The 72,089-nt window shown below is 40.1% G+C and overlaps 1 protein-coding gene across 1 annotated transcript; it reads right to left on the reverse strand.

The window, feature by feature from the left end:
- Window positions 1–24,414: 24,414 nt before the first annotated feature.
- Window positions 24,415–51,335, reverse strand: n4bp1 (nedd4 binding protein 1). The gene is made up of 7 exons (XM_043706928.1): window positions 50,803–51,335; window positions 45,445–46,988; window positions 33,429–33,559; window positions 32,946–33,042; window positions 30,878–30,985; window positions 26,897–27,004; window positions 24,415–25,401 (listed from the first exon to the last, which is right to left on the reverse strand). Exons 1-7 carry the CDS (start codon window positions 51,124–51,126, stop codon window positions 25,143–25,145), a joined length of 2,571 nt encoding a protein of 856 aa, XP_043562863.1. The 5' UTR covers window positions 51,127–51,335; the 3' UTR covers window positions 24,415–25,142.
- Between the last annotated feature and the right edge of the window lie 20,754 nt (window positions 51,336–72,089).

Here is a 72,089-nt window from a genome sequence, read left to right on the forward strand (position 1 = left end):
GCCCAGAATCCTTTACACAACAGCTTTGTTCAGTTTAGCCATCAAGCATCACTAGTTCTTGAGTACCCTGGCACATCTTTTAGAAATTCAAGCGCAACACGTCATGATTGAGGCAAATCTCAAGAATTCTCCAGTGAAATGGTTAGTTAGACAAGCACATATCCGAGAGACAATCATATATCTCAGCAATATAATCATGGATTCTCGCTCCTAGCTTCCTTAGGGACAATCAGCCTTCATTCACCAGCACTACATCTGCCAAAGTGAAGTAATTTCACCTGTGAATGGTTTTGAGGAGAATCTGCCAGTCAGGTTGACTTAAATGCATCTGTTCATAGATCATCATTTCTTCACAATACATCAATCTGGAGGGCTCCCATTGAAAAACTGCAATGGTATTTATAGTGCTGAGTGAAACAATAAATAATCAATGGACACTGTTTGAGCAGGAAAGAAACAAAAGCTGAATCTTATTTTTATTTTAGCTAAGTATGAGCTGTGTTGAGTTTTTTTTTAAAGGGATACCTGCCATGCGGCTGAGCAAGTTTCTTGCTGTGTCCGAACAAACTTGCCACATTAATTACCTACCCATCCCAAGGGCATTCCTAAGGCCGATTCCAGCCCCATTTTACCAAACCATTCCTGGAACAACTCACCACTCAGCAGATATTACAAAATTCACTGGCGTGCCTTGGAGCTACACCACTTTCTCAAGGTTGTTGTGCACCCAGACAAACACTGTCAGTCTGGAGCTTCCCTGCTCCAATCCTGACAGTTGCCCCCAAAACAGCAGACAGAGGGAGATTTGTGCCTGGCCCTGTGGACATGGACCTGAAGGTTTTGGTGGATGAGGTGATACAGAGGCAGGTCTTTCTTGTGTCTCAAAACCATCGTGGAGGCCACAGCACGAGACCATGCCAGTGTGGTCTGAGATTGCCACTCAGGTTAAAGCAGACTCAGCCATCAGGAGGAGTGCCCAGCCGGTAAGAAGAATGTTAATGAACCTCCCACACCAGCAGCTTGAATGCCACCACCTTATCTCTGATATCTCACAGTTGCTTAACATGTCTGCTACTGTATCCATCTCCTACCAAGGCTCATGCCCCACCACGCTTACCATTGCCTGCAACCCCTTCCCTCACTCATTCTCACGTACCCCAACACCTGATACTACTAACACGGCATGGGCAGCATGGTGGCTTGGTGGTTAGCACTGCTGTCTCACAGTGCTAGAGACCTAGGTTGGATTCCAGACTTGGGTGGCTGTCTGTGTGGAGAGGGCAAAATCTCCCTGGGTGCTCCAGTTTCCTCCCACAGCCCAAAGATGTGCAGGTTAGGTGGATTGGCCAATCTAAATTGCCCTGTAGTGTCCAGGAATATACAGGCTAAATGGATTAGTCATGGTAAAATCCGAGGTTGTGAGGATAGGGCAATGTCTGGGTGGGATGCTCTTCTGATGGTCAGTGCAGACTTGATGGGCTGAATGGCCTCTTTCCCCACTGTAAGGATTCTTTGATATTATGACCTTTGTGCTACCTATTCACTTCCTCGAGACAGCTTCCCACCAACACCAAAAACAGCTGTGCCATCCATTTTCATCTCCTGCGTCTCTCTCATTTTGGAAGGAATATAACCCACAGTAGTGCAGAAAGTCACAAGAGACGAGATGAGCTGCACAACAGTTAGCTCCTCACTTTCTTATACAGAGAGGATACTGAGTGCTCTGACTGCGTCCAAGTTCCTGCACTGGGATTAGAGGCTGTCCTTGACTTACTGTGCCATGATCCCTTGACTGAAGGCTAACAATGATGGAAAGCTTCCTTCCTTTGCATCTGCACTAATTAACAAGGCAAGAGAGAAATTATATGAGCCTACCATCTCTGGCTAAGAGGGCAAAATGCAAAAATGGAAGGCAAGGCAGTGCAATGCAGGGCTGTTGTGAGCATCCAGATAGGCTCAGAATGATTGAAAGGGTGAGATGCAGCTGGTCCAGTCTGTGAGCTGGGTGCAAGTCCCTGAGTGCGCAGTATCCTTGCTGCAGCATTGTAGTGATAGTTGCCAATGTTGCCCGAGATATGGCATTGAAGTCAAGAAGTGCACTGTAGGAGGATCAGACATTTAGCATGAGTGTTTTTAGAGGCTGGTACAGGTTGAATGCTAATGTGCATGGACATGGGGTGAATATGCCCAGTGAGGAGCATGCCCTGACATATTGGTGCCTGGTATCCAAAATGGAGAACCTTCAGAACAAACAGTGAGCTAAAATATTCAAGTACCTGCTCTGGTTTCAGTCACATTTTCTCAACGTCTAGCTTGATTATCAAGTTTGGTAAGATAGAAAGATCAATATTCATGACCTGAGTTGAGCCATTAACATGTAAACAAAGGGTTTAAAAGCTTTAATCGCTGTCGGTTAGCAACTCACTGCTGCCTAGCAAGAATCTCACCACATCACTTAGGAAAATCTTAAATGACGGAGCAAGATGCTCCCAATGTCGATTGGGCATCACCTTACTTATCACCTGATTCTGCCACATATGTCATCATAACCCACAATGCTCAGACTCCTATAACATTCTATTTCAAAGTCGAAAGGCCAGGCTTTATACCCCATCCTAATTGCCCAGAGGGCAGTTATGAGTTAACCACATTGGTGTGGGTCTGGAGTCACATGTATTCCAGACCAGGTAAGATCACAGCAAGCCAGGCAGCAGCAAGAGTCAACTTCTCCACCTCCCAGTGCTGCCTGGCTTGCTGTGTTCTTCTAGCCTCCTGCCAGTCTATTTTGGATTCCAGCATCTGCAGCCTTTTTTTTGTTTGAGGCCAGGTAAGGTCCGCAGATTTCCTTCACTAAAGAACATTAGTGAAACAGATGGGTTTTTATGACAATGCAACAGTGGTTACATGGTTACCGTGAGACTAAGATTTTATTCAGTTCAAACTTTGCCAACAGCCATTGTGACATTTGAACCCATGCCCTCAGGAAATTATCCTGAGGTTCCAGATTGCTAGTTGAGTGACATTACCACGATGCCATAGCCGGCCCTCATTGAAGCAATAACAGGACGGAGAATAACAGGATGTAAGGAGGACCACCTGTCTTAGGGGGACCAACATCTCAGAGATTTTGTCCCTTCTACCCGGCTGAGGGTAAATAGTTGCCTTCATGACTGAATTTTCCTGGATGTTTGGCACATTGATACCCAAGAAGCACTACATCATCCAAATCAAACAGTCCAGTTGATTGGCAGCTCATCCGTTATCTTAAGAAAGTTCTCCACAGCTGGGAGTTCAATTCTGAGTGGTTCTTTTTGTGCTATAATTGTAACAACGCCTCTAATTAATTCTGTTCCTTGTGTAATATAACTGTGACCCCAGGGTGTTTATTATGGTTAATGTTGGCATCTGAAACACTTCAGTACAGAAACTAAACCCTGGCAGCTGATATCCAGTTTCAAATTTAACAGCTCAAATCTTATCTGTTTTAACTCACAATCCAAATCTACTTCTGCTTTTTTTGCACCAAAGTGTATCAGAGATAAAAACAGAAGTTGCCGGAAAAACTCAGCAGGTCTGGCAGCATCAAAAATTTGAGTGAACGTGACGCTTCCTCAGAACAGCATCCACAGTTCTTTCGATTTTTATTTTATATCATAGATAACTTTTAAATTTATAAGCAGACTTCAAAATATACTAATCTGCACTTGATACATTGCATTTTGCGGCATTTGCGTAAATCTGCAGTTACACATTCCTATTTGTCAGCCATTATCTGATGCTTAAATTCAGCATAAAATAGGCACGTCCTTTGAGATTTGCCATGGAGAAGTTGCAATAGATTTATTCCCTTATTATCCACATGATCATTTCTATTTGCTCTTCAAACACTTGCACAAAATATTCTACTTTGTTTTCAAGTTAGCTGACTGCGCATTTTAACCCTTGACAATCTTCAAAGTACATCGAGTTTTATATATAATGTACATTTTTAGTAGCAATGTTGCATATACTGCAGTGGTACTGAGAATCAAAGTAAAGAGGAGATAGGAAAGTCAAACATTTGGATTTAGCAAGATCATGTTTCACTTCAAAAATGTAATTCCATGAATTAAAGAGTTACTTGGCTCTCAACTAATGTCCTAAACATTCCATTTGATCCTTAATTGTATTATTCATAATGCTTGTGAAATGCGATTACATCATAACCATCTGACATGTTTTGTTTTGTGACACACCCATTAATTTCCTAATTGCAAACAATGCGAACTCAAAACTAGATTTCCTTTTTGGCTGAATGGGGTTGAAGCTCTGCAGAATAAGTTACATTAAATTGATAACATGTTAAGTTTTGCTTGCCTTTTTTATAGCAATGAAGTTATCTTCTACAGGTGTAACATTTCCCAGTCAATTTCTGTACACAGTGGAAAATTGTTCAGCTAAAGTACAGGTTCAGAAAAGAATATTTCACCATTATATACAAGTAAGAGCAAATACTGTTCGAGTTTGACCAAGTTAAATGGGATCAGTTTGGGTTTGTCGTAGATGCGAACTAAGCATCAAGATCGAGCAGTTTTTTCCAGCTTCCTCTGTTAATTCTCACACTCAGCAGTCTGATTGGATCAATAACAGCCTTTCCTGGCACTGGCAATACTGCTTCTGGTGCAAGTGCATGATTTTATTGAAAGACAGAGCAGGCCTGAGGGGTCAGATAGCCTGCTTGTGCTCCTATTTCTCATGTTCACATGTACACGGAGGTCCAGAAACACCATTTCTTAATAACAAGTAACTTTAACATACCTGAAGTGAGCTGATGTTTCTGGTGCAAAACCAGGATAGTTTTGGACTTGGCAACATTAAACAGGGGTTCTGGGGAAGGGTCACAGGGCACAAAACATTAACTCTGATTTCTCTGCATAGATGCTGCCAGACCTGCTGAGTGCTTCCAGCAACTTCTGTTTTTGTTTGTGAATGTTAAGTGAGGGGTGTCTTCACAGAAGGTTTACTGCACAGAAGGAGGCCATTTATCCCATCATGCCCGCACAGTTTAAGTGAGCGTCATTACTCAGTGCCAATCTCTTGCATAATGCCCATACACTTGCACATTACTTTAAAATCAAAATGATCATCTATTGCCCTCATGAGTGGCTCAATTGAATGTGCCTCCACCACACTTCCAGCCAGTACATTCTGTGCCCTAACTACTTGCAGAGTGCAAAGGTTTATCCTCACTTCCTCTTTCATTCGCAGATCACTTTATATCAATGTCTTCTCATTCTTTACCAGCAGCAGCTTCTCCCTACCTAATCTCTATCAGATCTCCTCTTAGCCTTTTCTTATTTCGGGAATTCATTCTTGCAAACAGCTTCTGCACTCTCTCGTGAGCATGTGATTCCCAGAACGGCACACAGTACTCCAACTGAGGTCTAATTAGTGTCCTACACAAGTTCACCATTACCCTGTTACTCTTGTACTCTTATATTCCAATGAAACATACAGCGATCAACACTGGTACACTGATCACGGTATTGACTTCCAGAAGTGATTACTATGCATAGGCCTCAGAATCCTGACAGCGGTAAGAAAATTAAAGGGAATTCTGCTCTCTACCTGTCATAGGAGAAAGTGAGGACTGCAGATGGTGGAGATTAGAGTTGAAAAGTGTGGTGCTGGAAAAGCAGGAGAGTCAACGTTTCAGGCATAAGCCCTTCATCAGGAATGAGAGGTATGCCAAAGGGGATGAGAGATAAATGGGAGGAAGGTGGGGGGAAGGTCTTTGGGAATGCAATAGGTAGACGAAGGTGATAGGTCAGAGAGGAGGGCGGAGTGGATAGGTAGGAAGGAAGATGGATAGGTAGGACAGTTCAAGAGGATGGTGCTGAGTTGGAAGGCTGGATCTGGGATAAGGTGGGGGTGGGGGGAATGAAGAAACTGATGAAATCCACATTAATCCCATGTAGTTGGAGGCCCCAAGGCGGAAGATGAGGCATTCTTCCTCCAGGCATTGGGTGGCTAGAGTTTGGCAGTGGATGAAGCCCAGGACTTCAATGTCCTTGGCAGAGTGAGAGGGGGAGTTCAAGTGTTCGGCCACAGGGTGGTGGAGTTGTTTAGTGCATGTGTTCCAGAGATGTTCTCTGAAAAGTTCTGCAAGTTGGTGTCCTGTCTCCCCAGTGTAGATGAGACCACATCAAGAGCAACGGACACTGTAGATGACAAGTGTGGAAGTACAAGTAAATTTCTGTTGGATGCGGAAGGATCCTTTGGGGCCTTGGATAGAGATGGGTGGGGGGGATGTGTCGGCGCAGCTTCTGCTTACAACCCTTCTCAAAAAAGGCTGCAATGTTTGCAATTTACCAATTTCCTGGCACATCCCTGGGTGTAAGGAGGACTGTGGCCACTCCCCCACAATATCGACTATTATTTCCTTCTGAATCTTTGGATGTACCTCATCTGGGTCCATGCCTTATCAACTTTAAACATTGATAGTCTAACAAACACTTCTGCTGTATCAATTTTGAGCTCTTTTAGTGACCGAGTTCCCTACTCTGTCACAGCTCTCTTTTCTGTAAAGACAGATGTGGTATAGTGGTTAGCACTGGTGCCTCACAGTGCTGGGGACCTGGATTTGATTCCAGCCTTGGGTGACTGTGTGGGTTTGCTCTGGTTTCCTCCCATAGTCCAAAGATATGCAAGTTAGTGGACTGGCTATACTAAATTGCCCTGCAGTGTGCAGGCTATGTGGGTTAGCCACAGTAAAAGCCTATTTCTGCATTTGAGGGATTTTAAAATGCAAAGTATTCATTTTGCACCCCTCCAGGGGTAAGTCCCCTTTTGGTCCATTTTTGACCCTACTGTGTTTTGGTTTATTCAAAATTTAACATTGCATAGTTTTAGAATGAAGAAAAGTTGATCTGTTGTACATGTGCTGCCTGACTGGCTGAGAATTTCCAACATATTCATTTAACTTTCTTTTAGCATTCTGCCGCCTCTCAGTATGTGGAGAGAGACAGGAGCAGGGATCTAGCCTGACTAAACCAAGCCCATCTAAAGTGCATTCCAATTTCCCATGTGCAGTCTGTTATTGAAGGCTAGAGTTGTGGCATCCTTTCAAATGATCCTCTTATCCCATAAATAGCTTGAACTCTAAAAGCAGAGCTACAAAATATTCTCAGCTGCCAAACAGGCAACAAAGCACAATTATAATTTAAACTTCAATTCTTAGCACTTGAAATGTTCTAAAAAGTTTGGATTGTTAGTAATATGTATGCAATACAATGGTAACTACTGGTATTGAATTATAGAGTGCATGGGATTTAAGGGACATGCCCTGAATTCTCGTGCACTGATCTTGTTTACTTGTCCAAACATCCCACGCTACCAAGGCTACCGAGGTGTTTGGATGGATGCCCAGTTCTATAACTTTTAATGAAACACTGCCCTCTTTTGACTCATGAGCTGTAATGCATGGCATGATCAGAAACAGGGATTAATATTCCAAACAGTTTTATTGGAATTATTAAGAATATTAGGGAACTCAATTTTTTTTTCTTTGCACCTGAAACATTATGTTGTGATCTCAACAAGAAAGAATGAAGCCATAAAGCAATGATATTTAATTTTTAACCCCTAGGCCTTTTTTTTCCCCCAAAGAGAAAAGATGGTACTGGGGACTGGTGTAAGATTGCCTCCAACAGGGTGATTTATCTGATGCATTATTGCTTATGTTACCTCCCAAATTTCAATATTGGATATGGATATTGTGATTTTGAAGAATCCAAGAGTTATTTATTAAACTAATGAAGATGTACTTAGGCATTTAAGTGTCTGGACAATATTGGGGTATTAGGTGCTGAGGGAGTCAGTTAGCTCAGATGGCTAGTTTGCAGTGCAATTCCTGTAATAGTTGAAGTCACCACGAAGGTCCCATTGTCTTGACCTTGCCCCTTGCCTGAGGTGTAGTGACCCTCAGGTTAAACCACTACCAGTTGTCTCTCTCTAACAGGAAAGTGGGACTATGGTGACTTTTTTTATTAGGTTACAACAGAGGAGCACGTTTGCAGTAGACTGACTTGCTTTAAGTGATCTGGGCAAGATGGAGTATGAACCTTTGTAGCTTCAGGTCATACACTATGGTACGGCAATAACATCATGAGCATGTCTCTTGAAGGTATACTGACATACTGATAATGAGAAACAACACAACTTGCCAATTTCTCCAACAATAAAAAATTCAAAACAGATATTTTTGTTGCGCATAGGCAATAGTGCAATGGTGTGATATTGGTCAGTCCCAATAGTACACAAGCCTTCAGATGGTTTGTCACTGAATTGCAGCCTGTTGTCAGACATTATCTGGTCTAGGACACTTAATGGCATTGATTTGATGCACATCCATGGCCCTTTTTCAAACTAAAATGATGCCAATTCATGAATTATACAAACAGACTTTACAAGACTGACATTCCAATCAAATAACGCATTGGAGGCTTGACAACTCATCCTCATCTGATGATTGTATACAGATCAAGAGAGAGAAGTGTTGTGCGTCGTTGCACTTGGTTGATAGCACCCAGCAAGTTATTATTCAACATTATTACACAATCAACACCAGAGTCATCTTTGTTACTTTCCTGGGTCTCAAAATGTTTAACGCTGAAGGTTGCTTGGCATGTCATTTACAGTTGCCTCGAGAGCAAAAAGTTGCGCTGGGAATAGTAATCCCTCCTCCCTTAGTATTGCATGAAAATTCAGCATTGCAGAACAAGAATCTTGCTTAATTGCCCGATAATGAATGATCATTGATTTTGTTGCATAGATTATGTGCTTTGCTAGACTGTTTGAGCATGGATAATAGTGCAATGGTGAGATCTCAGTCAGTCCCACTAGTACACAAGCCTTCAGATTGCAATTCGGCGACAAACAGTCTGTTGTCAGACATTATCTGGTCTAGGATACTTAATGGCATTGGTTTGATTCACATCCATGGCCCTTTTTCAAACCAAAATGATCTTCCTAAATGGTTTAATTTATGTAGAGGTGATAACCAACTCTGATAGTTCCTCTGAAAAAGTCATGCTTATGCCCTTCTGACAAACCCATAAGTAAACTCGAGCGGTTGCTGCCTGCACAACATCAGGATAAATAGATATCAATTTAAGTTCATTCTTACCCTGAACTGGTCTTTAGGAACTTTGCAGATTGTTTCAGAATCTCTCTGGCCAACTCTAGAAAGAGCACTTGTGTTAGTAAATCTCCTTTAAGAGCTCTTTTCTCAGGTTCATCTATCACTTGGTCTGAAAAAAATAGAGTGCATATATTCTTTGAATAGCTATAATACACATAGGGCATCACTGCTTGCCCAGTCTATAATGAGGTTTCTACTATCCATAATTCCGTTCAAGAATGTTATACTAGACCACCTTAAGACAGGTGTCCTTGACTTTATAATAGCACAAGTTAAAACTGTTTCTTCTTAATAAAAAAGATTTCGAAATCGGTGGCATGAGATATTGTCATTTATGTAACAGCTGTCAGGAATAGAGCAGTCTGACATTGCAACTTCCTCTACCTCAACGTATTAGCTTTATGTTTCAGTTTAAGAAGCACACGATCTTTAAATTAAAAACATTATAAGCAATCAAAAAACACAAATTCTAAACAAAAGAAAATTAGCTCTATCTGAAGATCTGTTCAGCTATCTGTATTTACAAAAACTGATGTTGCTGAAGGATATGAAATTCTTTCTGTATTTTCTGTTTTCCATAGCTATTGTCCAGTTGTTTTTCCACTAGTTTTCCAAATATCTACAACCAACATATTGAAATCTTTCACTTACAGCCACCACTACTACCATAATGTGAGTTTGCCTCCAAAATGTTTAAATTGATGGAGCAATGCTTGTGCTTACTGCCGTAACATAAGAAACTATATGGATAGCAAGGCATTGAAGATTTCAACAGAAATTTATTCCAGTAACTATTATATACAAATATGACAGTCATCAGTCACTTAAGTGTCAGGGCTAACATCAATTTAGCAGGTCAAAACAGAGAAGCATGACTAAAGTAGTGTGCCATGCCTCAAGTGATGAGAGGCAAGATGGAATATGAGATCTTTATACCCTCTGCTCACATAGTGCTGCACATTAGGAGACATCTCATGATATCATCAAAGACATATTGACAAACATGACAGGGGCTGCATGTAAGAGCAGCCAATTCAAGGCCAGCTACCTAAACATGGCTTCCCTGAAGCAGATGTACTGGGCAGGACCACAGCTAGGTTTTGAGACCACTTTTCACCTGCCAGACTCAATTGCAGCCTCTCACCATCCTCCATAATAATTGTCCAACTGCAGGTAAAACAAGATGTTTGTTACATTAAACCTAAAGAATTTCAAACATTTCATATATAGTGTAAAATTGTTGAGTTTTGTTTTCCTTTTGTTTGTTGTAAACATTAATGTTTTATATTAAAAATACACAGGCAGCAGCTCGTGAAGATGTTGAGTGACTGACCACGATGGTCAACAAATAACTTTGGGATCTGAATTGTTACAGACATATAGCCATTGAGGTTTTACATCATGGAAAGTAGCCCTTCATGTCCACACCAGCCATCATTCATCCATCAGTTCAAATTCTTTTTTTCAGCTCTTAGTCCATGGCCTTGTATGCTATGTTGTTTCAAGTATGATGATTATGATCAGTTGAGATAATAACGATTGAAGTAATAACAAAATAACAGAAGCATCCAAAAATCTTAACACAAGCAGCTGAAAACCCTATCATTATTGCTGCAGATCCAACAGATTATTTGCTTTTACGGGAACTAAAAAAGCAAATATTTTACTGAAAAGGTGGAGAGTTTTATAAAATGCCTTTTGACTTTCAAGTTAATCCTTTAAAATAACACGCTTATCATTTCCAAACTCTGAATAAAGAAATTCTTGAGAGACCAATAGAGTCCTTATTCAACAGGTCAGCCATTGGGAAGACTGAGCCAAGGTAATGGAATGCCTTTACCGATGTTTTCTATTTGAGGTAGTTAAACCACAGACCAAGCATGCAATAGTCTACAAAATTAATTACTAAATTTTAATGGTGAATAATAGCATCAAACAACAAAATATTGCACAGGACTGAAAATATATCAGTAACGAGACTGCAAATCAATCGTAAAGAAAAAGAAACAATTGAAGAGGTGAACTATGATTTTAATCTTGGAATTTATTTAAGAAATTATACCAATAGGGCAGATGAAATATTATCAACTGATTACCTTTGATTTGTCATTTTGACTGTAAAGCTCCTCTAGCAAGGTCTAGGCAGAGATATACCTTGTAATATTCCTGTTGAAGTAGTAGAGTCTCACAATAGGATTAATATAAGCGCAGGACAGATGGAGCATTTTGAAAGAATCATGCTCAGAATGCACGTATCTAACTTCAAGAAACTTAGACTGAGTACAACCAAAATGCATTAGAGTCAGAGCTCTACAAAACAGAGAAAAAAAAAGGCCCCCTGGGTCTGTGCCAGTCAAAAACAACTACCTAACTATTCTAATCCCACATTCCAGCATTTCCAGAATGCGAGTTTGTTCCTGGACGTCACAGTCGAAAGAAAGGACAACGGAGAATACAAACCTGCGTATACAGAAAACCGACAAACACTGACCAAATACTTAACTACACCAGCAGCCATCCCAACATACACAAACAAAGCTGTATCAGAACACTATTCCAACGAGCCACCACACACTGCAGCACAGATGAACTTCGGAAAACCAAGGAGAACCACCTATCCAACGTATTCAAGAAGAACGGATACTCAAAAAATACAGTCCGCAGATTCCTCAAGGACAAACCACGACAAGCAGACCAAACACAGCCAGAAACCTTAACCACCTTACCATACATCAAAGAAGTTTCAGAAATGACAGCCAGACTACTGACACCCCTTGGAATCCTAGTAGCACACAAACCCACCAATACTCTCAAACAAAAATTAACAAAAAGACCCAATACAACCCATGGGAAAAAACAGCGTCATCTACAAAATTCCATGCAAGGACTGCCACAAACACTACGTAGGACAAACAGGAAGAAAGTTAGCCACCAGGATACACGAACACCAGCTAGCCACAAAAAGACATGACCTTCTCTCCCTCAAAGCCCTACACACGGATGAAAAAAAACACCATTTCGACTGGGACAACGCATCTATCCTAGGACAGGCTAAGCAAAGACATGCCAGAGAATTCCTAGAGGCCTGGCACTCCAATCACAACGCCATAAACAAACACATAGATCTAGATACCATCCAGAAACCCCTCAGAAAACGAACAGGAAATGACATCACCACAAACCCCAGGAACCCCAACCCCAAACATATAAATAGAAAGCAGGAGACAACAGCTTCGCTTTACTTGGAGGTCGCCACTGATGATGTTACCTAGCTAGGTAATGAAACGTCTGGATATCAAACCTACAGCTCAGCGAGCAAACCTACACCCTAAACCTCAACCTGAGCTACAAACCTTCACAAACCTTGCAATTGCAAATGTACATTTAAGCAGGGTTTCTGCCTCTACTATCTTATCCAAACAATCTTTGTAATGAAAATTCTCCAGCCCAGGCAACATTTAAATCTCCTGGTAACTCTCCTATTCACATTCTACACTTATATGTGGAACCGCAGGAGAGGGGTGAGATGCGAAATGAGTACTTCATGTCAGTGTTTACCATGGAGAAGGATAGAGAGGCTAGAGAACATGGAATAATAAATTTTGATATCTTGAAAAGTGTTCATATTACACAGGTATTGGTGCTGGATGTCTTAAAATGCATTAAGTTGGTTAAATCCCCAGTGTATCTCAGAATATTATGGGAAGTGATTGCTGGGCCCCTTGCTGAGATACTTGCATCATTGAGACTGGAGATTTGTTAACCTGATACCATTATTTAAGAAAGGTGGGAAGGAAAACCCAGGGAACTATAGACAAGTGAGCCCGATGTCAGTGGTAGGTAAATTGTTGGAGGGGATTATAAGGGGTAAGATTTACCTGTATTTGGAAAGGTAAAGACAGATTCGAGATAGGCGAAACTGAATACTGCAGATGCTGGAGATTAGAGTCAAAAGTGTGGTGCTAGAAAAGCACAGCAGGTCAGGCAGCATCCAAGGAGCAAGAAAATTGACATTTCGGGCAAAAGCCCTTCATCCCTTTAGATTAGAGATAGGCAACATGGCTGTATGTATGGGAAATAATGTCACATATACAAAAAAATTCAATTTTGAGTTCATGTGATGAAGAATATTAATGAAGTCAGACCCATGCATGTTGTTTATAAGGACTTCAGCAAGGTGTTTGACAAGGTTCCACATATTAGACTGGTTAGCAAGGTTAGAACACATGGAATACAGGGATAATTAGCCATTTGGATACAAAATTGGTTCAGATGTAGAAGACAGAAGTTGGTGATGGTGGAGGATTGTTTTTCTACTGGAGGTCTGTGACCAGGAGTGGGCTGCAAGGATTAGCAAATCAAAAACTGGCCAGTAAGGGTGCACAGTCAGTATGAAGAGATCTTGATTAAGTTAAAATACTTAAGAAAACAGGCAACCACCTGAGTGGCAGTTATCTATCAATCAACTGAAATCTGTCGCAAAAATAAGGTATTGATTACTGTAGTCGGAAGTTCACCTAGAAAGCAACTTATTGCAGTCAGTGAAGGCACATGGGCAATGTGAGGGAGACATCACCAGAGTCAGACAGACTGGGTGAGTATAATCAGGAAATCTGGTTAAGAAAATGGCAAATTTCCACTTGGTGGTCTGGAATTGTGATTTTTGGAATTTTGTTTGTACTGTCTACACTCTTTTCCAAAGTATACATGTTAAACATTTGACTTCTTCCTTAATCATGAAAGTGTGTTTGGGGTTTATACTTTTCTTATTAAAGTGTGCTACAATAGCTAATTTTACTGATACTGAACAACCTGATACGGTTTGCTTTTGTCAGAAATTATATTCAAAAGGCAAATGAGACTCATCTTGTCAAGTCTCCACCGAGAACATAGAATGTTACAACGCAGTATAGGCTCTTCGGCACAACATTGAGGGCTGATCTGTGGAATTAATCTGATGCCCATCTAACCTACACCATTCCATTATTACCCATATGTAGGCCTAATGCCTATTTAAATGCCCTTAAAGTTGGTGAGTCTACTACTGTTGCAGGCAGGTCGTTCCACACCGCTACTATTCTGAGTAAAGAAACTATCCCTGATATCGGTCCTAAATCTATCACCCCTCAATTTAAAGCTAAATCCCCTCGTGTTAGCCTTCACCATCTGAAGAAAAAGGCTCTCTCTGTCCACCCTATCTAACCCTTTGATTATCTTATACGTCTCAACCTTCTTCTCTCCAACAAAAACAGCCTCAGTTCCCTCAGCCTTTCCTCATAAGGCCTTCCTTCCATAACAGGCAACAGGCAACAGCCTAGCAAATTTCCTCTGAACCCTTTCCAAAGCTTCCACATCCTTCCTATAACAGTGACCAGAACTGTATGCAATTCTCCAGGTGCGGCCTTACCAGTGTCTTGTACAGCTGAAGCATGACCTCATGGCTCCGAAACTCAATCGCCCTACCAATAAACGCCAACACACCATATGCCTTCTTGACAACCCTATCAACCTGGGTGACAACTTTCACGGATTTATGCACCTGGACACCAAATTCTCTGTTCATCTACACTACGAAGAATTTTACCATTAGCCCACTACTCTGCATTCCTGTTAATTCTTCTGAAGTGAACTACCTGACACTTTTCCACGTTAAACTCTATTTGCCACCTCTCAGCCCAGCTCTGCATCTAATCTATGTCCGTCTGTAAACCACAATATCCTTTGGCACTATCCACAAATCTGCCTACCGCAGTGTCATTTGCAAATTTACTAACCCATCTTTCTTTGCCCACATCCAGACCATTTATAAAAATGACAAATAACAGGGGACCCAAAACAGATCCTTGTGGCACACCACTGGTAACTGAACTCCAGGAATGAACATTCCCCATCAACCACCACCCTCTGTCTTCTTTTAGCTAGCCAACTTCTGATCCATACCATTAAATCACCTTCAATCCCGAAATACCATATTTAGGGCAAAGACCTGCCATGTGGAGCCTTATCAAACACCTTACTGAAGCCCATATACACCACATCAACAGCTTTACCTTCATCCACTTATTTTGTCACCTTCTCAAATAACTCAATAAAGATTAGTTAAGCATGACCTCCCCTTCACACAACCGTGTTGACTATCCCAAATCAAAGCATTCCTTTCCAGATGATTATAAATCCCCGCCCTTATAACCTTTTCCAACAGCTTACCCACAACCGAAGGAAGGTTCACTGGTCTATAATTACCAGGGTTGTCCCGACTTCCCTTCTTAAACAAGGGAACAACATTTGCTATCCTCCAGTCTTCTGACATTACTCCTGTCGACAATGATGAAATAAAGATCAAGCCAAAGGCTCTGCAATCTCCTCCCTGGCTTTCCAGAGAATCAGAGGATATAAGTCCCATCCGGCCCAGGGGTCTTATCTATATTCAGATCTTCCAAAATTGCCAAGACCTCCTCTTCGTCAACCTCAATCCCATCCAATCTAGTAGCCCGTATCTTGGTATTCTCACTAACATTGTCCTTTTCCAATGCGAATACTGACGCAAATTATTCAATAAGCGCTTCCCCTACGTCCTCAAATTCCACACACAATTTCCCACTACTGGCCCTAATCTTATTCTAGTCATTCTTTTATTCCTGATATATGTATAGAAGGCCTTAGGGTTTTCCTTGATCCTATCTGCCAACAACTTCTCATGTCCTCTCCTGGCTCTTCTTAGCCCTCTCTTTAGGTCTTTTCTGACTAACTTTTAACTCTTAAGCCCCCTAACTGAGCCTTCTTACCTCATCCTCATATAAGCCTTCTTCTTCCTCTTGGCAAGAGCTTCAACCTCTTTAGTAAACAATGGCTCCCTCTCTCAACAACTGCCTCCCTGCCTGATAGGTATATAGTTATCAAGGACCCACAGTAGCTGTTCCTTGATAAGCTCCACACGTCAAGTGTGTCTATCCCCTGCAGTTTCCTTCCCCATCCTATGCATCCGAAATCATGCGTAATCACATCATAATTACCTTTCCCCTAGTTATATCTCTTTCCCTGTGATATATACCTATCCCTGCCTATTGTCGTCACCAACCAAATTGTGGTCACTATCAACAAAGTGCTCACCTACCTCCAAATCTAATACCTGGCCAGATTCATTCCTCAGTACCAAATCCAATACAGCATTGCCCCTTGTTGGCCTGTCCAAATACTGTCAGAAAACTCTCCTGCACACATTGAACAAAAACTGACCCATCTAAACTATTTGAACTTTAGTATTCCCAGTCAATGTTGGAGAAGCTATAGTTCCCCATAACAACTACCCTACTACTCTTGCTCCTATCGAGAATCATCTTTGCTATCCTTTCCTCGATATCTCTGGAACGATTTGAAGGCCTATAGAAAACTCCCAACAGAGTGACTTCTCCTTTCCTGTTTCTAACCTCAGCCCAAACTACCACAGTGGATGAGTCCTCAAAAAATTCTCAGTTGCTGTAATATTACCCTTGATTAACAAAGCCACTGCCACTCTTCTCCCCCCCAATCATCATCTCTATTCTTACTGAGACATCTAAATCCTGGAATCTGCAAAGACCATTCCTGTCCCTGCTCTATCCATGTCTCCAAAATGGCCACATGGAAATCCCAGGAATCAACCTATGCTGCAAGTTCACCCACCTTATTCCGGACACTCCTGGCATTGAAATACTCACATTTCAAACCAACATCTTGATTGCCCTTGTAAACCTATCCCTGACCTCATTATGGGAGATTGAGGGTACACTGGAACTACAATGCAGGTTCCCACGCCCCTGCTGCATTAGTTTACCCCCGTCACCGAAGAGCATTAGCAAATCCTACCCCCACCCCAGGATATTGGTGCCGATCTGGATCAGATGAAGACCGTCCTGTTTGTAGAGGTCCCACCTTCCCCAGAAAGAGCTCAGACTATCCAAAAATCCAAAACCCTCCATTCTGCACCATCCCTGCAGCCATTTGTTCAACTCCGCTCTCCCTGCTCCTTGCTTCACGGGCAACAAACCAGAGATAACACTTTTTTTCTAGCTCTAAGCTTCCATCCTAGCTCCCTGAATTTCTGCCCTAGATTCTGATCCCAAGTTCATCCAGGTCCAGTTCCCTAACACTGTTCTCGAGGAGCTGGAGTTGGATGGACTTCCCACAAATGAAGTCAGCAGGGACACAAGAGGTGACCCTTACTGCGCACATATTGTAGGAGGAACATTCAACTGTCCTCACCTCCATTCCCACTATTCTAAATTCCCAAATAGACTGCTGAAAAAATGAAACACGAAAGAAAACACTTGTCACCTTACCAATCAACGCATAGGACTTTTCTTTTGGTTAAAGGAGGATGGGTGGGAGACACTACCTGAATAGTGTTTCGGGTAATGTAACTGCCTCAACATGTAACCTTGTGACCTCTCCGACTGCCTCCAGGAATTGATCAACGCCCAAGCTAAAAGTAAGTAATTCACATCATATAATCATGTTTCCCGAGAGACTCTGCTGCTCCTTGGTGACCTCTCTGACTGTCAGGAACGGATCAACCTATACACATTCTCTAAATGCAGGATCCATGTCTTGACAAGCAAGGGAGGATGAGTGATGTTGCAAATGCCGAACTACCTCATCTACATTTTGAGAAGGGAGCCTATCATCATCTTCTTAAGGGCAACAGATGCTGGTCCCGCCAGTGACACCAAATTCCATGTGTGCTTCATTACTCCATAAATTTAATTTTCTTTCAAAAACAATTAGTTTGATAGAAAGTGAGAAGTTATCTACTTTGCTACGGGGAGATGCTGAAAAAAACTCCTGGATAGGGAACTTACAATTCAGGGGCAGCCAGTACAGAGATGAGGATTAAAACGTAGTTCAGAGTTTTAGGAATTCTTTGTGCCAGAACTGTGGATGGACCATTATTAATTACTTAATGTAGAGAGATGTTTTGGATGTGCAAATGGTAGAATGGAGGTAGATCAGCCATTGTTTAGAACACAGAACATAGAAAAGTACAGCACAGAACAGGCCATTTGGCCCACGATGTTGTGCCGAGGTTCAATCCTAATGTAAAATATAATAACTTAACCTACGCATCCCTCAACTCACTGCTATCCATGTGCATGTCCAGCAGTCGCTTAATGGTGAAAGAGGCCCAAAGGTTCAAAAAACCGGTCTCTGCTCCTACTACCTAAATTGTGTATTAGCTATTGGGTCCCTCACATTTGAAGGAAACCTATATGGTGTCACTCCAAGCATTACCAGTCACTTCAGCCATGACAAGCACAGTTTGGCAAATACGGTTTATTCAGTGGGGAAAAGGAACATTTCGGGCTTTTCCTGTACTGACGTCCTATCGTCTTGAGTTATGTGTAAGCCTTCTCTATTCCCCCCACATGTTAACTGCAATGTTTGGCTAACAGGTCTAAGGATTGCAAGACTGGGGATTGAGAAATGAAGAATAGATGATGTGGCATTTCCAGGCAAGTGAAAGAAAGCAGGAAATAGAATCCTGTGGTGCTATAGTAAATGCAGTTGTGAGCAGAAAGGGAAAGAACAAAGCTCAATCTCTTTCAAGCACTGGAGCCGTGGTCAAAGTATATAACACTCATGCTTTATTTCTTCCCACTGAAGTAGAACTGCTACACTAATTTCAATGGGAGAGGACAGCCAAACTATGTTTAAAATGGAACCAATTACAGGCAGAAAAAAACTGCAATGAATCAACAGATAATCTTTAGAAAGCAATTTATCAGGTACAGACAAGGTAGATTTCATCAAAATAGAAAGTGAACCAAATCCAGGGATCCATTACTTGTGACAAGAGAGACAGAAAATATAATGAAACAAAACAAAAATTACAATGTCAAATTTTTCAAGCAAGAATGAGGAACAACTGAGAGATATCAAGACGAGGTGTGGAAGAACTTGTTACAGAGATAGCATATAATTTGCTGCCTCAGGGCAATGGAAGCAGAAATGAATAATTTCAAAAGGAAATTCTATGTGCATTCCAGTGAAATGAACTGACATGTCAATGGTAATATAGCATGGCAAATGAGACTGAAGACAAGATTGGATGGCAATACAGAACTAGCATTGTTTTGATGGACTGAATGGCATTCTTCTGCACCCTGAAGTCTTCAGAAGCTTGGAGGGTCATTGAGGGGAATGGAGGTTGGGGTGGTTTAGAAAGGGAAGGGAATGCCATGGATGTTTATTTGCTCAAAATGTACGTCAATGTTTATCATGCCTGAGGTCATTGACCCGAAACATGGAGCTTTTTTTCTCCACTGACAATACGCTACTCGCTTAGTATTTTTCCTAATTATAAAAATTAAGCTACATCCGTATCAGATAAATACCTTTTAAAAGCACAGTTAATTTCTGTCAATCCGCCTATCTGGCAATGAAAGTTAACGAATTACAAATGTACACACTTAAAAAAAAGTTTGAATTGTTGATTTAAAAATATAATTGGAATTTTTCCCAACGGTTTTAGTTTTTAACCTTTGATTCAATATTTATTTCTCTACATTTCTGTATTTGATTTGACATTAAATTCACCTTCTCCAATATAATCCTGCCTTACACTTAATTTTACAATCCTTAAATCTGGTTGCCTGTTACATTCACTCAGGTGCCTTTCGCTTGTCTGTGAAATTAGCAGCTTACATTTTCTGCAATTCGTACCAGAAAGCCAAGTCCAAATATTTTTTTCCCAGCCATTTAATCCCTCCTGCCTCCCACCTACAACCCGTTTATTCTATCTTTCTCAGTCTCTTTGCTGGCCACTCTACATGCTCAGAACTGATTAGATCCCCCAATTTTACCAGGTTTTAACAAGACCATTGACCTGAAGTTCTGTACCTCTGTCCACTGATGCTGACTTAATTGACATTTCCAACATTTTCCATTTTACTTTGTAAATATATGGCTTGGTGCGAGGCATTCGAAAGCCTTTGAATGTGTATCTGTTTCATGCGCGAGGAGGTCACATGGTGCTCTGTTTCGTGGGCAGGAGGTCACAGGGGTCGGACATCCGGGAACGCGAGAAGGCGGAGAATGGAGTCAGATCAACAGCTAATCAGAAGACAATCCCACCTCAGTGATTGCATGACGTTTTGTATTGTATAAAAGACTGGGTCAGGGACAGGAATAGGTCGGACTTTGTGAACTGACACACTGTTGTTTGTCAGGGACGGAAAGGTCTAGACCCAGAGCTCTGTATACTTTGTCCACTTACTGTTAAAATAAACTAAGAGTTTGAGACCGAATATCTTCTCCTATTGCTTCATTTAAAGAACACGCAGGTCTCGGCTCACACATACAACAAAGTAAGCTGGTAGATTGAGCCAAAGTCATACACTTCACATTTTCAGCAACTGTTGTACCTTATTTTTAGCAATAACTCCTCTAATCAGAAGGGAGGCAGAAGACAAAATTTTAGGTGTAACATGTTATGGGGAAGGTGTTAGCAGTGATCATTAATTAGGTTATAGCTGTGCACTTAGTAAAACTCAAAGCAATCGTTGTGAAAGGAGATTTATGTTTAACCTATTTACTGGAGTTCGCTAAAAGAGAAACTTGCATCACGGATAGGAGGGGGGGAAGCTGTAAATGAACTCTACTTGGATTTCCAGAAAACATTTAAACATTTGATAAGGTACTATATAAAAGGTCACTGTGCAAAGCAGCAGCTCATGCTGTAGTGAGTAGCATATTAACAGTTAGATGATTCGTTAACCAGCAGAAAACAGAACATGAACAAACGGGTCCTTCTTGGATTGACATTGTGTGATGAATGGAGTCTAGAAAGGGGTCTGTGGTGGGGCTGCACATTTGTACAATTTGTATCAATGACTTAGATAAGGAAAAGAAAGGCATGAAAGCTAAATTTGCAGACGACACAGATAGGCAAGTATGTTGCAGAGAGAACACAAAGACGGATATAGATAGGTTGACTGAGCAAACGTTTAAGAGATGGAACATAATCTTGAGAAATATGAAGTTGCTCACTTTGGCAGGAATAAATAAGTTAATATTTAACCAGAGAATGACTGCACAATTCAGAGGGGTAGAGAGATCTAGGTGGTCCAGTGAACAAGTCTTAAAAATAAGTCAACAGGTTCAACAATTAAGGCAGCTAATGTAATGCTATCTTTCACTGTGATATGGTCTTCACAAGCTGAACAGGACAAGAGCTCTCTTCATGTTAAGTGCACAACTACGAGGTACTGTTTAAAAATTAGGAGCTGTTCTTTTAGGAAAGGTGTAAATAGTTGCCCCCAAATGAGCACTTTGAATGTAATACCTTATCACCTGGAAGAAGCCATGACACAATCTCCAGTTTCCAAAAGTCAAATCCACACAGAGATTGGCAGCAACAAGAAACTTTGTCAGTGCATCCACATTAAATACTTACTTGTCCTGAAGGCCCAGGTTGCCTTATTTATGGTCCTGTTTAAAAAGTTTTCAAGAGCAAGTATTGCAATCCCAGAAATAAGCAAAGTATCATGCATTTTATTTATAACTTCTTGCACAGCCTAAATCCAACTGCCACCATTACTGAAAGAACAACTTGAAGTCTGTGGGTGGAAAAAAAAAGTGAAGTTTATTCAGCTTACTTCAACTTTCTGTTGAAATCAAGCAGCAAGTGAAATTTCTGGGTTTTAAAATTAAATGCAGATGCAGAAAATGCTATAAAAAGTATACTTGGTTGCACAGCTAAAAGGCATGCTTGTATAGTTTTTGATTGGAACTTTTAACGTTGAAAACTGATTAATCAGTGACTTTAGTTGTGAGAAATTGGCATGTTAGAAAGAATAGGAAAAGTAATACAATTTAGACATTTCTGTAACAACAAAACTAAATAGTCTTGAATAAAGTTTGCATCACAGAAAAGTAAAAGAGGTTCCTAATTAGTAGACCGAAAGTGAACTCAGGGCATGTTTCATATAACTGTGTCCATATGCTAATTAATCAAAAGCTGATCAGAGTTTTACCAACATGATTCTACATTTCCCCATATGAGGGAACCTTCTTTCCAAATATACTGTCACGATCCCACAGGATTGTGCACTTCAATCAAGTCCACACCTTACTCTTCTAAACTCTAGTGGATAAAGCCTAGCCTGGCAAACCTTTCTTCAGAAATTCAGGCACTAGTTCAGTAAACTTTCTCAAACTGCCTCCAGCACATTTACATCCTTCTTTAAATAAGATGGCCAATAGTCTACATAGTGTTCCAGATGTGGTGTCTCAGTGCCCTGAATACCTAAACCAGGCCTTAGTGACAAATTCACATTTTATTAGCATTCCTAACTACATGCTCTACCTGCCTATTGATGTCTTGTGATTCATGCACAAGGACACCCAGATCTCTCTGCAACTCGGAGTTCATGTCTATATGACAATCATCCAAGTTATGGCATCAATGGTAAAGTCCAAAGCTTCAAATTACCAAGTAACTACCATTTATTTTTAAATACTGCATGTTGCTGTATTAATTTGATCAGTTATCATCTTTGTAATTGCACATATACTTTAAAAGGAGGTAATTAGCTGCGTACAAAGCACCATACGTCAAATCCTTGAGGTCCATCAATTTCAACTTCTCCCAATTATTATTTGACGATGAGAAGCAACAATAAAAACACCTCAAAAAGTATCAGAAAATCATGCTTCTTCGCCACACAGCATAGGATCAGGTAATCTACATAATTGAATGTTGCTGAAAAAAAATATTCTGCTGAAGCTTCTCATCTTGTACTCAACAGATAATTTGTAAGAATACCAATAATTGAAAAAAAATTATACAGAATGAGAAGAGTGTTGATTGGTTAGCAATTTGATTGATTCATTGAGGCATTGGCATAGAGAGTGCAGCAGCTAACTTTAGTGGTACAGTACAAATGCTTATTCCCTTTTATTGAAATCTTGTGAACTGTCTTGGTAAATTCAAGACTAAAAGCTTTGAATGGTCTTTCTCAGCAATACTCAAGTTCTGTACTACCAAATGACCAGTCTTTTACATAACTGTGGTTGATGAGAGTTGGCATACAGGTCTTAACCCTTAAAGAATCGGGACACAGCACTTTTGGAAACTGGAAATTTGAGACTTCCTTCAGTTGAATTCAGTAAAGTGCTGAAGAGTTAAAACTGTCAGATAGTGGTTTTCAGGGAACATCCAGCAATCCAGCTAACATACACAACAGGAAGTACTATATCTTACTCAAAGTGACTGAGTTGACTTTGCCCATTAAGGATACAAATTAAACTTAATGAATTATAAAGTATTGCATTTGTACAAGACTACAAAATAGGTGAGATTTTAAACTTAAAATGTAAAAATGTTACTGAATGCTTTGGTTTCAGATCAAATACACAAAATTGAATGAACAGCCATACCATAAACTACCCTATGAAGCAACAGAATCATTTTCACGTAAGTAACAGAAAAAGCGGTTTAAAATGTTTCTCATTTTGGCACTTGTTTTAGTTAGGAAATAAAGTGTTAAAATTATTTACAAACTTAAGTAACAATTTTACAACTGGTAAGAGGTAATAAACACCATACATAATATTGGGTAAAGAAACCAGTTCGATGAATATCCTAACTGAGGCAATGATAAAATATTTAATCCACAAAATCTTGATAGTTCAATCTGCCTCAGATAATTGTAAGGACATTTCAATGCACATTACTCATTTCTTTAAAAAATTCAAAATGTAATGGCAAATAATTTCATTCTTTCTAGAGCTACAACAGCATTACCCACACTCCATTATAGCAAAAATATTATTAGTTACATGAACCCACAATACGACTAGTTAATGCAGAGATCAGAAGTCAAACCTCTGGATTATCCTAGACTGTGTGGTTCTGCTTACTGGATACATGTCAAGATTAGAGTGGTGCTGGAAAAGCACAGGTCAGGCAGCATCCGAGGAGCAGGAAAATAGATGTTTCGGGCAAAAACCCTTCATCAGGAATGAGGCAGGGAGCCTCGGGGGTGGAGATAAATCTGCTGTGCTTTTCCAGCACCACTCTAATCTCAACTCTAATCTTCAGCATCTGCAGTACCCGTTTTTGTCTCATTGCAAAGATGTGCAGAGATAAGAGAAACTTCCCATTCAATTATCAGCTACTGTCCACTGACAACAACGTTGGGTGACGCTACATTTTAAAAATTGGTTGAGAAACAAAAAACAAGCATACTAGAAAATAAAGTATTAAAGTACAAATTTAATTGGACTTTTGGCATCTTGGTAGTGATTGATTTTTGACTTTTTCAATAGTCATGTTTATAGCTATAGTTTTAACAGATTTTATTTAACAAAATACATTCTCAAAAAATGTTGCCATCCAATCAGAATCTTATTTGAAATTTACACTTGAATCTGAACAAAAATATATACTTTTTGTAATATTTACATGTTCCTTCAGCCAGTAATTAAATAAAATGTAACCCAGTTTATACACCGCCTTTCTATAAATATTATGTAAATGAATATTGAATATTTGCAAATCTATTACTAAAACTTATTTTGTAAATATTCCCTCAGTTCTTACTATGAATAGCAATATTGAAAGGCTAAGTGAAGAACAACATTATGGTTTCCCCACACTGTTCTTTACGTTATTTCCATCACCCCGGGTCCTTAACTGAAAAAGATAAAACACGTTTGACTCCATTACTTCAGCTGTGACAGAGGACGACTTATAAGCTGAAGTAGATTCATCAAAATGAGAATTGTGGCAGCTTCTTCTGTCCCACAGAAAATAGTCAAACCACTGACTGTGCAGGAAATCTTCTACTTCAACTGAGACAAGCAATTGTGTAGGTACAAAAAGAAAAGTACCTTGCCGCTCGACAACTGATCAACAGTAAAGTTAGATTTGGGACTCCCAAAATATTCTAACATTATCAACACTTCCAACGTTCATGACAAGTTATTCTTGGTCCAGCACCATTGCAGACAGTGCATTAGGGTCCCTCATGTGTGGATGTGCTGCCAAAATCTGATCAATTTTCTGTCTTTGACTGACTTCAGGAAATATCTTCAACAAATTTTGTTTTAGTTGGTCAGTTTCCTCTCTTGTTCGCAAAGGGGGCATTTCAGGTCGTCGCGATTCAAATGTAAAGGTGGCACGTGGTACTGAAAATGGTACACTTGGATGAATTACGACATTTGTCTTCTGTGGCAAAGCCCTAAAGGGAAAAAATTGTGAAGAAGGCATTACTTTCAGGTTAAGATTTGCTAAATCTGCAGTTTGCTTTGTTATGGATTATAGCATCCCATAAGCATATATCGGCATGATCATGACTTTAAGCCCTTCAAAACTCTTTTGGTTGAATGACCCATTTCAACTGAATGTAATCTCAGACCCACCATTTAAATTTCTAATAAAGTAATACAACATAATATAAAAGCTTCACCTTCCCTTCAGGTGAAAGGTAACCCACCCTCCGAAAAAAAACAGCGATTCGCTGGGCTGATTCCTGGAATAAAGGGGTTGGCTCACCAAGAATGGCAAAATAGGCTAGACCTTAACAGAATAAGGTTTAGGAGAATGAAGGATCACCTTAGTGAGTGAGTATAAAAGAGAGACTTCACAGGGTTGATGTTGAGATCATGTTTCCACTAGGGGGAAATCTTAAACTAGGTTGAACATAGTTACAGAATAAGAGAAACTCATTTAAAACTGAGATGTGGAGGAATTTGTTGCTCTCAGAAGGCAGTGAAAGTTTAGAATTCTCGCCCAGAGAGTTGTGGTGGCTAGATCACTAATGTATTTAAAGAGGAGGTTGACAGATCTTTGAAACACAGAGGAATTGAGGACTATGAGAAGAAAACACAAGAGAACTTGAGGCTCATGCCAGATTAGTCAGAGTTTTAGAATAGCAAAGCAGGCGTAACGGGCTACCCTTGCTCCTATTTCTAATGTTTTTAGATCCAAAGGTAAAACCTTTCACAGGACTGGACAACACCCATGGAGAGAAAGAGAATTAGAGTCCAATATGACTCCTCTTTGGCTCCGAACAGTCATATTGACTCGACACATCAATTCTGCTTCTCTCACCACAGATATAGCCACATCTGTGGAGTTTCTCCAGCACTTCCTGTTTTTAATTTCAGATCGCCAGCATTATAGCAGCATAACAGTGCATGTGTGAAGTAAAATAGACTCCTGATGATCCAGTGCTGTGGTACACCATATCAGAGTCTACTTAAATGCAGCATATAACTGAACTGAAAATAAACACAGATTATTACAAAAACAGATGACAACTTTGCACTGGCTCAGGTGGTTTAAACATTAAACAGCTATGAAAACAGTTTCATAGCCTCTCCTTGAACACTGCTGACTCAGTATTTTTGAAAATTGATTGGCCATAACTAGAGTCAATACCTGAGGAAGACAAAAAAAACTTCAATGTTTTGTGCGGGAACGCAAAGGGATAATCAGGCAAACATATAATTGTAACTCCCACTGTTGCAAATATAACAATATCTAAATTAAAGCAAAAAGAACTATTTGAGCAAATACTGCATATTCCTAGTCTATATTGCAGTGAGTTAGTGTCGACAGCAAAACAAAAAGTCAACGACATAAAAAATACTTAACTTACTCCACAATTTTCTTTCCAGCCAAAGTAATTCGTTACCTAAACATGTGATAAGTAGTCTAACTGTGACAAGTACCTTGAAACAGCCACTTGATGCAGAAAAGCCTCCAATCCAGGACCATGCCTTCCAAGGGGATCATCTGGTAACATAATTAAATCTCCAACAAATGTATACTGTAGTAACCTAATTTATAAAAAAAAAGTTCAGAGCTTATCATATCAAACCAAGTGAATATTAAAATAAAATAAAAACAAGAATATTTCCAGGTGGATTTCAGGAAAGCAATTGCTCATTTCTTCTTCAAGGTGGTGGTAGGGGGTTGCTTTTCAGACTAGATGCCTGTGATCAGCGGTGTGCCACAAGGATCGGTGCTGGATCCACTGCTCTTTGTCATTTTTACAAATGACTTGGACGTGAATTTAAAAGGTATGGTTAGTATGTTTGCAGATGACACCAAAACAGCTATATAACCTCAGTCAAGCAATGATCACTGCACCACAACTGAAACTTACGACTTTGCACAGTGGAGAAAGTAATAAAAATATAAGTCCAGTTCGCCAGAAACTAACATGCAAGTCTGGGAGACTCTCAACTCTCTGATCAGCTGACATTTCTCAAGGGGTCAAGGGTGAAGTCCACTGAACTAAAAATTTATCCACCAGAGATAGCCTTGCTGATTTCTATTAGGGGGCTTAGCTTCTCTGTGCCTGTCAAGGAACACTTGTGTTGATAGAAGGCATGAGGCCCCAACCTTGACTTGGATGAAGCATTTGCAATATTCAATGTTATGGACCTAGTGAGAACAAGTGGGACTAGTGTAGGTAGTAGTATATTTTTGGTGGTGCAGATTTGATGGGCTGAATGGACTTTTCTGTACTGATTGATTCTATGATACATAGGCAGTTTTCCTGCTTCCAATTCCAGTTGCTTCTGGTGGAAAGTGTATTTGCATAGTCAAACCACAAGGTGATGCTGTACTTTTTGTGATAAAGCCAACTAACATCAACTAAACTCAACTAAGTCAATCACTACGATCAGGGGACTACCAGTACCTGTAGAACAATATCACATTATCCTTTTAGAAGGAAGAAAATGAGGAGCATTGAAATTCTTGCATATCACGCAAGAATACTTCTCCACAAAGCTTAATGATATTAATTTTGAGCTTGGCTTTTTGTAAATTAGAGTACTTATTTTGAAAAATCAACACATTATACAAAGGAGGAATTCCACTGAAAGGTAGAATCATACTTCTCAAATTCAGAGAGGAAAAGAGAGTTTATTTGCCTTTTCCAAGTTTTTGAAAAGGTACAGGAGTACTCAAGGTAATTATCAAAAAGTAGCTTTTCTTACAAAAAGTGATCTCAGCTAACAGTTGCAAATTGTTAATTTTCAATGATATTTTTATTAATTTTAGTGAATTTATTCTAAACCAGTATTAAAGCATAAAGATCTTTTTGCAAATAACAAAATGAGAACTATATAAACGACTTGTGATGTAACTATTCTTCGTGGAAATTAGTCTATTAAAAATGGAGAAAGTCAGCCACTTATCTAACAATAGCACACTAAAATTGTCTATTTTTTGTACTGTTGCAATCATGAAAATAACAGTTTGTAAGGTGTTTTTGTGGTTTATAGTTTCTAAAGACTTAATTTTGTAGTAACAAGGAACAGAAAAGAAAGGTCCAGGTTTTTGGCGCTGAAACTGCTGGGGACACTGGAGCATCTACAAAGCCAAGAGAATCGTAACAGCACGTAAAGAGAAGTGGCTACACTGCAGGATAAGACTCCACAGTCAGAAAGGGAACAGGTGACCATGACGCAGAGTAAAAGGATTAGGCAGGGAGTGCAGGAATCCTGTGGCCCAGTCCCCCGGAAAACAGATATACTGCTTTCAACTGTTGAGGGGAATGGTTTCTCAGCTAAATTTGTAGCACAACAGATGGCTCTGCTGCACAGGAGAGGAGCAAAAAGTGTGGAAATGCAATAGTTGTAGGGGATTCAATTGTAAGGGGAATAGATAGGTGTTTCTGTGCCCTCAAACAAAATTTCAAGATGGCCTGCTGCCTCTATGGTACAAGGGTCAAGGATGTTTCAGAGCGGGTACAGGATAACTGAAGGGGAGAACATGAATAATCAATGGTCAAGTACACATTCATACCAATTACATAGCTTAAAAGGTGGTCTGAACAGCAGATTATAGGGAGATAGGAATCAAACTGAAAAGTAGGATTTCAAAAGGCCATGATCTTAGGATCACTATCTAATCAGAGTAGAAATGACAAGATATAGTGGCTGAATATGTGGCTCAAGTGACAGAGTAAAAGGAACGACTTCAGGCTCTTGGGACGTTTGGCCTGGTTCTGGGAGAGGTAGGACTAGTATAAATTGGTGGGTTACACCTGGCCAGGACTGATGCCCTAGGATAATATTTGCTAGAGTGTTTGCGCAGGGTTTAACTAAATTGTCAGCGGGGTAGTAACACATGCAAGGAGTTAGAGGAAGGGGAATTAAGGACAAGAACAAAAGACAGCAAGGGCAATACAGAAGTAATACACAGAGCAATCAAACACCAAAATCAAACAAGGCCACAGGAAAACATAACGTGGGAATGGGACAAGAAATGTTAAAAAGACAAACCTTAAGGCTTTCTGCCTGAGTGCACAAAGCATTCAAAATAAAGTGGATGAATTAATCACGCAAATAGATGTAAGTGGGTAGGATACAGTTGGAATTACAGATACAGGGCTGCAAGGTGCCCGGAATAGGAAACGAACTTCCAGGGGTATTCAGTGCTTGGCAAGGAAAAACTGGTGGAGAGACATTACTGGTTAAAGAGGATATAAATAAAATATTGAGGAAAGATATTAACTCTAACAATGTAGAATCTGTGTGGGTAGAATTGAGAAATACTAAGGTGCAAAAAACATTGGTGGGAATGGTATATAGGCTTTCAAATGTTGCTGGGAGTCATAGTTTAAGGATGAGGGGTAAACCCTTCAGAACGGAGATGAGGAAAATGTCTTCACTCAGAGTGATGAGCCTGGGAAATTCAGAAAGTGCCTGCAGCCCAAACATTGTTTTCAGCAAGGTGTTAGATATAGCTCTTGTGGCTAATTGGGTAGAAAGATATTTGGGGGTGGGTGCAGGAATAGGGTATCAAGCTCAACGATCAGCCAAGATCATATTAAATGGCGGAACAGGCTCGCGGAATCATTGGCCTACTCCTGCCTCCATCTTTTTTGTTTCTATATTTCTATGTAAATACATAATCAATACAATCCAATTAATTTAAGCAGGCAGCTGGTACTTCTAAAGCAGATATCATGAAGACAGAAACTGAGTTTAGGAAAAGTGATGGACAAGACATCCAAAGATACAAAGAAAATTATGAATGGTTTAGGAAAGGTAGGACAATAATGGCAGTACACAGAGGGCTTTGGGTCTGAATGGGGAGCAAAACAGAGTCGAGAGTGTAGTGCTGGAAAAGCACAGGTCAGGCAGCATCCGAGGAGCAGAAGAATCATGAAGAGCCTATGCCCGAAACATTGATTGTCCTCCTCCTCTGATGCTGCCTGACCTGCTGTGCTTTTCCAGCACTACACTCTTGACTCTGAGCTTCAGCATCTGTAGTTCTCACTTTCTCCTGGTTAGAAAACCAGCACTGGCAATTTGGGTCAAAGTCTTCTAGCATTGTTCACTGGTAACGCTGTTAAACCTTACTCCACTCAGTGCCAGCTACACCAAATAATGTCAGCAGACATTGTGCCTTACTCAGTGTTCTAAAATTACTGCTGGACTCAAGAATCACTTTCTAGGACTTGTATGTTAGTACTCAAATTCCTAGACTGTTTACCCAATATTCCCAAAACTTGCAATTGCCTCCAAATTTCTGAGACCAAACTGCCTTCTTAATGCTATCAGATCCGATGATCCCTCTTGGTAACTCCTCATGTCAAGACATGCCCTGACATAAATAACACCCTTTACTTCAAGACATATCTATCATGGTAAATGGATTAAAGTGAAATAATAAAACTGCTACATGGTTACCTGTCTTGAATTATTGCTTTCCAGGCTGGAGATTCATACACAAATTCTTTGAGATTGTCATTGGTAACAATAATCCCACCAGTTTTCTCAGCAAGGTGCAATAAAAACCTGTAAAAGGGCAAACAAGTATTTTGGAAATATTAGAAAAGACTGTCAATTACAGTAACGGAAGATGGGAAATGGTTCAATATACCTCAAGTTTTGGACTTTGCAAATCTACATCCAACCCATCATTCTTCAAATTTCCAACTGCTTTGTCACTACCTCAGACTTGAACTTCCTATAAAAACAGGCCACCGGCAGTGAATCTCACAGCAAGTTATTTCCACAATGCTGGAATAACAAACTTCAGTAATCAATCACTATTTGGTTTGGTGCGAGGATTTCTTGTGACATTTTGTTAAAGATGGAATATGAAATGTCATTGCATTAATACAGAAGCTATGATAAACAGGACGTAGGAACTATATGAATCATTAACATGAGAAAAGTTTGACCTGTATCAATTATGGTCAATAGATCACACTACAAAATTAATAAATTTCTACCCGAAATGAGAGAAGGAAAATAGAATACCTCATACCACCGCAATTTTTAATATTCCATTGTGACTTTTCTCACTCCACTACATAAAAGAAAATCAACTGCTGCCAGTTATTCCTGTTGTAGGTCTTGGAATGCTGCTTTTCTCTGGCTACAATGCCATCCCATTACAACAATCAAAGTGCAATTAAATTAAAGTTAAGACATCCAATGTAAGTTCTTATTTCATAATTTGGCTGCAGCCAGCAGTTGTATATATTTTAAAAAAGTATATACTTTTGGATCTAGGTTTGCTCGCTGAGCTGAAAGGTTCATTTCCAGACGTTTCGTTACCCTACCAGGTAACATCTTCAGTGGACCTCATGCGAAGCAATGCTGAAAATTCCTGCTTTCTATTTATATGTTTGGGTTTCTTTGGGTTGTTGACGTCATTTCCTGTGGTGAAGTCACTTCCGATTCCTTTTCTCAGGGGGTGGTAGATGGGGTCTAACTCAATGTGTTTGTTGATTGAGTTAGACCCCATCTACCACCCCATGAGAAGAGTAACCGGAAGTGACATCACCACAGGAAATAACATCACCAATCCAAAGAAAACCAAATATATAAATAGAAAGCAGGAATTTTCAGCATTGCTTCGCATGAGGTCCACTGAAGATGTTACCTAGTAAAGTAACGAAATGTCTGGAAATGAACCTTTCAGCTCAGCAAGCAAACCTACATCCAAAACCTCAACCTGAGCTACAAATCTTCTCAAAACTCGCAAGGAATATAGTATTGACAGGTGATCAAATTTTACATTTTGAATAGTCTGTATCCATTGTCATGAAACTGCAGAAGGGCCAAGTTTTATGTTTCTTTATTTATATTTATTTCTTGCCTTTCTTTGTAGTTTTCAATCAGTTCAAATTACTTCTCTGTTTCAATCTATTTACTTTATGGTTTCCCAGTTTCCACTGTTTGCTGTAGATGGATCTTTGCATCTACAATATCTTTTACATGATTCTTCTCAGGACTACCATGTCCACAAAGCAAAAGAAAAAGCACGACATGGCAAATGCTATTTGCCGCCAACTCAATAAGTAAATGCTAAAATTAATTGTCTGTCATTATGGGCAATTGGTTCAGAGCAGTATATACATTTTATTTGGTTGATGGGTGGGCAGGAAGCAGTGAGACATGGACATTATTTTCAATAGAAACCTGAATAATATAGTTATTTTAACATTGTTATATTTGACTCATTTTAATACAACTGGAAGTTCAAAGTTAAAAATCAGTGTAACTGTTAATTTTTAATATAAAGAGCTCTATTGCAGATTTGTATAGTATATGAAACATTATGTTAATAATGAATGTGCAATACTTCAATTGATTCAAACTTTGTTCTATTTAACAGAATTTTAAAAGCTGCAATTAAAAGAAAGAAAAATCGATACCACAAAATAACCAAGTTCCAAAACCCAGTTCGTCATCAATGGTCTGAAGTAAAGAACACAGGGCACATATGTTGGACATGTAATTTTACCTGTCATCATGTGATGCAATTCTTACTCCACATACTGTTCTAGCTGGTGTAAAAGAAAGGACACCAAGATCTTCAAGCTCAGTTAAGAAATGCTGCTCTGTTAAAAAAAAGAATACTTATACTAACCTTGAAATTTGGAGACCAGTACTTCAAAATGAAAAGCAAAAAATTATTCTACTGAAAAATCAATGACTATCATTGTTTAAGGTTTTTTTAAAAATTTATGTAGATTCATACTTACATACATGAAGCTTTAAGAAGCCAGAGATTAAAAATAAATAATGGCTCATTCTGTGCAAGTCCGAATAGAATCAAGAATGTTAATTTAACTTTAGCTTATCTTTGAACTGCTCATGAGAAGTTCTAAAGAAATAATAGCTCTTTACCTCAAGAAAGTCAGCACAATTATATTATTTTTCAAACAAAAAAAATCCCAACATTTTCAACATTTATTGCAAATTTAATTTTTCTTTTGAAACATACCTGTAATTTTGGTATCTCGCTTGGTTCTCCACTGAGGAACAAACACAGTTATATTTCGGTGACCACGATTCCAAAAACATTCTACTGCAATTGCAATACCACGACAGGAAAATATTTTTTTCATTCCATGGCTGTGAGAATAAAAAATAAAGGATACTTGTAAGTCTATTGGGACTCAAAATACATAACTGCGTCACATTCTTGCAATATAAATTCAAATTAACCCTAATTGATGTATAGGAGAAATATCTGGAGATTCTCCATTTAACCATAACTATCTCTCCTATAATGCCATTTACCTTGTGCCCTGAACTGCACATTTTTGCTATTAGCATTAACTACTGTGTGGTAGACAGTTCCCCATTCTAACTAATCTCAGCAAAAGAGATATCTCTTGAATTCCTTATTGAATTTATTTGGGGTTCTCATATTGCTGACTCCTGGATTGCATTTCCCACTAGTGGAAATACCTTCAGTGCAACTACTATTTTAAAGCTTCAGAATTTTAAAGGGATGAATACGGTTGCTTTTCAGTCTTTTATTTGTTGAGAGATGCCAAGCATATGTGGTGTTTTCTGCCAGTTTCTAATATCATCCTTCTTACTAAATCCTTTCAGCATCCTCTTCAGTGCCTCTGGTCTATGTCCTCTTAGCAATATGGAGAGTAGGCTGCGATCTAAATGTGATCTAACCAAACTTCTAAACAAGCTTAGATTTTCCAATTTTACTTCTTTTGTTTTAATTTTTTGAATTTTCTTACATAAATTACATAAAATGACAACCATTTTGTCTTAGAAAACAAAATTGGACACATAACTGAACAAAATATGAGAACTAAGAAACAACAATGACAGACAGGCGCCAAAGTGTGAAAAATGTAAAAGGAGTCAGAGAATAAGTGGAACAGAGCTGGAAAAGGTAAAATCATCGAGCTATTGTAAATGACGTGATCAGAAAAAAGAACAATAAAGTGGTGATAAAACGTGATGTATCATAAAAAGTCTTACTTATAATCAGGAAAAAGGATGCAGTCTAGAGGTGCATGCATAGAGATACAAAGAGAAATGCAGAGGGTGGTGGTCAAAACTTCTAGCTTGTTCTGGATTGAACTGCTCAGCTACAGTTGATCACTATATACAGGTCACTTCTAAAACATGACCACTTTGGCCTGAAGTCTCATGTGTTTACACAAACAAAAAGGCCTCTCAATACCCTTTAATCTCTGTACCAAACCAATCTAATTGGAGCTGGGAGTGTTTATTGCCCTCTGAGAAAAACCAAGAACACAGTACCATTGAGAAAAGAAACATCTTATGAAAAAAGGGACCAGCTTTGTGACACATCAAATACATATTTTTCTTGCGTTTTGACAAATGATAGTGGAAATGTAATAGTGGTGCATCAGAAGACATGGAACAAATAATAAAAAAAAGGAATGGTTTCTGGATTTTTCTTTAAAAAAAAAGGACAGAACTCCAGATAGATAGGTCACAGGTCCAGATGGCATGTTTCCTTTGCTGATGAGAAACAAAAGGGAGATGAAACAAAAACAGAAATTGCTGGAGAAACTCAGCAAGTCTGGCACCATTTGTGGAGAGAAAATTGAGTCAACTTTGAAGCTCTGCAGAAAGAGCACTGGACCCAAACATCTACTCTGCTTTTTCTCCACAAATGCTGCCCGACCTGCAGAGCTTCTCCAACAACTTCTGGTTTTGTCTCAGATTTCCAGCATCCGCAATTCCTCATTTTTAGAAGGGAGATGACCAAGCTTTGGCCAAAATTTGTTCATCTTCTAATTTTCTAAATTATGGAGTCAGACATAGATGTGGTCAATGCAAGGAGGAAGAGAAGTACAAGCCTGGTAACTATTAATTTGCTATGATTTTGAATTTCTGTAAAATTAACAACATAAGATTTGATAGCATTACTAATCTCAAAAATTCAATAAAAGCAAATTACTGCAGATGCTGGAATCTGAAACCAAAAAAGAGAAAATGCTGGAAAATCTCAGCAAGTCTGGCAGCATGTGTAACGAGAGAAAAGAGGTGATGTTTCGAGTCTAACTGAACCTTTGTCAAAGGGTCAGTTAGACTCGAAACATCAGCTCTTTTCTCTCCTTACAGATGCTGCCAGACTTGCTAAGATTTTCCAGCATTCCTCTTTTTTGGTTTCAAGGATTCAATATTGACTTGAACTGTTTTTTTTAGGATTTTACCTGAACGTTTAAAATAGTCTAGGCAGATTTGTTTTCTAATCAACTTGCTCAGAGATGTTATGAGACACTTCTGCATCAGGTGATGCTTGAAGCCAGGCCTCCACAGCCTAGAGGTAAGGACACTACCACTGTGCCACAATGGCCCTCCAATAGTTTAGTCTGATTTCCTGCCTATTGAGTGAGACAATAAAACTGTCTCCGCATGTGAGAAACTACTCTTCTTGGTAAGCTAATGACTAAGTAGCTGTATCAGTCTTAACTACAGCATGTTCAATTCAAGGGCACTCATTTGGTTTTAAAGATATAAACAAATTTCTGGTGTGCAGTTTTATCTTAACATAGTTTACTGACTATAACATTCTTGCTGGATGGGAACCATGCATTTAGACTCAAGTTAGGGTTGCTAATACCTTGATCTACTAACCATATCTATTGTAAAGTAAGGTAAAAATTGTCATAGTATACCAGACCATAGGACTATACTCTCACTAGAAAGATAAAATTGGTGGTGATTTAACTGGAAGTTATCACACCTCAAGCGAGGGGAGAGGTTGAGAAGCCTTTAACCTTCATTTGTGCAGCCATTGAATCAATGCTGTTGATAACACACTGCATCACAAACTGGCTGTTCAGGCAAATGAGCTAACCAAACCCCATCTATTGCATAAGGGTACAAAATCTTCATGAAGTTATCTTGCTTTAGTTTGCTTTCTTTTCTGTGATTTCCACAAGTGTACTTTACTAATATCTGTTATGTAACCTCAGGAAGACTGAGGGAAGAGACAGATATTTGTCTCAGTCTGCAAGACTCTAGCTATACATGTGGGGTGACAAGGCGATCCTTGAGCAAAGAAAGGGTCAATTCAGACAATTTCCTAATTTAGACTCTTGAAATTGGGGATTAAGACTGAGAACACGAGTCATTATTGACACAGTTTCACCATTGCTTCAATGGTCTTGCCCCTCTTTCACACAAGATATCATTTCAAAGAAACAAACAGCACTGCAATGTCCACAGGGTGGGTGGATGAGGAGGGGTGTGAATAGGAGTAAAAGAGAACATCTTTGCTGTTTGCAGTGCCATTTTGCTGAGAATACCTAACATCCTGCTCAATAAAGCCTACTTCATTTCATCACATCTGGTTGCTCTGAATCTTGTAGATCATATTTGACCCATAATGTTGCAAGTTAGCAATTTTGATATTGGTATTTTAACTAAACTTTTGACTAGAAAGCGACCAAGATATCCTACCTAAAGGCATCAAAATGGCTTAGAATTCCCGCAGTCATTGCAATAACTTGACTCAAAATTCACAACCAGTTTGAAACATATAAGCTTATCAAAACAGCCAGAGATTTGTTGGACATTGCCTTCAGTCAAGTTTTCTTTTGAAGACAAGACCAATTGAAGTCAATACAACAGAAGCAGAGTACAGTATATGGAATGACATCTGAAAACCATTAAGATTTTTGCTCACTGTCCAACCATCACCATCTTATTCACATTGCCACACTTTCTCTCAGATTGTATACTTATAACAGCATGAATGGAAGGTTTGTTGGTGCACAGTAAAATGTTAACAAATGGGCATTACTATGTAGAAGAGAGGAGTGAAAAGTGGCATTAGAAAGCAATCTGGGTACAGTTATTTTAGATACAAATTTGAGAATAAGGAATACATTTTAAAATCTGATGAGCAAACAAAAGTTTGAGAATTGTCAAATAGTGCAGAGAACAGTAAAAGTTGAGAGGAATGACTGATGAAGGGCTTATGCCTGAAACGTCGATTCTCCTTTTCCTCTGATGCTGTGTTTTTCCAACACCACACACTCAAATCTGATCTCCAGTCTTCACTTTCTCCGAGAAAACGATAAAAGACTAGCTAGTAGAATGGTAAACCAAATTATGTGGCAAAGTATATTTTGAGAGATAAATCAAGGAACAAGACTACACCTAAAATAAAGAACTCCACAAATCCAACTCAGTATCTTTCCAATAACCTATAAGCAACTTCCTCCTCCTCCTCCACAATCTAACACTTTATAACTATTACCTTCTCAAATGCAAGTAGAAGTGTACAATAATTTGTGCAACACCAATGATGCTAGTTTCTCCATGAACAAATAACTGTTCCTCCACCTTTCAAATCCTCCAAGTTAGAATCCTGCAACCTTCATCGAGTTTGTACAGCAAACCCGTCCTGCTTCAACAATCCAGTTCAGCTAAGTAAAGTAACTCACCCTTTTAGCCCTGATCCTCACTGAAACAATACAGCAATTTCATTTCTCTTGGATCCAATATAATGGAGGTCATTAATTTCAGCAGCACTTGTGTTGTAGGTTTGAGGTGGAGAAGCATAAAAAATATGTGGCAAATGTCTCACTGGTGGAATCATGGTACTCATTAGCAGTAAAGGAATGAAGAAAACATGCATCAAGCAGCATTGTTGAGGAAAGTTGGGGCCAAGTTTTACACATTTGGGAGTATTACTCATTTCATAGTTCACTTATAGTGAGGTAAATCCAAACATTAAATCCGATGTCATGGGATTGCAATTCTCTGGCAAGGTTTCACTAGCTTTCAAAATTTGAACTTTTTAATAAATGAACAGAACTTGTAGCAGGACACTTTCTTAAAAAAAGCTCAGCATAAGTTATATCTGAATGAAGCTTGTGAAAGCTGCCCTTATGCTTGATATCAAATAATTTTGATAAGCAAATGTCCTACAGGAGTCAGATAGAAGCACTGTACAATTTGTTGATCTAAATGCCACTGTTGTCTTGGGAAACTGCTTAATCCACTAGCAGACTGCAAGATTGGCCTCTAAACATTTAGCATTCAAAATCACATGCTATCAAGAAAAACGTAGAATATACCAAAGATGTAATGAGAACTTTTTAAAAAAAAACAACTAAATTTACTTTGAAATACAAGAGCTATATTTTCATTAAAATGTTATTTTGAACATCAAAAACATCATACAATCCATAAATTGTACTGAATCATTCCTTCCCCCCCACCCCCCCCCCACCCCCCAGAAAGCACGGATTGGCCCAATGATCTATTCACAAACTGCGTCCTCAAAATGGATGTGATACATTGATGCTTTTCATTGCCCCAGATATAGGAGGTAATGTTCGTGAACAAGGAAAGCGTGCATTTGCAAGGTATATATCCAGAGTTCACAGGCTCATTTATAATATATTAGACAAACCGTCGGGCTAAATAAACACATTTGTGGAAATTCCCAAAGTACGTAATCTCAATTAAGGTAATCTCAATTTATCCAGCATGGATAGATTACATTTCCTTAGGTCAAAACTACACAATTGTGTTCATTACCCATAGTTTAAAATTGCAGCTTTTATGGAAGAAACACACAAGGGTGATGTAAATAAAAGGTAATATTATTTCCAGCATTGCAAATCAGAATTCTCATCCTTTATAAAACAACAAAAATCAGTTCCCCAGAAATTGTGTTAGAATTTCAACAGGTGAGTGTAATAGGAAAACTTGCACAGCCAAATTAAGGTTTTAGAAACATTTCTCATAATTACAACCTACAGAAGCAATTGTCAAAAGTTGTCTCATCTAATTGTGGGGAGGGAAGGAAAGTACAGAATACCAAAGATTACCATAAATATCACTGTTTCACAGTAATGTGGTAATACGGGAATCCCCTAACCAAAATACCAATGGTGACCCACTGACTCATTCCACAGAATACCAAATAGTTTGTACCTGCACTACACAACTACGTGACACAAAGAATCGAGTTATGATTCAGACTGACATGACTATCGGCTTTTATTATTATGAATACTACCTCTACGTATGAACTTATACTGTGGATCAATACACCAACGCCACTTCTTCACAATTATGCAGAGTGCATTGTAAAAAATGTTAGTCATGTTTAGGTCACCAAAATATTTGGTAAAATTTGTTTAAAAGGTAGGCTCATACCTCAGTTGAGACTCAAATATAGTTTTAGTTGGGTAATGGAGAATCCTTTTGGTTTAGGATTTTGAGAAACTGAAAATCGCAAACCTGACTCTCAGGCAAAACATCTGGACAGTTACACAGACCATGACCTGCAAGATTATAGAAATGAATTGAATTTTGAGTAGTTGATAAACGAATGTTGTTTATGAAATAAATTATTGATTTTGGTCTTGTATAAAATAGTTGAAAATTAAATGACAGCTCGTTTTTGCAACAAGTGAGAAATAGGTAAAAACAATGACTGCAGATGCTGGAAACCAGATTCTGGAGTAGAGTGGTGCTGGAAAAGCACAGCAGTTCAGGCAGCATCCAAGGAGCAGGAAAATCCTGCTCCTTGGATGCTGCCTGAACTGCTGTGCTTTTCCAGCACCACTCTACTCCAGAACAAGTGAGAAATAGCAAGTAGGAAAACAGGATATTCCAGGTTTCTAATTATCCTTAGTTGACATTTTCCCACAAACACACTAATGTTGTTAAAATGTTGAATTAAGCAGTTTAACAGGAAACTACTTAGCTTGGCACAAAATACAAAGAATATGGAATTGCTATGTCTTAAAATTGAAATAGTTGAAAGCCAGGAGATATTTAAACCCGTAACAAAAAAAAAACCATTATTTCCATCTAGATAGCAAATGCCACTTGCACATGTTCAATTTACTTAGTTTGTATTTGCTTTAGCGAGATTCATTTTTTCCTTAAGATCATTATGCTTGCAGATGTTATACTTACTTTTCAATATTTCATCTCTCTCAAAACAATGCACCTAATTTCAAGTTGCCAGTTAACTTTTTTTTAAGGTTCTTGACTTTAGCTGACAATGTAAATTATGGCTCCATTGGTTGGTTTTAATTTTCACAGGCAATAGAAACTTAAATAACATTCATAGCAAATGGGATAAAGTACAAATTAAATGATAAGTGGAGTGAATGAAAGTAACATGATTAGATGCTCTTAAGAATGTCAATGGAATTGGGATTTACCAAGAAAAGGAACTGAAGAACTCATGCAGCTCTTAAAAAAAAATGAACAAGTCACGGTTCCAATGTTTTCTGGGAATTTCAAAATTTACACTGGTTCTTCCAATTTCCTCTTACGTACTAAAAACTCACGATTCCATCGTGGAAATGTTTAAAATTTTAAATATTTACAGTAAGTTCAAATGGGTCGGATATTATAATTTAATAATCTAATCTAAAAATGTATGACAAAACATTTTCAAATAATTTAAATATATCATAACAGGCAGATTAACAAAATCAGAAGGACTGCAATGAAATAGTGTGTGTAATTCTGGTCACTTTCCTATCGGAAGGATGTTGCGAAACTTGAAACGGTTCAGAAAAGATTTACAAGGATGTTGCCAGGTCTGGAGGCTTTGAGCTATAGAGAGATGCTGAGTAGTCTGGGGCTGTTTTCCCTGGAGTGTCAGAAGCTAAGTGGTGACCTTATAGAGATTTATAACATCATAAGGGGCATGGAGAGGGTGAATAGACTAGATCTTTCCTTTGGGTGGGGGAGTCCAGAACTAGAGGGCATAGGTTTAGGGTGAGAAGAGAAAGATATAAGAGGGATCCAAGGGGCAACTTTTTCACACAGAGGGTGATGCATGTACGGAATGAGTTGACAGAGGAAGTGGTGGAGGCTGGTACAATTACAGCACTTAAGAGGCAACGGGACGGGTACATGAAGAGGAAGGGTTTAGAGGGATATGGGCCAAGTGCTGGCAAATGGGACAGATTAGGTTAGGATATCTGGTCGGCATGGACGAGTTGGACCGAAGGGTCTGTTCCCGTGCGATACATCTCTATGACTCTTTAAACCTTAAACAAATCATCTGCCATCATAAACAAAATGCTCAGAACAAACACCAAGAATGAATCTCGGGAATCAAGTCAAACACCAAAACGTTAGTCTAAAATTAATCCAAATATCAAATCAAAATTGTTAGAAAGCATTACAAAATGTGATTTTGAATGAACACTCCCACTTCTACAAATTCTGCAAGACTAAGTCAATACAGTGAACTTCGGTGACTGGTATCAATTTCTTGAGATTGTGGCAAGTTAACAATGCTAGCAGGATGTATGGAATTAATTCCATTTTAGATAAAAGATCAATTTGCAAAGCATTTAAATAAGTAGTAACAAACAAATCTCTAAACTTACACGTATGACATCTTATTTGACAGAAAATTTTGAAGTCTCATATATACCTAATTTGTTTGATGACAACCTGTTTGTGCTTCTCTATACTGGTCAGGAAAGTTTTTGGTATGAGACCCACTATCTGGAATGGAGTTGATGCAAGTCAGCTGCAAAGGTGAAAGTGAAATTCATGCATTTCAGCTACTGTGGAGAAAAATCTTTCTGTAAAGCTAGAAAAAACTAGAGGGCTATCATCTCGTGAACTCAGCATCTGTAACTCAAGGTCTGCTGCGGCCTTCATGATGTCCAATAGCATTATTTTCTATAAAATGTTGAGTAACTGATTCCTGGTGTAGAGAGAATAGCCACAAGTTGTTCTATAAAAAATAATTAATGGAAAGACATCACACATGACTAAGAATATTAGGGGAGGGTTTTGGGAAAATGTTAGAAGAAACTGAAAAAGAAAGTTGATAAACTCAAATCACGTAAAAGAAAGTGCTGCAGATTAACCTTGCTGCCTGTTCTTTCAAATTCACCAGGGCTTACAAGGAGTACATTACATGTTCAGGGTGCATTAACTAAAACTTAAAAAAAAGATAACGGGTAGTCTAATCAAGAACTAATACATTAAATTAGAAAAATAGTTGAAGAGTGGAACTCTCCTGTGTCAAAGCACAAGGATGTCAGATCAAAACCAAAGTCAAAGTAATTTTTTAATAGGGGATCAAGGGGCTTCAAAAAACATGGAGCAATGGTGTTAGAGGAAGTGAGGAAGTCACAATCTAAATGGTGGAGTAAACTCTTGGGGATGAAAAGTGTCTTTGTTCCTAAGTATTTCTAGCACACTCCACTGTTGTTTCATGTTGGCTGAATTGTTTAAAAATTCATTTGTAATGGGTTCCAAATTAGTGTTGATCTGCTCATATGGGAAATTGAGGGTGATTAGAGTGCATCCAAGTCAGATGTGTTTGTTTACTGAAGTCAGCACGATCATCAACTCACTGACTGTACTGGCAGTGCCCGGGTTGGTTCTGGAGTGTGTTTGCAAGTCTAAGTATATTCAAGTCAGAACAAAATGCAGAAAAATGGCTGATGTTTGTAAGTATTAGAAATGTTCATTTGTTGAGTTGAGTTTTTAAAATTATAATCATGTATGGGATTACCTTCATAAGCACAAGCTTAAGTTAACGTTCATAAATCAGAGACCTACGTTGGCTAGGGTGACAAGCTACCAATGCTCCCTAATCCAATAACAGGAACAGTGTGTCAAGGGCATATCAGAAGCACTTTCAAAGTTCAGATACAAACAGTCATCTCATAGGAAGTACATCTCATATCACAAACTATTCTGTGCTAATTAATGAATAATTGCTTTTCCTCTGTGGGGAAAGTTAATGCAAAATGGGTGTAAACAGAGGGAGGAGGTGCAGAGATACAGGTGAAAAGGGACTACTTTATCTGGAAAGAAATTCCACCAGGTTTATTCTCTTTTAACTAAAGTGAGGCTATTCAGCATGAGGTTACCCCCCCTCCCTGCTTGCCAGTCCAAAACGAAAATGGTCAGTTGTAAAATATCAAAACTGAGATTTGATATTTGCTGGGCAAGGCAAATAAAGGGTATGGAACCAAGGCAAAAAGGATGGATTGAAGATACAGATCAGAAAGAGTTAAATTGGTTGGCATAGCAAGTAATGCAGCCTTATTCTTGTTCAAATAAAAATTAACACTCCCCAAATAGCTCGAGGAGGGGCTGCGATGACGACCAGTACGTCACAGCTTCAAAGAAGGTATCCTAGGACAAAGCCTTTTATACTCTAATTCTAAAACATGACAGAACAAGTAATGAAAAGAGATTTGCCATGACTCTAAAATTGCTTTAGAAACCAATCTTTAAATAATTAAGAATGAAAATCAATGAAAGATCAAAGGGGGAACTGCCAAAGGACAATTTTTCTAAAAATCTCAAGAAAACTCTGGTCTGTCACAAAATGCATTTGCCCAATGCAAATATGGCACCGTGATTCATCTGCACTTGTTCAGTTGAATCTGTATCATCATACTAGATCCTCTATCCATTTTATGTCAGGAGACTCAACTCATTAATTTTATGACAAGTGAGAAAGAAAGATAGACTGTCCATCTAACCCTTATACAAACAGGAAAAACTTAATTCACAAATTATCATTAAATTGATCAGAGGTTCCTTGCACTTTCTCCCCCATTGCCTTTTCAGACAGCAAACACTTTTAAACAATAAAAACATCCCATGTCATCAAAAACAGTGAATCAAAAAGTGCTATCGCACAAGTATGCAAGCTGCCATACATTCTATGGCAATTGGCTGTACATTTTTTCCATATTAAAATCTATTTCTTATCCCTCACTCATCATATTTCCAATGATAATTAGGACACATTAAGAGATCAATGATTTAGTAATTACTAGTTGCACTACAAGCGTCCTCTATTTTTTGGCTTAATTTTTACTTTGACATCACACCACTTATAGAACTAAAGTCACCTTGCCTGCAGGTGCAGTATTGCTGTTTTTGGTCAGCTGCCAGGAGGCCCCAGAAGAACTGGGTACTGATTTTGCTTTTCTTTCTTCAACTTGAATAGTTCTTACGGTACATAAGCTTCAGGTGTGTCTACTTGTGGATTTTTATTTGATTCTTGTATTGAACTTACACAAAGTCTACTTGAACTAGCAGCCTGAAGGACAGGTGGGAGTCGCGCATTGAGACACTGCAGAATCCCATTGCAGTAGACGCTAAATGAACTGTCTCGGAAATTGAAAAATATGTGGGCTATTTCCTTCAAGCCAAAGACCCCTCCAAAAGTATACATTTAATGGGAAAATGTGGAGGGTTCCACAGCAGTCAAGCAAATAGGTACTCAGGGAAAGTTGGACAATTAACTCTAACTATTAAATACACACAAAACCATCTCATTACCTGCCCGTCCATTCTGACATGGGACCTGACACCACACCTGGATGCAGAGCTTACCTGACCCAAGCACCACCTTCCCCTACTCCAAACCAGATGATCTGCCATCTACTCTGACCTACACTAAACAACCTACCACATAGCTGGACCCCTTGCAACTTAACCTCATGTTTATCTTATGAATTTAACATTTCACAGCAGCTGTCAAAAAGATTGCCTGTGAATCTGGGGATCCTTTAAATTTCAGAACATGACAGTTACTTGCTGTGAAAATGAGGGCATAGTTCGCCTTCCTCGACTGTCGTACGCTATGAGATTAGGCAAAATATATGTATATTCTTTGCATTTCTGATCAGAAGCTCCTTTCAGAAACGTGGAGCTTTTTCTTATCAGCACACAATTTCTCAAGTAACAGGGAAAATCATATTTTAAGTGTAGCTTGCTTATGGGAGCCATTTGGCCAAAAGAACACACTGCACTTCTTTGAATAGTGCCATGGAATGTTTAGTATTAACATGGAACCCACCGGCCTCTGGTGGGTATATCTCTAGCAATGTGGAATTCAATATGTACTGTAGTAGAATGATTAAATGCCAGAATATTATTCAAAGCAATGTTCCATAACTTGGATAAACAACTGTCTAAAATTTTGCCAAATGCTGCGTAATGCACAAATTGGAAGGCAATTTAACAATACTCACGCCATTGCAACGTTACTTCCATCAATTATAATGTGCTTCAAATTTGGTTTCCCAGGATCACTCGTTAGGTTTAGTCTGTAAGGACTTTTCAGTAAATCATGGAATCGTTGAACTCCAGTCACTGAAGCACTCACTTGACGATTGGAAAACACAGGCAATAGTGGCTGTTCAGAGCTGCCTCTTGCTACAATATCACTTTCATTTAACAATTTCCTCTCATTAACTAAGGCATGGGTGAAATGCTTCACTGAGTGAAAATTCTCAGTGTCGTTAATTAACTTGACTGCAGGAGGCTTTGTTAAGACTTCATCTTTGTTATCCTGGGCAATGACAAACATTTCATCCACAGGCTGACTGCGTTTTTCAAGTCTCTCATGTTTCCATTGATCTTGTGAAGAACTGGGTACCGATTTTGCTCTTCTTTCTTCAACTTGAACAGTTCTTACGGTACAAGTTTCAGGTGTGTCTACTTGTGGATTTTTATTTGTTTCTTGTATTGAACTTACACAAAGGCTACTTGAACCAGCAGCCTGTTGTACGCAAGTGGTTTGTTCATCCTCCATGTGTTTACTTTCTTCAACAATTCTTTTAAGCAATAACATAGGTTCTTCATTCTGCCCCATTTCACCAATAACTCTTTTTATTACATCATTGGAATAACCCATTGTTCTGAAAAATTCTACAAGCATGTTGAACTCCATTTCTGGGGTAGTAACTGTTGAGTCCTCTTCAATTTGATTATCCTGCTGTCCAATTAAGGGAACATTGCATGCAGGGGGCTCATCAGTGACCACGTTAGTACAAAGCACTTTAGTTGTGGTATTTGCTGCAAACTCAATGTCTCCCGAAAACTGGCGCTTTGTATGTCTGTCCTCGCTGTTAGATGATCTTCTTTTGCATGACAGTCTCTCCTTTCCTGCTGATGGTGCCTCACAAGATGGTTGCTCTATTTCTGGAACAAATGATTTTTGACTTACTTGTGTAAGCATAGTGTTCATTTGCTGAGCAAGTTCAGATACAGGCGTGCCAGCCTGTCTTCTAGCTTCTTCAAAGTAGGGCAGATCTTTAGATTTTCCTTCAGAGGAAGAGTTAAAAGTATCATGATTAATAATTTGGGAATTATCATCAAGTTCTAAAGTCAGATCTATAGGTTCTTCATGACACAGTACATCTTCAGCAAGATTCACAAGTTCCTCCTTTACAGCGCTGGGCAAGAGCAGCAAATCCATTGAATACTTATCAGCATTTAATTCTATAATGCGCTTAAAGTTTCTTTTAATTGAAGATTCTCTTTTGTTAGGTATGCTTTGGTTATCTTTGAACAGCTGCACAAACTGCTGTATTCGGGTTTTTGCCATAATCACTGCTTCTGTACCTCCTGTAATGCTAATTGCTCCAGCACTTGCCATGGAGATATCAGCACAGGTATCTTGTATAAGACACTTGAGAAACAAGCCTTTAGCTCCTGCAAAAATGCAATGCATTTCCTTTGGATAATACTCAATCTGACGAAATTCTGGATTACAAATTCCCTTGATATATTCCTGCAAAATGTAAAAGAAAATATTAAGCAATTGGCTGTTAATGAATAATACAAAATTAAGTAACACTATGACTTATTTTCAAAACTTTAATGGCATTGAGGTGGGGTGTGCAAAAATCAATTAAGTGCAGAGAAGACTTTGAACTAATTGTATGGAATTAATGGAATGATCCTTGCTGATTCTGCTGACCAATTCAGAAAATAATTCTGAAGAACAAAAACAGCAGGAAAAACACAGGTCAGGTAACATCTGTGAGGAGAAAGACAGTAAATGTGTGAACAAACAAATTAGGAGAAGACTGCTTGAGCCTGCAGCCATTGAATAAGACCCAGATATGTACAGCAAAAGAAGCCAGTGACATCCACACCAGTCAATAGACATTGACGACATTGATCCCATTTTCCAGTCCTCGGCCCATAACTTTGCAGACTCCCATCACCTTCTGGGTGTGAAACTTTCTCCCAAACATCCCTCTTAAGTCTTCTACCTCTTTCCTTAAATTCATGATGGCCCTGGATTATTGATCCCTCCAGTAATGGAAAAGTGTCTTCCCATTCACTCTACTCATGCCCTTCAATTGTGGACACCTTTATCAGGTCCATTCTCAAGCTTCAGTATTCCAAGGAAAATAACTCCAGTCTTTCCAATCTTTCCTCATGACTCAGACCTTCCAGTCTAAGCATTATCCTGGTAAGACTCCTCTGCACCATCTGGTATAACCTGTTTTTTTATACAATTCCAGGTCAACCTCCCTGCTCTTGTATTCTATGTCTTTGTTAATAAATATAAGATCTAAGGCAAAGTGGCATGGTGAATCAAAAATTTTCTCCTCGGAATTCCTCATTGGGGGGCTATGCTGGGGTCTTTGCGGTTTTGATATGCATTTTAATGATTTAGACTTGAAAGTCAGGGCTATGATCAAGATTTTCTCAACCAGTCTGCCACAAGGAAACTAATCTGAAGCCTTGCTAAAATCCATGCAGACTATATCAAATTCATTACCCTTATCAACGCTTCTGGATACCCACCCAAATCTGATCAAATTTATCAAACATGGCCTTCTTTTATGAAGGGCATACTGGCGAGCCCCAATGGCTCACCAACTGCAGATATTAAAATTCTGAGGGACAGCATATAATTTAATCTTATAACCATTCAGGTTGGACTAAGCCGCCAGCGATTTCCTGGTCTATCCCTTCCTTCCTTTTTTAAAATGACATGACAGCATTCGCAGTCCTCTCGGCCTCTACCATCTCACCTGCAGCTGAAGAGGATTTGAAATTTCCATCCTTCCCGCACTTTCACCTTTTTCTCTCCCCTTTCTTAGCAGAAAAAGGTGACAGTGAGGGAAGAATGGCAATCGTGAACAAAGTCTATGCAATTTTCCAATTCATTGCAAGAACCGGGGGAGCACTCAGTGCAGGTTCATAGCTCCTTGAAAGTGGAGTCGCAGGTAGATAGGATAGTGAAAGCAGCATTTGGTATGCTTTCCTTTATCGGTCAGAGTATTTAGTCCAGGAGTTGGGAGGTCATGTTGCGGCTGGACAGGACATTGTTTAGGCCACTGTTGGAATACTGCATGCAATTCTGGTCTCCTTCCTATATGAAAGATGTTGAGAAATTTGAAAGGGTTAAGAAAAGATTTACAAGGATGTTGCCTGGGTTGGAGGATTTGAGCTATAGGGACAGGCTGAACAGGCTGGGCTGTTTTCCCTGGAGCATCGGAGGCTGAGGGGCAGTGGGGTTGTTTGTGTGCATGCGTCCCAGAGATGTTCTCTGGGAAGTTCTGCGAGCTGACGTCCTATCTCCGCAATGTCGAGGAGATAACATCGAGAGCAACAGACACAGTCGATGTGATGTTTGGATGTGCAGGAAAACCTCTGCAGTGTGGTATGATCCTTTGAGGGCTTGGATAGAAGTGAGGGGGGAGGCGTGGGTGCAGGTTTTACAAGGGAAGGTGCCGAGAGTGGAGAGTGGGTTGGTAGGAATCATGAACCTAATGAGGAAGTGCGGAGGGAATGTTTTCTGCGGAATCCTGAAAGGAGTGTGCAGGGAAATATATCTCTGGTGGTGGGGTCTGACTGTAGGTGGTGGAAATAGCGGAGGATGATGTGTTGTATCTGGAGATTGGCGGGGTGGAAGGTGAGGACCAAGGGGGTTCGATCCTCACTGCGGTTGGATGAGTGGGGTTGAAGGGCAGAAGTGCAGGAAGTGGATGAGATGTGCTGGAGGTCATTGCTGACCAGGTGGGAGGGGAAAATTGCAGTACCTCCACCTTGGGACCCTCCAACCGCACAACATCAACATCAGTTTCACTAGTTTCCTCATCCCCCCTCCCCCCCGACTTCATCCAAGAACCCACCCTCTAACTCAGCACCGCCCACTTGAATTGTCTTCATTCCCACCTACCTGTTCCAAATTATTACAATCACCCCCTCTCCCACCTGCATTTACGTATCGCCTCTCAAGCTACCTTCGCCCCAGCCCCAACCCCTCTTGATTATCTCTGACCCCTTCCCCCACACCCCCTCCATATTCCTAATGAAGGACTTATGCCTGAAACATCAATTCTCCTGCTCCTCAGATGCTGCCTGACCTGCTGTGCTTTTCCAGCACCACATTTTGACTCAAATATTGAGCCAAAAATACTTTGTATGTAATTTTAATTTGTACTGATAAAATTTCCAATTTAAATGTAGATTTTATTTTCTGCAAATTGACATTTGCTCCCTTGTAGCAAAGACAAATTAATAGATATTAATAAATGTCACTGTTCTTGATAGTGGTCTCTCAAAATACTTACATTTATAAAGCTATTTCACATTATGCATATGGTCAATCAAATTTGAAAATAGGCATAGTACTGAGGTAATCTCAATGCAAATTACACGTCAACATCAGCACGACAATTTGGCAGAAATACTTATTTTGCAATTTCAGATACCCAGCCCAACCAAATTTAGATTTACACTAAATGATTGGCTAAGACAAATTATGTTCTGCCTACTTCCTTTTGGCTACTAGACAAATTATTATATGACAAATGAAGATATATGACCTTGGCTTTCAAATGTTGCAACCATGGGATTTTTCTGTCACGATCAAGTAATCCCAAAGAGAACTCCATAGAATAGATTTGAAAGGCATTCAACATTTCACATCATCTGGAGATTTGGGATTTTTTTCCAGGGTTCAATTTAGTTACCATCGGTAATGAGTTAGGTTGAAATTCAGCAAAATAGTAATCAATCAGTTACAACATTTTCTATTCTTCTGAGATGGGTAAAAATCTGCACCAGAACTTAAAATCTTCAGGTTGGGAATAAAGGCAAAGAAACTCGTTAAAAACGAGTTTGCATTCATGCTCACATCCACAAAAACACTTATCAACAATGCCGGAATTCTACAGTGTAGATATACAAGTTAAATGTTCTGGAGTAAATCGAATTTAACATAGAATTCACCCCACTGGAAACAATGATTGCATTCTTAAAGTAAGCGGAATACCCACAATTAAATGATTCAACCGTTAAGGTCCTTCACTCCCAAAAGTAACCCCTAACCCAAAAGTCCCCAATAAGCAATATCTCCAAGTCCGGGGAAACACCAGTCTAAATTTCCTGCTCAATACGATCACTGCACGACGACCAAAAAAATACAGAGAAAGAGCTCATTCTCCGCACTGTTTACTTTCAAAGCTATCACAACTCTGCCTGAACCTGACACATTTCCGGGCCCGCTCCTCCCCCGTTGTAGACAGACAGATAACCCGGGGTGGCCTTTAGGCCCACTCCAGTCCTCCCCCAAGACGTACCTTGGCTTTCCTCACATGTTCCCGTCTCCCCTTCAGCTGCACCCAGACTTGCTGGGGGCCAGGAGACGCCGTCGCCGCGTAACGAACCATCAGGGGCACCGAGATGACCAGGACCACTTTGAAAAGTTCCTGGATGGAGGCCGTGCTGCCCTCCAGATAATCCTTCTTGTCGCTGCAGACCGCGAACTCGTCGCTGATTTCTCCCAGGCCGCCGGCGTCCGCTTTCCACCAGGGAGCAGCGGGGCCGGCCGCCTCGGGAACAGCGAGAGGCCTACTGGGCTGTGCTTTGGTTCGGTGACCGCTCGAAGCCGCGACGCCGGCCATGACTGGATGCGATGACTGGGGGAGGGTGGGTGGGTGGGGTGAGATTACAGGGAAACGAGAAGACCCCGACAGGCGCTGACGCCGATAAAACGACGAGACGCTACGCCGTTCACCGAGCCGTCCACCCCGACACAAGCTCCGCCGTCTCCAGTCTCCGACATCCCGGCCCGCGGGGGGGGGGGAGAGAAGGGTGCGAAAAGTCCCCAGCGCGTGACGTCACCGCGCCGCCGGCGTCACCGCTGATGCCCCGCCCACCGCGCCCGATCGCTTTGGGTCCAGCGCGAGCGCGCACCCCCACCCCAGGAGCTGCAGCAGGGACTTTCCAGTTACTCACTGCATGCATGACAGTGATATGGTAGGGACTTTTTCAATGTAGTTATACATGCAAACAGGAGTAAAGCTACAAATGACACAGTCTGTCACGAGAGCAACAAAGTCAGTCTCAGTCGGGTTATTATTAAGTGGAGAGTGTATCTTATATAAAAATACACTGTGAGAGTGTCATCAGGTCGCATGGGGATCCTTATAGACAACTCTGCTGGCAGACATCCCTTGAGGTTTGATTCTTTTTACTATTCACTCTAGAGATATGAGTGTCGTTGGAAAGGCCAACGTTTTACAACCCTAGTTTTATGTGTCCTTAACCCTGACTTAGGGGTGAGCTTCCCACAAGGAAGGGAATGCATGATGAATGGCAGGACCCTGGGAAGTAGTGGTGTGCATGTACCCAGTCCCATAAGGTATAAAGGCATGTGGATAAAGTGGGTAAAAAGGCATATGGAGTTTAAGAGCAGGGAAGTTATGCTGGAACTGCATAAAATGTTAGCTCGGCCACAACTCGAGCATTGTCTACAGTTCCAGAATCCATATTATAGGAGGACTGTGTTAGCACTGGAGAGGGTGCCGAAGATATTTACAAGGATATAGCCTGGGTTGGAGAGTTTCACTTATGAAAAGAGATTCAAACGGTTGGAGGATTTGAGTTATAGGGAGAGGCTGATTAGCCTGTGGCTGTTTTGCTGGACTGTTGGAGACTGACGGGTGACCTTATAAAGGTTTATAAAATCATGAGGAGCATGGATAGGATAAATAGACAAAGTATTTTCCATGAAGTGGGGGAGGACATTAGTTTTGGGTGAGAAGGGAAAGATGTAAAGGGACCTAAGGGGCAACTTTTTCACACAGAAGGTGGTACATGTATGGAATGAGCTGCCAGAGGAAGCTGGTACAAATTTAGCATTTAAAAGGTATCTAGATGGGTATATGAATAGTAAGGGTTTAGAGGGATATGGGCCAAGAATGGGACTAGATTAGGTTAGGATATCTGATCGACATGGACAAGTTGGACAAAAGGGTCTGTTTCCATGCTGTATATCTCGATGACTCTATAACAGACTGGTTTTTTTTCAGACCAGAGGAGTTTGAGAAGGGATATGATTAAGATGTGTAAAATTATGAGGAGCATAGACAGACAGAAAGAATGTTTCCCTTGCCGAACAGATTAATGTCTTGGGCATAGGATTTACTATTTACTATCCCTTCTGACCTTCTGCCCGCTGATGCTGAATGTTCTGTACTCAGCAAAAAACCTCAGTTTTACCCCTCTGCATCCATGGTGGGACCTTAATGAATTTTGGACACAATATGTTAGCGAACTCTTCATCCATCGCAATTGCCTCTGTGCCAATTTCTTTAGACAAGAATCATCTTCCTGTCCCTCAAACCCCTTCACCCACTTCCAACACTCTCCCTCCACCTGGACCCCTCCCTCTGGTTTTCTACCTGCACTTGACCTGCATCGAGAACTGTCAACGTGACATTGGTCACTTCAATTTTTCTTTCCCACCCCTCGCCCATTTCAACCTATCTCCCCCTGAACTGACTGCACCTCATGTACTCAGATCCAATTCTGACTCTGAAATTTAGCCTGCTGACAAGGGTGGTGCTGTTGTTGGCTCCGAACCACCCTCTACATTGCAGAGGCTGAGCACCAGCTCTCAGATACCTCTTCCTATCCCTCCCTGAACCATGACCACACCATGGCACATTAGACCATTGGGTCCACTAACCTCATTTCATCTGGCGATCACCCCACTGCCTTCAGCCTCATAGTCTCCCAACCCCTCTCAGCTCGCTTCTACCTCCTCTCCAAAATCCACAAACAGGATTGCCTGGGCAGACCCATTGTTTCTGTCTGCTCCTGCCACACAGAAATTACTTCTTTCTACCTCGACTTGATTTTTGTCTCCCCTTGTCCAGTCCCTTCCCACTTACACCTACAATTTCTCTGACACTTTATGTCAGTTTCAGAATTTCCAGTTTGCGGGCTCCAGCCGCCTCCTCTTTATCATGGACATACAATCCCTTTACACATCTATTCCCACCAGGATGGTCTCAGGGCAGTCCACTTCTTCCTGGAGCAAAGGCCTGAACCATCCGCATCCACCACCACCACCCATCCTGACCGAGCTCGTTCTTACTCTGAACAAATTCTCTTTTAACTCCTCTCATTTTCTTCAGGTCAAAGGGTGGCCATGGGTACCCACATGGGCCCCTGTTATGCCTGTCTCTTTGTGGGTTTTGTGGAATATTCCTTGATCCATTCCTATTCCAGCCCCCACCCACAATTCAGTGATATCATCGATGCTGCTTCCCTCTCTCATCCAGAATTTGAAAAGTTTATGAATTTGCTTCCAATTTCCACCCCGCTCTCACCTTCACCTGATCCATCAGTGACTCCACCCTTTCATTCCTTGACATTTCTGTTTCCATTTCTGAGGAAAGGCTGGCCACAAATATCCACTCAAAACCAACCAACTCCCACAGCTACCGGGACTACATATCCTCACACCCTGCTTCCTGTAAAGGAAAATTCAACAAGATGGCCTCCTAAATGTCCACCTTCATCCTCAACCAAGGATTCTCCAGCACCATAGTTGACGGGGTCCTCAGCCAAGTCCAACCCATCTTCCGCACTTCTGCCTTCACCTCCTCTCATCCCTTCCACAATAGTGATAAGGTCTCCCTTGTCCTTACCATCCCATCAGCATCCACATCTGAAGGATTATTAGCTGCCATTTGTGCCACCTCAAGTGGGATATCACCACCAGGCACATATTCCCCTCCTTTTCTTGTCAGCCTTCCACTAGGACCATTCCTTCAGTACACCCTAGTCCACTTCTCCTTCACTTGCAACACCACACCCCCCACACATCCCAATGAAACTCTCCCCTGCAACTGCAGAAGGTGTCACACCCTCCTGTTTACTTCCTCACTCTTCAGTATCTAAGGGCCTAAACACACTTTCCTGGTAAAGCAGTGCTTGACCTGCACTTCAGTCAATCTACTCAACTGCACTCATTGCTCACAATGTGGTCTTCACTACACTGGGGAAACAGAGCATAGACTGCTTGATTGTTTCACAGAACATCTACGTTATGTCCGCAAAAAAGACCCTGACCTTTCAGTTGCCTGCAACTTCAACACACCACCCTGTTCCCTGGCCTACATCTCTGTCTCAGGCTTGCTGCAGTGCTTCAATGCAGCTCATCACAGGCTGGAAGAGCAGCACCTCACTTACCACTTCGGAATTCTACAGTCTTCTGGAATCAATATCAAGTTCAACAATTCTAGAGCTTGAGGCACCTTCTTCCATGTCCTTACCCCAACCCTCATACAGCAGGCCTTGTTATCACATGGTCTTCTACTACACACACAACCTATTGTAAGCCACTATTAGTCCACATTAGTAGCTACTCATTCACCTAGGCTGACCATTATCCATTCCTTTGTCTGTCCAACTGTTCTTCTTTCTCTTAGGGCTCTACTGTTTACTCCTTACCCCCTCGCCCACCAGTATAAAATACTTCTGCATAAAAACCAACATTTTTCCTAGCTACCGTCAGTTCTGAAGAAAGGTATCAGGACCCAAAACATTAACTGATTTCTCTCCACAGGTGCCACCAGATCTGCTGAGATTTTCCAGCAATTTCTGTTTTTGTTTAAGAGTCAACATTGGTTTAGGTTGGGTGTCACATGAAGGCCTTGCTGGAGAAAGGCAGAACAACCTGGCAAAACTTCTTGTTTTCTATTAGATTTGAACAGCAGAAGAATACAAGATCTATCAGATTTGGTTTTACTAACAATGGACAACTTGAATTACTGTGGCATCTTCAATATGTCAAAGTGTCCCAAAACTGCAAGTCTGTTAGAAATTAGGAAAACGCAAAAGATAAACATATGTTCAGTGGTAAGCCAAAAATTAATAAAGAGAAATGTCAGTGGTGTAAGTACTTTCTTTCTTCACTTTCTTGGAAACTGCTCAAGTTTTTGTTTTCATAGAAAAGAAAATCAGGAGAATGTTTATTCCTCAGTGACGAGACAGCTGTGGCTCATCCAAAAACGAATGTAGTCAGTCGAGGCCTGAGTCCAAGTTCTGTCTATTCCAGAGGTGTGTCACAGCATGCCTCAACAGGCTGTTTAATGTAAGAGAAGCTCTGAAGGAGATCACCATACTGAAATGTTCACTCTACTTTCTCTCCACAGAGGAGAAAGTGAGGTCTGCAGATGCTGGAGATCAGAGCTGAAAATGTGTTGCTGGAAAAGCGCAGCAGGTCAGGCAGCATCCAGGGAACAGGAGAATCGACTTTTCGGGCATAAGCCCTTCTTCAGGAATCATTCCTGAAGAAGGGCTTATGCCCGAAACGTCGATTCTCCTGTTCCCTGGATGCTGCCTGACCTGCTGCGCTTTTCCAGCAACACATTTTCAGCACAGTGTGTAATAATGTTATTCAATTGGAATCAATTGCAATATTGTCAGCAATTTGATTTTTATCAAAGTTGAAGACAGCATATCAAATAGTAAGACCCATTGCACATCAAGCAGGATGGCTACTATATATAAAAAAAATCTTTCTTTCTGACTTCTCAAACTATCCCATATTGTTACCATGGATCTACCTTAGAAGTTTCTGTCCACCGATATAACACTGATATCCCACAAAGTTTCTCACTTTAGATAAAATAAAGAATTGTGGATGCTGAAGATCTGAATCAAAAACAGTAATTGCTGGAGAAACTCAGCAGTTCTGGCAGCATCTGTGGAGAGAAAGAGCGAATCCTCCTATTACACACTGTGGTCAGACAAACCTGTAACACCAAGCCAAAAATGAGGTATTCTGAGGAATTTCTGCAATCTGGTTAAAGAAGAGTCTTAAGGGGAAGTGGCACAAAGATACAGCAGTTTAAGAAGGAAATTCCAGCTCTTAGGTTCAAGACATTCCAAGGCACTGATGGCAATACTGGATAAGTTAGATCCCAGTGTGAGACCAGATTTGATAGATGATAAGTTTTATCTTTCTTTCTCTTGTCTTTCCATTTCACACTTCCTTATTTTTATATCTCTTTCCAGTTCTCTTTTTTCTTACTCCCTATACTTCCATTTCTCTTTGTCTCTCTCTCTTCTCACTTCTCTTTACATTTCTTTATCCTATAATTCTATTATCCTATAATTAGTGGGCAGCACGGTGGCACTGCTGCCTCACAGCGCCAGAGACCCGGGTTCAATTCCCGCCTCAGGCGACTGACTGTGTGGAGTTTGCATGTTCTTCCCGTGTCTGCGTGGGTTTCCTCCGGGTGCTCCGGTTTCCTCCCACAGTCCAAAGATGTGCAGGTCAGGTGAATTGGCCATGCTAAATTGCCCATAGTGTTAGGTAAGGGGTAAATGTAGGGGTATGGGTGGGTTGCGCTTTGGCGGGTCGGTGTGGACTTGTTGGGCCGAAGGGCCTGTTTCCACACTGTAAGTAATCTAATCTAATCTAATCAAGTTATTCCTTCATTTCTAATTGAATTTTAGCTAATCCTAGTGATGACAGGTTTCCCTTCCTTTAACTCTAAATGGTAACTAATCACTTTAAGGATCTCATCTTTATGATAATCTGTTTTTACTTACATCTCTCTCAGGCTAAGCCTTGGTCACTGACCTAAAATAATCTACTGTTACAATCTTCTACTTCCAGAAAGGTCAGCAACTGTCAAAGTGTTCTGCTGGGCTTAAAGTGATATGTCAAACTAGATCATTAAGGATTAATCATTAAGGGTTAATTGGATATGACTGAATAAAATGGAAACACGAAATTGAATAAAGATTCGTGCACTTTGTGTCTTTCACTGTGTCTCCCACCTGCACACACACACCATGGGTGCTGGGGAAAAAATAAGCACTACCGCACTTAGGTGGTAGTGTGGGGGTTAAAGGGGGAAAAAAAAAGAAAAAAAAAAATTAAAAAAGGGGAAGTGTCACTGCCCTTTGATGTGAAGGGCAGTGTTTGTCACTGGCCACCCGGGTGTTTTCCTATCTTCCTGGTGGTGGAAAAAAAAATTTAAGCGAAACTTAATGGTACCTTTGAACAAGCTAAATAGGAGACCCTACAAGTGACTTTCCGAGATGCTTTGCTAAGAGGATATCTAAGGATAAGACACAAGTTCATTAAAATACGACATGTGATTAATTCTAGCCTCATTAATGAAAGGGTGTTGTCCCATTCGTTAGCATCACCAGTTCGAACAAGGGGTGTAAATCTCAACCCATAAACCAGTCAGCCTAACTCATTAAACAGCTATGAAACAACAGCTAAGGTTATTTTGTAGTAATCAGTTATTTCTTTGACGTTATTCACAATATTAAGAAATAGGTTTTCGTTAAAGATTCTTCAGATAATCATAGAAATAGATTTCAACATAATTATAGATACATATATAACTAAAGTATAATAGAAGCATTAGGGAATAAACATTTAAATCTAGATGTAAATGTTAACTAGACCCAGGCCTGGCATGTCCTTTAGGTGGTAGTGTGGGGGTTAAAAGAAAAAAAAAGAAAAAAAAAATTAAAAAAAGGGAAGTGTCACTGCCCTCTGATGAAAAAAAAAGTATAAACAGGCATGAGGTGGGAGGGGCGGGGGCTTGCTGGGTCTGTATTGTCTGCACTTTTGTATGTAACGGTATTGTCTAATGTATAAATGTCATTGTCACTGTCTTGTCATACGTGGAACTGGGATTTGAGGTTTGTCCTCATCTCCCTGTAAAATGGTTGAATGGTAGGGTTTGGGGCCTAGCTTTGCTGCTCCTCTCCCTTGTAACATTGCTGTCTCTTATGTACAGCTGTAAGTGTTTTTTGTAAACTGTTTGTTTGTAATTTGTTTAATAAAATAAAAAAAAATAAAATGGAAACACAAAAAACGAGAGAAAAAAAAAAATAAAATGGAAACACAAGGGCCCGGGTGTCCTTGGAGAAGGAGCATGCGGTGTCGACCAACACCCTGGAGTTGTTCAGAGTTAGGTGGTAGTGTGGGGGTTAAATAAGATAAAAAATATATATATAAAGAGGGGACGACTGTTTTGATCACACAGCCTGTCCCTTTGATGTGAAGGGCAGTGTTTGTCACTGGCCACCCGGGTGTTTTCCTATCTTCCTGGTGGTGGAAATTGCATAAAGATTGGTGCACTTTGTGTCTTCCACTGTGTCTCACACCTGCACACACACACCATGGGTGCTGGAGATAAAATAAGCACTACCGCACTTAGGTGGTAGTGTGGGGGTTAAGAAAAAAAAAATATTTAAAAAAAAATAAAAAATGGGACATTAGAGGTGGGCGCTGCAGGGAATGGAGTGCATCATTTCTCCCTCCAACTCTCTTTTGATTTAGTCCCTACCCTCCCCTTCACTGTTTTGATCACACAGCACTGTCCCTTGATGTGAAGGGCAGTGCTTGTCACTGGCCACCCGGGTGTTTTCCTATCTTCCTGGTGGTGGAAATTGAATAAAGATTGGTGCACTTTGTAAAAAAAAATAAAATAAAATGGAAACACAAAAAACGAGAGAAAAAAAAAATGGAAACACAAGGGCCCGGGTGTCCTTGGAGAAGGAGCATGCGGTGTCGACCAACACCCTGGAGTTGTTCAGGGAGAGGTGGGTGCCGCAGGGAGTGGAGTGCATCATTTCTCCCTCCAATTCTATTTTGATTTAGTCCCTACCCTCCCCTTCACTGTTTTGATCACACAGCATTGTCCTTTTGATGTGAAGGGCAGTGCTTGTCACTGGCCACTCGGGTGTTTTCCTATCTTCCTGGTGGTGGAAATTGAATAAAGATTTGTGCACCTTGTGTCTCTCACTGTGTCTCACACCTACACACAGACACATCATGGGTGCTGGGGAAAAATAAGCACTACCGCAGTTAGGCGTAGTGTGGGGATTTAAAAAAATAACCATGGAAGTGGAGTGGAGAAAAAAAATAAGAAAAAAAATCATAAAATGGAAACACAGTGGAGTGCATTATTTCCCCCTCCAACTCTATTTTGATTTAGTCCCTACCCTCCCCTTCACTGTTTTGATCACACAGCACTGTCCTTTGATGTGAAGGGCAGTGCTTGTCACTGGCCACTCAGGTGTTTTCCTATCTTCCTGGTGGTGGAAATTGAATAAAGATTCGTACACCTTGTGTCTCTGATTGTGTCTCACACCTGCACACACACAACATGGGTGCTGGGGAAAAAATAAACACTACCGCAATTAGGCGGCAGTGTGGGAAAAGGAAAAAAAAACAGGAGTGCATGCAGTGGTCCCCTGCAACCGCAGATTGCGGTGGTTCATGGACTCCCAGCCCAACTGCTTGTTCTGTGGTGCTGTGGAGTCCGTGGACCATGTATATATTGGGTGTGGGCACTTACACTCCCTTTAAAAAAATAAAAATAAATAAAATGGAAACACAGTGGAGTGCATTATTTCCCCCTCCAACTCTATTTTGATTTAGTCCCTACCCTCCCCTTCACTGTTTTGATCACACAGCACTGCCCTTTGGTGTGAAGGGCAGCGCTTGTCACTGGCCACTCGGGTGTTTTCCTATCTTCCTGGTGGTGGAAATTGAATAAAGATTCGTGCACTTTGTGTCTTCCACTGTGTCTCACACCTGCACACACATACCATGGGTGCTGGGGAAAAAAATAAGCACTACCGCACTTAGGTGGTAGTGTGGGGGTTTTTAAAAAATATATAAAATGGAAACACAGCCTGGGTATAGGCTGAGTGCAAAAACAGCTTGTGGTGGCTGGGAGTAACTGAATGACCTTGGTGGGTGGAAAACATTCCTTGTTCAAATGCAACAACATCTGGACAATAACCTAGCTTAGGCTGACAAGTGGCAAGTAATCTTCACACTACACAAATGCCAGGCAAAAACCATGTCCAATGAGAGGCAATTTAACCATCACCCCTTGACATTCAATGGTGTTACCATAACTGAATTCCCCACCATCAACCTCCTTAGGGTTACCATTGACCAGAAACTCAACTGGACTCACCACATAAAAACATTGGCTACTATAAACAAGTCAGAGGCTAGGAATACTGTAGTGAATAACTCACCTCCTGACTGCCCAAATTCTGTTTACCACCCACAAGGCATATGTCAGGAGTGCGTTTGAATACTCCCCACTTGGCTGGTTGAGTGCAGCTCCAACACCACTCAAGACGTTTGACACCATCCAGGACAAAGTAGCCTGTGTGATTGGCACCATATCCACAAATATCCACTCCCTCCACCACTGACACTCAATAGCAGCAGTGTGTACTATCTACAAGGTGCACTGCAGAAATTCACCAAAGATCCTTGAAAAGAACCTTTCAAACCCATGACTACTTCCATTTCAAAGGACAAGTGCAGCAGATACAAGGCAACACCGCCACCTGCAAGTTCCTCTCAATGCCACTTATCATCTTGACTTGGAAATATATCAGTGTTCCTTCACTGTTGCTGGGTCAAAATTCTGGAATTCCCTCCTGAACAGCATTGTGGGTCCACCTACAGTGAACTACAGCAGTTCAAGAAAGCAGCTTCCCACTACCTTCTCAAGGGCAACTAGGTATAGGAAATAATGCTGGCCAGCCAGTGAAACCTATATTCCATGACTGAATAAAAAATATTTGTGCAATTAACGCAAGGCTACCTGGAAATGTTTTTCAATTTGTTTTATGCACAATGGAATGCCTTGAAAAGTTCTGAAAGTTCCAAAATGGCAATACAGCGCGTAACATTACATTCAGAATATTATTTTTATCAGAGACTTTGCCCCACTCGTGGAACCTGGAGTTCACGAGACTGGTCCCACAGAATCTGTGATAGGATTCAAAGTGCCACCATTGCCAAAGATCCCCAGTGTGTAAAAAGGCAGTCTGAAATTTATTTGTTTAAATATATATCAGTGCTTAAGCCTAACCATTTAGCTCTGATATGTATTAATAGTGTAAATTAACAGTTATTCATTCAGATAAATATTAGATACATTTGGAGTACACATCTTCTTAAATTCATTTTGATCGACCATAAAACACCCATCATGCACTTTTTGCACAAAGCCAATTTGAAGTTCTAACCCATGTAATATATTTCACAATGCTCCTGTTTCTATGACCAGTGCTTCCATGTTTTTAAAGCTTCGTGGATCCCGCTTCAATCCAATAGTTTTTTTTAATCCCATAAAGTATTTGGTTATGATCCAAGCTGATGACAATACTGGACAAGTCAGATCCCAGAATGATATTTGGTAGTGAATAAGTTTTACTTTTTTTCTTTTTGTTTACCATGGAGGGTAGCCAATGAATTCACCATCCAAGCTTGCAGAGTCATAGAGTCATAGAAATGTACAGCACGAAAACAGACCCTTTAGTCCAACTCGTCCATGTCGACCAGATATCCCAACCTAATCTAGTCCCCCCTGCCAGCACCTGGGCCATATCCCTCCAAACCCATCTTATTCGTATATCCATCCAGATGCCTTTTAAATGTTCCAGTTGTAGTCAGGACAAATATCTTCAAGTTATCAGAGCTGAAGAAGTTTAGGCCATCAGAATTGTGAAAGGCTTATGCCAGTGGACCCAGAAAGGAATTGTAAAATTGTCTCCTTGGGGAGGTGATGGCATAGAGGATCTGAGTTCAAATCACACCATAGCAGGTGGTGGAAGTTGTTTTTTTTAATTATAGAATTAAAACTGTAATGATAATCATGAATCAATTGTCATAAAAATCATTTCATTCATGAATATCCTTTAGTGTAGGAAGTCAATCATCCATAATCTGGTTTGACCTACATGTGATTCCAGACCATTCCTGTGTGATTGTCTCTTAACTTCCCACTGAAGTGGCCTTCCAGGTCACTCTGTTGTATCAAAACCACAAAATGTCCCAGGAAGGAATGAAATCAAATGACCTGCCATTGACCTAGACACCAAAAAGAGCAATGGCAAACTCAGCCTTGTCAACTCTACAAAGTCCTCTGTACTAACATCTGAGGGTGAGTGCCAACACTGGGAGGACTGTCGCACAGACTAATCAAGCATTAGCCTGACGTAGTCAAACTCACAGTATCAGTCCATATGGACAACCTCATCACTGGCTATATACCGGTTCATTTGGAGGATCGTCTCACTAGAAGGGACAATTGCAGGGAATTGCCCTGTTAATCCACGACCTTGACTCTGGACCTCATGAAGTCTCATAGCAGCAAGTTAAATATGGGCAATGAAATGTCATGCTGATTACTATGTACTGCATCCTCTCCCAACCCACTCAGCTGATACATCAATATTCTTGATGATGGGCTTTTGCCTGAAACGTTGATTTTCCTGCTGCTCGGATGCTGCCTGACCTGCTGTACTTTTTCAGCACTACTCTAATCTTGACTCTAATCTCCAGCATCTGCAGTACCCACTTCTGCCTGCATTTATATTCTTCCATATTGAACAGCACTTTGACGAAGCACTGAGGGTATAAGGGTATAGAATACACTTTGGTTTGAGGGACTTCAATGTTTATGACCAACAGAAACTCAGCAACACCGTTACTAACTGAACTGGTCGAGTCCTAAATGATGTTGCTGCTAAGCTGGGCCTGTTAAAGGTGTTAAAGGAACCGACAAGGGAGAAAGATTTGACCTTATCCTCAATAATATCCATTCCAATGCGGTGTAGTGCATTATGGGCTGTCTGTTTGAGGTTACACTCCAGGAAATTTTTTGTGACCTTCAGATTGTTATCTGAGGTAGGCTTCCCATGTCATGAAGAACTTTTACTTTTTACCCTTTTCATAGCTTGCAGGGTATACATTAATTATGTGCTTATTACTATGTGATTTAAGATCTGGAATTTATTCATTTTTCTAGGTTTTCTTCACCTCCAAAACTTGTGTATTACTGTCAAGTGAGTTTGATGAAATTGTTACATTCTATGTTGCATGTTTGTAAGAAGTAAATACTCTCCATGGGGAGGTTGTCATATAGCGGCTGTGTCACTGGGCTAGTTAGTAATCCAGAACCTCAGGCTAATGTTCTGGGGTGATGGGTTTGAATCTCTCCATAGCAGATGGTGAAACTTGGAGTACAAAACTAATCTAACAGTAACTATTGTGACTCAATTCCCACATCTGTATGGTGGACTCTTAACTACCCTTCATTAGGGATGGGAAATATGTGATGCTACATCCCATGAATGAATAATGAAAGTGTGAAAATATGAAATAAAATTCTGCCAGATTTGTATGAAGAAATGTTTCGTCTATCAGAACAAATTGCATTAATGTGTAATAATGTTTCACCTACATCACTTTATCTGTATTCTTATACCATGAGATCCCAGATTTTTTTTTCATTGAGAAACTAGGCTTTGGGGGAAGGATAAATTTGAGAATCATGAGGAACAGGGTTTTGTTTTATTAAAGTTTGTAAAGATAGGACTTTCAAATTATTTCCTAGACTTCCAGAATTATGATAAACTTTGATACAGCATATGGAAAAACCTTATTTTCACTAATTGGTCATCCATATTTAAACTAATTGCATTTACTGAGCACTTTTACGACCACTGGATTTCCCAAAGCGTTTTACAGCGAATAAATTACTTTTGAAGTAGAATCAATGTTGCAGTCTGAAAAATGCAACAGCTATTTGTGAACAGTAAATGCCAAGAAACAGCAATGTAATGATGGCCAGATAATCAGTTTTTGCAAAGTTGATTGAGAGGTAAGTAATGAATAGGATACTTGGGAAACTATTTCATTAGACCTTTTACATGTTGGTACAAACATGACATTTGTATGATCGCAATATTTTGGGACTGTGTCTTTAATTTAACGTAAACTGGAGGAATTAAAGACTCTTGTGACCTGCTCTGAATTCATCTGACAATAATCTGTGTTGTTTGGCTGTTAAAGTTAAGGGGAGGTGCGGTCTCAGTCATTTCACAGTCAGAAAGTGCAAGATAGTCACATTTCTAAACAATAACCGGAAGAGTTGTGCTGATGATGATAGATTGCTGGTCTCCAGGACCCAGAGAAGTGTTCGGATTTTAGGTTTCGGAGATGGCTATACTATAAATTGTCCAATTAATTCTAATTCTGGGTGCTCCGGTTTCCTCCCACAGTCACAAAGATGTGCAGGTCAAGTGAATTGGCCATGCTACATTGCCCATAGTGTTAGGTGCATTAATCAGAGGGAAATGGGTCTGGTTGGGTTACTCTTCGGAGAGTCAGTGTAGACTGGTTGGGCCGAAGGGCCTGTTTCCATACTGTAGGGAATCTAATCTAATAATCCAGTCCTCAATAGTATAGTGGTTAGTATCCCTGCCTGTCATACGGGCGACCGGGATTCAGTTCCCTGCTGGGGAGTCTGTGGTATCTGGGTGGCATGATGGCACAATGGTTTGTACTGCTGCCTCACAGCGCCAGCGATCCGGGTTCAATTCCTGCCTCAGGCAACTGTCTGTGTGGAGTTTGCACATTCTCGCCGTGTCTGCATGGGTTTCCTCCAGGTGCTCCGGTTTCCTCCCACAGTCCAAAAATGTGCTGGTTTAGTGAATTGGCCATGCTAAATTGCCCGTAGTGTTAGTTGAAGGGGTAAATGTAGGGGAATGGGTCTGGGTGGGTTGCTCTTTGGAGGGTCGGTGTGGACTTGTTGGGCTGAAGGGCCTGTTCCCACACCGTAAGCAATCTAAAATAGATAGAATTGGAAGTGTTCCAAGAATACCCAAATAGAACTTCTCTCTTGGTGCAATGCTGATGTAGTTCATGTTGTAATGGTAGTGGGCTTTCCAATGAGAAGTGTCCATTGGAAGTCATTGCAGGTTTTTGTAAATATCACTGAACCTGACAGAGCCGCAGTTTAATGTTTCATTGGAAGGAGAATACCTCTAACATTGAAGCAGTACCTCAGCACTGCACTGAAGTCTTACTCTAGAATATTATGTTCAAATCCTTGAGTGAGACTTAAATCCATAGTCTTCTGATGTGGACTTGGGACTACTACAGCTGATTCACAATGGACACATTAAGATTACACATTTAGATATTAAAAAGAGATAAATTTATATTTGTTACAAAAAGAACAAAGGTAACACTTTCTTTAAACATAATGTTGTGTCTGCCACACAGTGTGTTTAAACTCTTACTCTGAGCCAAGAACTGCAAGTTGACTCTTATAAACAATAATATCCATTTATTGGGCACAATTAATATGAGAACAGCAAATATACTATGAGCTAACGATATACACTTCCACTCCACTTTACTTAACTTTATATGATCGTATACCGCCACACTAAAACTTGGCTGGGCTCCATGTGGTGATGTCTTCTTCTTCTTCTTCTGATGGTCTTGGAGGTGTCTTCTCTTTTGGTGGTTATTCTCAAGTTACCTCACTGAGCAGGATTTGGACGTACTCTTATCCTTCCGAGTCTTCGCACCCTTTTGGGAATGTCTTGAGGATCTGCCAATGGATTGATCAGGTTTGATTACCCTGATCAATCAGATCCATCCAGGGGTTGGTGTGTTGATGGCAGGGTAGCCCTTAGGTGTCCATTGTGGTAGGAGCTGAGTGCACGTAGCCTCCTCCAAATCAGGGTGCTAGGTGCCTCCATGTCTGACAAATGACTCAATGCTCCCAATTGTTCCATGGGCAACATTCCATTGTCCCATTCAAGTCCAACTTAAGGTGTACAAAGTTAAAAATCACACAACGCCAGGTTATAGTCCAACAGGTTTATTTGGAAGTAATAGCTTTTGGAGTGCTGCTCCTTCATCAGGTGATTGTGGACTCAACCACCTGATGAAGGAGCAGCGCTCTGAAAGCTAGTGGTTCCAAATACACCTGTTGGACTATAACCTGATGTTGTATAATTTTTAACTTTGTCCACTCAGTCCAACACCAACACCTCCAAATCAAAACTTCAGGTGTGTATTGCGGGATCTGCAGCTGTCAAGTTTGTTTGCAAACCATCTGTGGGCAGCTGCAGCCTATCTGGATTCTGTAGCTTGTGGATTGGCACAGTCACATTAGTCAAGGCTTGCCTCCATTTCCCAGCATGCTTTAATTTATGGCCAGTTTATTGAAGTTCATCATAAATCAATTATTTTGGGCGGCCTGTCCAGCCACAATAGAAATGATAAAAAAAAGGACTGACTTAAGAGATATTAGGGAAACCAATACAAAAATTGAAAAGTAAAATTAGCAGGGAAATGGGGCCGTCAGTGAACCAACATAACCGTGATGTGGAGGTGTTGGTGTTGGACTGGGGTGGACAAAGTTAAAATCAGACAACACTAGGTTATAGTCCAACAGATTTAATTGGAAGTACTAGCTTTCAGACCACTGTTCCTTCATCAGATAGCCATAGAACAGGATCATAAGACACAGAATTTATAGCAGAATATCACAGTGTCATGCAACTGATATGATATATTGAACACATCTAGATTGCTATTAAGTCTTTCATCTTTTAGAATGCAATTACAATTCTGCAAATGTAAATTCACCCCATAGACTTATATGTGTGTGTGTGTGTGCGCGCATGTGAGGGAGAGAGTGTATGTGTGTGTGTGCATACAATCTTGATAAGCCAAATGATCCCCTGACAATAAAATTGTATAATTTTATAGGACATGATTTGCAGTCAAAATAAGCGAGAGGCATATAAGTAGCACAGGAACTTCAGACATATAAAAGATGTATGATTAACCCAAATATCAAAAACATCATGTTCTGAGATGCATCGTTTCACGACTACCTTTTGCAAAAAATGACACATTTCTGTCAGCCTCACCATGAAATGTACTGAATGGTTTGAAGTGGCTGTATTTTCATTAAAAGTATAAACTAAATTTGCATAAAAAGTTATGTTTTCTTCCTAAACTTCCATTTATATTGTGGTGAATATTAATTACTACCAATCAAACTCTCTGGTACTAAAAAATGTATTGCTGATGTGCATTTTTGTTCTTTGAGGTTATAGTTACTAGAGAAAACAGAGAAATTTTTTTTTCACTCTCTGAATCCAATCTTTATCTATCACTTTTACTTCTCTTTCTTTATTTGATTCTACTTTGAAGTCACCCATTCTAATTTCCAGTTTCCACTTAATCCGTGCATCGTTGATTTCACAACCTACTATTTAGATGCTTATTTTGTTCACTCTGATCCCAGATGCCCTATTTCCCTTGCTGTGATCAGTTCACACTTGCAATGTGTTATTCAAACAATGTAGCACACTAAGTGAGCAAAACAGGTTGAGATAACAACAGAAACCATTAGATGCCCTGCCAAAGCAAAAACTGGCTCTGTCTGTCATGATGTGTGATCTTATTTTCTGAGAGCATAAGATTGAAAACCTTAGATTAAGACAGAAAATGCTAGAAATATTCAAGGTATCGGGCAGCTGCTGTGCACTGAAAATCGCTTAATATTGCTGGCTTACTGTCAGAACACTTTATCACTCCAAATATGCTACCTGACCTCAGTATTTCCAGTATTTTCTTCTTCATATTACGTTTTCAGTATTCACCATACTTTGCTTTTGAAAACCTTTGGCTACTAACCTTAGTTTGTCAATAACAATAAGGTTCAGGCCAGAAGAGAGAGAGAGAGAGGAGCCAGAAATATGAAAAATAAAGCGTTATTTTGATGTTTCTAATAAATTGAGAGTCAAACAGAAATCTAGCAAACTCCATAAATGTTTCTTTGTACATTTTTGACGACTTTTGCATTTTTGAATATTAATACAATTACGATCCATACAAATATGCAACGGAACATGCCATTAAATAAAAGCTTCAATACCACTAGCTTCCTACAGGTGGTGCGCTTAAGCACCATAATCAGAATTGCTCAGCAGTGCCACCAGCAGATGTTCACTAGTACTGCAAACATTGGCAACGTTTGTCGATAAAATTGCCGAGTTGTTGCAGGATGCAAACAGCTTTTCCCTCGAATATTTCTCCAAAAATTGCTCGAAAGCAATTTTATTTATTTTATTTAAATAAAGGAGGTCAATTTACATGCAATCTTTCAGTTGTACTTCTCAATTAAAACTTCCATTTCAAACATACTTTTATTTGAGTGTTGAAACATTGGTTTACATGTATTCTTCCTACAAGCTTTACAACTCTAATTTTAAAAAGTACATATCTGGTGTTTCGAGTATAGAGAAGTTTCCCTTGACCTTCCTGAAGACAAGTCGCATACAGATTTTTGACTACTCTTGTAAATACTTATATCAGGCAAAAAAAAAATACAGTTATTAGTTCATGTCTTCTTGGTCTTCTCCAAGTAACATTCATGCCTCAGGTCGGAAAGTCAGGCAAGTAGTGTAGAGACCTTTGTATGCCCATCATGTCTGAGAATTTACTGCTGTTGTATCCTTGTCAATGTTCCCCACCAATGCCTTGTGTCATCAAATTAAGATGTTAACTGGGACAGGCATAATAAACTTCAAACTGCCCAGACCAGCTCTTAAGCACAAAAGGATGAGGAAATTTCCCCGATATGTAAAGGATTTTGGCGCTTTCCCCAACACAGACTCTTGTTGTCAAAATTAAACAACAGTTTATTTATTCAGACTGACAGCCAGTTTCCACTATTCAGACGTAGGTAGTAATGTATTAACGTTAACCCTATGATTATGGTAAAATGCTAAAAATAAATCCAAATTCCCCAAGGCTGCTCATTTGCATAATTACTTATGCGGTCAGATACGATGTAGGAAGTACCCTGGTTCTGGTCAAAAGTGTATCACAACTATTGAATTTTTAAGACTCAAAGCAAGTTTAAATTAGCGTTATTACAAGAAAGTGGAATTGGTATAAGGACGAGAAGATGACTGAAAAAAAAGATGATTACCAACATGGTGACTCATCACAGAGATTAAACTGGAAGGTCAAAAGAAGTCAAACTGTTCATACTACAAAAAAATTTTTTATCAGAAAGAGAATATTCCAACTTTACACATATCAATTATAATCTGCAAATTTAAACACTGAGACTTTGAAAAATTGTAAACCGAACCCTCTCACATTGCACAGCGATCAAGTTCTGTTCTCTGGTGTTCAGCAGAATCTAGTTACTGCTGAGACACTCGTGCTTAAACTAAATTTTTTTCTGCATTGCCTTAGATTCTGTCTATAAAATATACCTAAATACTGACTTAATTCTCCCTGTTTATTTCACTATTGCGAAGATGTGTAAGCTAATGAATCTCTATGCTAGATTTCTCTCTGACTCTGGCGCAAAGAAGTAAACTCCTTTCATAGGTATTCTATAGCAATTGATTCAATGAGTAACTTGGACTGAACATGTCATGCTTGGTGAAAGTGAGGACTGCGGATGCTGGAGATCAGAGTCAAGAGTGTGTGGTGCTGGAAAAGCACAGCAGGTCATGCAGCATCCGAGGAGCAAGAGAATTGACATTTCGGGCAGCAGCCCTTCATCCTGATGTTAGTGTGGCCCGTGCAGAGGCATACAGAGTGGTCAGAATGAGCATGTAATGCTGATTTGACTCTAGTCCAGCAATTTTGGATCTCCCATGTCTCCCATATTACCTCTTAATTCAGCAGCATGAAAGCTCCCCATAACCATGGATGTTCAGCTTAGGTGCCTTTGATTTCTTTTGCTTTTGCTGTGTACCATTTTACAAACATACAAACTGGTGGATTAGGAACAATATTAAGTCCACCAGCCCCATGAATCTGCCCCGCCATTTAATAAGATAAATGCAACATACTCTTAAGGGAAATACTCATTGTGTCTTTGCCATATCATGGCTTGTGATCTCATGGTATAAAGCTTTCAATTTTCACCTTACAGAACTCTGTTCCCTTGCAGCATGATATACTGGTAGAAGCATGTTCCAGCACATCAGCACTGCTTAACTTGGGCACAGGCATGCAAGTGTCTGTGATTGAAAACGAGGAGGTCTAATAAAAGTCCATTTAATTCATCAGTATTACGTGACCTACGTCACATCCTATGTTACACTAACAAAGGCATCCAACATGAGGGTGGCAGGTCATCAGTATATTTCAGCACCTTATATCACTTGCCTGATCCAATGGTGACCTCAACTCCAATTTAGTGCTTACACCCTTTACCCTTTGATTCTCTTATTAGTCAAAAAATTAACATTGCCTTAAAATCCATCACCCTCTGGCAAAAGAAATTACACAGACTCACAGTGCTCTGAGAGAAAAAAAATCCCCTTATTGCCACCTTCAATGACAGACCTCTTATTCTTAAGCTGTGGCCCATAGTTCTCAACTTTTCCAGAAAAGAAACATCCTTTCAAAATCCATCCTGCTAATTCTCCTCAAGATGTTGCAATTGGATCAGTTTTCAATCATCTTAACTCCAATGGATAAAAGGCAATCTTTCTTCATAAGATAACCCCTTTATTGTTGTTCTGTTCGCCGAGCTGGAAATTTTTGTTGCAAATGTTTCGTCCCTTGTCTAGGTGACACCCTCAGTGATTGGGAGCCTCCTGTGATGCGCTTCTGTGGTGTTTCCTCCGGCATTTATAGTGGCCAGTCCCTGCCGCCTCCGGTTGTCAGTTTCAGCTGTCCGCTGTAGTGGCCGGTATATTGGACAAACAGGAAGACAGCTAGTGGTGGACAGGCCACTATAAATGCCGGAGGAAACACCACAGAAGCGCTTCACAGGAGGCTCCCAAGCACTGAGGATGTCACCTAGACAGGGGACGAAACGTTTGCAACAAAAATTTCCAGCTCGGCGAACAGAACCACAACAACGAGCACCCGAGTTACAAATCTTCACCCAAACTTATAACTCCTTTATCCCAGGAATCAACTGAGTGAGCATTCTCTGAACTGTTTCTAATGCAATATGTCCTTATTTGAAGAAGAAAGATCAAAACTGTACATAGTACTCCAGATGTGGCCTCACCAATGCCCTGTGCAACAGTTGCAACAAACAACAAAAGAGCCGGTTATTTTAGAACTAGTATTGGACAGCAAGGAAGGACTGATTCATAATTTTGTTGAAAATGAGCCTCGAGGGAAAAGTGACTGTAATGTGATGGGTTAGAAAATGATATACTTCATTCTGAAACTTAATCTAAAAATAAGTCTAGCATCTTAAATCTAAACAAAGGAAACTACTAAGGTACGAGGGGCAAATTATCTGAAGTAAGTTGATAAAAGTTATGATGGTAGACAGGGCAATGACTGGCATTTAAAGAACTAATACACAGTTTACAAAGATATTTACATTCTTATGAGGTTAAAAATTCCATCAGGAAAAATATTCTATCCTTGGATAACAAGAGAAGTTAAAGATTTTATTAAATCAAAACAGAGGCTCATAAAGTTTCCAAAATAATAGTATAAAGAAGGGGAAGATGACTTTTGTGTGTGGAGTCAGATGAGATAGGGAAAGCGCTAAATGAATATTTTTCGTCAGTTTTCACACTGGAAAAAGACAATGTTGTCGAGGACAATACTGAGAAACAGGCTATTAGACTAGATTGGATTGTGGTTCTCAACGAGGAGGTGTTAGAAGTTCTGGCAAGTGTGAAAATAGATAAATCCTCTGGGCTGGATGGGATTTATCCTAGGATTCTCTGGGAAGCCAGGGAGGAG

The sequence above is a fragment of the Chiloscyllium plagiosum genome, chromosome 17, assembly GCF_004010195.1.
Source record: "Chiloscyllium plagiosum isolate BGI_BamShark_2017 chromosome 17, ASM401019v2, whole genome shotgun sequence".
Classification (NCBI taxonomy): Eukaryota; Metazoa; Chordata; class Chondrichthyes; order Orectolobiformes; family Hemiscylliidae; genus Chiloscyllium; species Chiloscyllium plagiosum.

Coding starts and splice junctions, on each gene's coding strand:
- n4bp1 (XM_043706928.1), bottom strand. CDS start 51,126: ATGGCCGGCGTCGCGGCTTCGAGCGGTCACCGAACCAAAGCACAGCCC. Junction 46,989..50,802: donor AACATGTGAGGAAAGCCAAG/GTACGTCTTGGG, acceptor TACATTTTGCAG/GAATATATCAAGGGAATTTG. Junction 30,986..32,945: donor ATTGCATCACATGATGACAG/GTAAAATTACAT, acceptor GCCCTTTTACAG/GTTTTTATTGCACCTTGCTG.